This window comes from Mus musculus, chromosome 4, assembly GCF_000001635.26.
Source record: "Mus musculus strain C57BL/6J chromosome 4, GRCm38.p6 C57BL/6J".
NCBI lineage: Eukaryota > Metazoa > Chordata > Mammalia > Rodentia > Muridae > Mus > Mus musculus.
In genome coordinates this window covers 47,013,515-47,084,131 of record NC_000070.6, presented here as the reverse complement: position 1 = coordinate 47,084,131, position 70,617 = coordinate 47,013,515, and the positions used below count along the sequence as shown (strand labels likewise).

The 70,617-nt window shown below is 49.6% G+C and overlaps 1 protein-coding gene across 10 annotated transcripts; it reads left to right on the top strand.

Moving 5' to 3' along the window:
- Positions 1-26,804: 26,804 nt before the first annotated feature.
- Anks6 (ankyrin repeat and sterile alpha motif domain containing 6) lies at positions 26,805-68,767 on the top strand. 10 transcript variants are annotated; one of them, NR_151464.1, is made up of 17 exons: positions 26,826-27,183; positions 34,561-35,063; positions 38,078-38,122; positions 39,108-39,312; positions 40,490-40,596; positions 42,969-43,117; positions 44,264-44,462; positions 45,169-45,218; positions 48,213-48,416; positions 50,863-51,016; positions 53,281-53,468; positions 56,848-57,031; positions 58,379-58,446; positions 59,453-59,626; positions 60,272-60,388; positions 66,513-66,639; positions 67,316-68,463. NR_151464.1 is itself a non-coding variant. In XM_006538333.3 (16 exons), exons 1-15 carry the CDS (start codon positions 26,852-26,854, stop codon positions 66,615-66,617), a joined length of 2,610 nt encoding a protein of 869 aa, XP_006538396.1. In that variant the 5' UTR covers positions 26,805-26,851; the 3' UTR covers positions 66,618-66,639; positions 67,316-68,767. The 10 variants fall into 10 exon arrangements, 8 of the variants coding, with proteins under 8 accessions (XP_006538396.1, XP_006538398.1, XP_006538397.1 ...); XR_003955034.1 differs by lacking the exon at positions 48,213-48,416 and having other exon boundaries at positions 26,805-27,183; positions 66,513-66,609; positions 67,316-68,767; XM_006538333.3 differs by lacking the exon at positions 59,453-59,626 and having other exon boundaries at positions 26,805-27,183; positions 67,316-68,767.
- Positions 68,768-70,617: the final 1,850 nt, after the last annotated feature.

Sequence of the window (70,617 nt, the reverse complement as noted above, 5' to 3'; positions counted from 1 at the left end):
AGCCCTTGCACAGAAGTTCAGAGAAACTATTTCATGAAGCTGCGAAGGCGGAGCCTGGATTGTATTGGACAGTCCAAGATGTTGGGGATGTCAGAGCCATGGGCTGTTTGCCAGGGCGAGGTGCATACAGGTAGTAGAACCAGCCCAAGAGAAAGAAGTGTGCTTCGGTCAACAAAGCTGGACGGAGTGAAAGATCTAAAGAACCATCTAAGCCCTTCGATAGAGACAGAATTCCAGGACTTGGAGTTTGCCCTACCAGGTTTGGTCTTTCTTTGGTCCAGTATTTCCTCACTATGCTCCTAATCCTCCCTTTTGAAATGACCATGTATATTTTGTGCCACTATATCTTGAAAGTATGTAGTTTGCTTGTTCATTTTGATTTAACAGAAGGTTACAGTTAAGAGATTGCCTACGGTCTCAGAAGAGACTTTGAACTGTAAACAGTCTTGAGGTGTAAAAGACTATAGGGGCTTTTGAAATTGGATTAAATTAATTTTGCACTATGATATGTCTACAAACCTATGGGGGCCAGGGAGTAGAATGTGGTGGTTAGAATGAGAATGCCCCTGTCTTAGTCAGGGTTTCTATTCCTGCACAAATGTCATGACCAAGAAGCAAGTTGGGGAGGAAAGGGTTTATTCAGCTTACACTTCCATACTGCTGTTCATCACCAAGGAAGTCAGGACTGGAACTCAAACAGGTCAGGAAGCAGGAGCTGATGCAGAGGCCATGGAGGGATGTTCTTTACTGGCTTGTCTCCCCTGGCTTGCTCAGCCTGCTCTCTTATAGAACCCAAGACTACCAGCCCAGGGATGGTCCCACCCACAAGGGGGCCTCCCCTCTTGATCACTAGTTGAGAAAATGCCTTACAGCTGGGTCTCATGGAGGCATTTCCCCAACTGAAGCTCCTTTCTCTGTGATAACTCCAGCCTGTGTCAAGTTGACACAAAACTAGCCATTACAGCCCCATAGGTTCATATGTTTGAGTTACTGGTCCCTAGTTGGCAGAACTGTTTTGGGAAGGATTAAGAGGTGTGTCTTGTTGACGAAGGCGTATTACTGCGGATGGGTGGGCAGTAAGGTTTCCAAAGCCCATCCTAGACCCAGTCTTTGTTTCTGCCTCCAACTTCAGATAAAACATAAGCATTCAGCTACTGCTCCAGTGCCATGCCAGCCTGCCAGCCATGCTCTTACCATGCTGGTCATGGACTCACCCCTGAGACTGTAAGCAAGCCCACAATTAAATGCTTGCTTGTGTTCTCTCTCTCTCTCTCTCTCTCTCTCTCTCTCTCTCTCTCTCTCTCTCTCCCTCCCTCCCTCCCTCCCTCTCTCTTCCTTCTTTTCTTCCTTTCATTTCTGTTCTTTTTCTTTTCTTTTCTTTTCTTTTCTTTTCTTTTCTTTTCTTTCTTTCTTTCTTTCTTTCTTTCTTTCTTTCTTTCTCTCTTTCTCCCTTTCTTCCTTTTCAATTTCTGATTTTGTTTCTTTCTTTTGAGGCAGGGTTTTCTGCGTAGCCCGCCCTGGCTGTCTTAGAACTAACTCACTCGGTAGACCAGGCTGGCCTTGAACTCAGAGATTGGCCTGCTTTTGCTTCCCAAGTGCTGGTATTAAAGGTGTTCATCACCACCACGTGCCTAAATACTTTCTTGTATAGGTTTCATTGGTCATGGTGTCTTGTCATAGCAATAGAAAAGTAACGAAAACAAAACTCTAGAATCCAGTTGACTACCCTCTCCAGCAAAGAAGCCTGAATCCCAGCACAATTACAGCTGCTCATGGCTTTTCTTCCTCCCCAGCTGTGAACCTGCAGGTTTCTAGGACTTTCACCAAAAACCTCATGATAGAGAAAGGACATGTCTTAAACCCTTCGGGCAACCCTATGAGTTTTACCTTGTGAGTGTTAGATTTGAACTGAGGGCTAACATCACATTTGCCTGCAATCTTATAGACACTAGCAGGCTGCCAGTGGAGGAAGTCTGTGACAGGCTCCCAGCCACCACACCACTTATGGAAAAAATGCTAAAATACAGAGGTGAAGCATCTGTCAGGCAGTCCACACAGTTCCCTCTGGGCTCCCTGATGCTGCATGGAAAAGGAGACAGCCTGTCTGAATGTGTAGGGCAAACTCCCAACAAGGTACCAGGACTGGAGGAGAAGGCAGGCACATTTAGGAATCATAAACATCACATGTCAAAGGGCAGAGACACATCTCACCCACCAGTTTCACCCACCCCATGAAGGCACCTAGAATGTCATTCTTCCACTTCTCCCTCACTTTCTCTAGACTCCTTCCTCTCTTCCCCACTCCCCAACCCTCTCCTAACCTCTAAAAGTATGTTTTCCAATCAGAAAGTTCCCTCTCTGTTCATACCCTGTCATGTTCTGTTACTAAAACTAACCTGGAGGAGGGGTGGGGAGGAGCCAACCTTGTCTGTGTCCTCCAACAGATTTTGATTCTGCTCAAGTGACTCTGGAGCCATCCTCTTGTCTCACCAATAGAAAAAAGAAGGAGAGTGGGGGAGGCACATCAAAATGGCATGTATGGCTAATGCTAAGACATTTAATTGTGCCTCTCCTTTGGTCAGCCCACACCCACTATTGAAAATACGTCTGATTCTTACCCTGGAAGCTATCTTGCTCATAAGTCTCCTGCTTCAGATATGTACCAAAAATACCCTTTGATAAATTATAAACCCATACTCGTGCTGCCAAGAATACTTTTACTTCTTTGAATGTCTTTCTTTCCATTTTCAATAAAATCCTAGCTTTGGCCTGCATAGTGGGACATGCCTTCAGTTCCCAGAATTTGGGAGACAGAGGCAGGTGGATTTCTGTGAGTTTCAGGACAGCCTGGTCTACACAGCAGATTCCAGGCTAGCTAAGGCTACATAGTGAGACCCTGTCTCAATAAAAGAAAATGAAAAACTCTGCTTCGTTTGGATTTATCATCCTGAAACGTTTCCAGCATTGAAGACAGGATTTGGGTTTGACACAAACCCAGGTCCCTAAGAGATTAAGGGACCTTCCGGCTGCTGAGGGTGACAAGCGTGTTTCTGTCTTCTCATCTCTCACAATCCTACCTACAGTTCTTGTGACCTGTGACCCCTGTACAGGGCACCTATCGTCTTTAACAAATGGGAAGCCAGGCAACCCATACCATCCTGACTAATATATTTATATAGCATATGATTACAAATAATGAAATAAATATCATTGTTTACAGGCAAGGTTTAGTCAGTGCTGATTCTATATTAAGTGTCAAACACAACCCCACACACTTTGAGGAACTTCTTGGTGAGACAGGCAAGTCATACTTACACTTCCCCAAGACTGTTAATAGAGATAGCCCGCAAAGTTCTTAAAGAAAGCCTTCGGCTTCTTTCTTCCTGCTGGAAAAGGCTGAAGAACTGGAGCTCAAGCAACTGCAGTGGATCATGGGTAAGCCATCCATGAGAACGGTGAACCCGTTCCCACTGCCTGCTCCAGGCCTCCGGTAAGTGGTGGAGAAGTGAGCACCCAGTTCCTTTGGGTCTCTGTGAATCTCTGTTGTCTGCCCGTGCACATACATCAGGTTGTTGCTGAAACAGCTGTAACGGAGCCCTCACTCTTCCCCCAAATCTGGCTCTGACAGTGCGGTGGCTTAGAAAGCAAGCTTCGGATTCTTGACCACTTCCTCCTTTGAGCCAGCAGGCTCCTCACTGCTCCAGTCAATAGAACCGGGTGGACGCTACGCTCTGCGTGTTCCAAATCTGATCATAAAAGGAAAGGACACCAGGCAAGCCATCCAACTGCACAGCTACTGCCACGCTGGGGAGGCTGAGCCAGGCCTCCGTGCCCCCGAAGGAGACCCCAGGCATTCAGACACCAGGCAAGTGTGTGAAGCAGCTGTGGTAGACATGGTTCCTCCCATCTCTTAGCTCAGAAGTCGCTTCAGCTCCCAAGTCGTCTCAGCGCCAGCTAAGTCATCTTAGCCAGGAGTCACCAGAGTCCTGGGCCAGAGGTCCATCTCAAGGAGTCCCAACCAACCAGGTCCTGACTCGCAGGTCCCACGTAAGGGAGGAGTGGCAGAGAAACAAGAAAGGAACCAATTTCAGTGAAGCCAATGCCAAAGTGCTCTCTCTCTCTCTCTCTCTCTCTCTCTCTCTCTCTCTCTCTCTCTCTCTGTGTGTGTGTGTGTGTGTGTGTGTAAAACATTGTTTTTCATTCTCAGTTGCTCTCCACCTTAGTTTTTGAGACAGGATCTCTCAGTGAATCTGAAGATTACCAATTAGCTAGGTTGATTGATTATGTAGGCCCATAAGCCCCACAACCCCAGGGCTGGGGTTATAGACTTGCTCTACTATTTTTAAATTACTTTTGTTATAGAGACCCCACCAGGGATAGCCACCCAGACATATTCCCCACTGGTTTATGGGCATGAATCAAAACATTGGCTCGTCCTATTCTCGTGCATAACTGGTCCTAAGGACAAGTTCTTTAGTTGGCTATGTAGTTGAGGATACAGATTCTCACTGTGAGCCAATCAGATTAAGAACCACTGGTGATCAGCCATGGAGACCAGGTAAACTGAGACTGATACAGAGATTGATACCAGTCACCTGAGCAGTCTCCTTTCTTCCCTTTCTTTTAGTTTTTCTATGACCATGGCAATGTTTTCCCTAATTAGCACTGATTGGTTGGCATAGAAACAGCAAGTTTCCCTGAAGGCCACGCAAAGTTTCTCAAAGAGGGGGTCCAGCGTCCTTCAGTTCTGTAGGACTACCTCTGCAAGGGAGTCAACTTGGATCTCTAGCCTGGAAATGGAATTTTCCATATGGCCTAGGCCTATGTCTATCTGAGAGCTGAGTTCTTCAAAGTTTCGGTTCCCAGTGATCAAGGCTGAGGTGCAATGACAGTTGTACCAGCTACTAGGATTGGGACCAGAATAGGGCCCTGTTTGACCTTCACTGAGTCAAGGTCAACTCTCTTCTCCATTATAGGCATATACCTGGGAGATAATATATATCAGTACACATAGAGTGGGGGTATGAGCTTCCAGTGAGTTGGAGGGTACATATTAATTCAAGCAAGCAAGTAATTTGAAGATACGAGGACAGGATAACCCACCACTGGCAGGGAGTGCATAAAATTGTGATCCCTATAGGCCTTTTTCCAGCCAGTCTTCTCCACAACCCGATTTACTGATCCTCATCTCTCCCCTAGACCCACATTGTCCTATCCTTGGAAGGGACACAGAGCAGAGAGCAGGGGTCTATCAAAAGATAGTTTCTCAATCCCTGGTTTTACTAAATTCCCATGACCAGGTTTGGGCTGATGAGGATCATGTATCTCAGGTTAATAAACTCTGGAGAGTCTTATCTCAAAGGGGTCTGAGGCCCAAGTGACAGTCCATCTGTCCTCAGCTGCCATTTTCCCCAAGGGATGACACAAGGCACTTTGACAGCAGTTGTGGAGGTGAGGAGAACTGGGTAGAGTCCCTTCCAGACAGGTTCCAGAATCCAGACAGGGATTCTCTTTATCCAAACCAAGTCTCCTGGCTGGAACTGGTGGGCAGGTCCAGGGATGGGAGAAGGCAGGATTCACTTCTCAGGCTGGTCAATGGTCTGGTGAGTTTCCATCAAAGCCAGCAAGGACATGAGAAGACAGTGATTAGACCAGTGGTTCTCAACCTGTGAATCATGACCTCTTTGGATGTTGACCAACTCTTTCACAGGAGTTCCCTAAGACTATCAGAAAACACAGATATTTACATTACAGTTCAAAACACTAGCAAAATTACAGTTATGAAGTAGCGACAAAATAATTTTATGGTTGGGGGTCGCCACAACATGAGGAACTGTATTAAAGGGTCAGAGCATTGGGAAGGTTGAGAACCACTGGATTAGACAGTTATGCCTGGAGAATATCTTAGATTTGGGAAGAACGAGAGGTGGTCTCCCAAACATAACTTTAAAATGAGTAATTAATCTCCTTGCAGTAGGGAGTACATTGGTCCCTGAGCAGGGTTGTGGGGAGGGGCAAGCTGCCTAATTTTTTTTTTTTTTTTACTAGTTCCCGGACACCTATTTGGTCACCGTCTCCTTAAGAGTTCTATTTATCCTTTCTACCTGACCCAAGCTCTGTGGTCTGTATGTACAATGGGAATTCCAATGAACATTTAATACCTTTGTCAGATTTTTGAGACACTCAGTCCATGAAGGCCAGGCCATTGTTGGACTCCAAATCTAGGTGTGGTCCATACCTTGGAATTATTTCCTGAAGAAGTTTCTTAGTAACTTTTGGAGCAGTCTCTGTTTGGGTGGGTTAGGCCTCCACCTAGCCTGAGAAGTCTACAACTTCTTTGCTGGTCTACAAACACCAGCAAATACTTAGGGGGAAAAAACCAGTAGGCTTGATCTCAGTAAAGCCCAGTCACAGTGTTCCACAGGCCTACTTCATGGAACCCCGATGCCTTGTGGGATCTTGCTTCCCTGCTGGCGTTTACCTGAGCCTAGGTGGCTCACCTGAATGTGGTCTCTTTAATCAGACTTTCCAGACTTAGAACGTAACACCTGGGTCTAAGGAGCTCAGCAGTGCCTGTGGCCCCTAGGTAAGTGGCTTGCTGGGGGTCTGAATCTCATCGTCTCTCCAGACTCACAGGAAGGCTGGGGCTGCCGTTTGGCATTTACCATCCTTGTTTATTCTTGTTCCTGTGTCACACGGTCAATCTCCAGAGTTTGCTCCAGGTGGTCTTGTAAGCTGGGCTTTGGCTGGGTCACCAAGATTTGAAAAGACCCCATTGGTTCCAGGCTACTTCCTGGGCAGTCAAGTCAGCCATTCTGTTGCTCCTGGCTTCTGGGTCATCTCCTTTGTGGTGTCCTTTGCGATGGACAACGGCCACTCTCTTAGGTAACCCGATAGCCTCAAAAAGGGCTAAGATTTCTTCTCTATATTTTTATTTCTTTTCCTGATGAGGTTCACAATCCTCCTCCCCTGTCCAGAGCCCCATGGACATGGTAGAAACATATCAGCTATCAGTGTGTATGGCAATTGTCTTCTTTCCCTGAGCAGAACACTGAGTCAAAGCTGAAAGCTCAGCTCATTGAGTTGAGGTTCCCCTGCGCAAAGACTTCCCAGATCTTATCTGGGGTCACTGCCACTGCCCCACATGCCCCATCCCATCGTGGATAAAACTCTTCCTGTCTGTGAACAACATCTCAGACAATGGAATGTCAGTCAGATCAGGCCTGACAGACTGGGTCGGGTCAGTCGCCTCAAGACAGACACATGGGGGACACACGTAGTTGTCCCCTGGCAGGGTTGACATCTTGTGGAACTTAATATGGGGTTGATACAGAAACAGTGTATTGGGTCATCTGAACGTAGATACCCTCCTCTTGGGTATCCCCCTCAAGAGGGCCTCAACAGAGTGTCTGGCTGTCAGAAACAGCTCCTGATCTAAAGCTAACTTGGCCCTTATACATGCTGGCCATCTGGCTGCTACCAGATCAAGTCTCTGAGACAGATAAGCCATTTGTCTTTTCCAGGGTCCTGGAGCTTGCATGAGGACCCCCAGGCAATGCCTCTGGCATCATCCACTTACAAGTGAAATGGTTTAATAATGTATGGGAAGCTCAAGACTGGGGCAGATAACAGGGCCTTTTTCAAGGCTTTGAAGGCCCTTGCTGAGTCTCAGTCCATTCTAAAGGCTGCATACCCCCAGTGCTGGCATAGAGGGGCTTGGCTAACTCAGCAAATCCCATTAACCATAGCCAGCAATTTTCAACCACTCCCAGAAATTCCCACACTTGTCCCCCGCGCCCCCCCCCCCAATGTGGAAACAGGGATTATTTGTAGGACAGCTGAAACATGGTGGTGAGAAAGCATCTGCTTTCCTTCCTCCAAGTGTCACCTAGGCATGTGATCTGAGGGACACTCCATGGATGATACTCTGTACGCCAGGGCTTGGGGGGCTTCCAAAAGGCCTTCTGTGACCTGTTCTCACTCCTCCTCAGGGCAGGGGGTTTTGTGCTTAATTTCGTCTAAACTCCAACAGATCTACTTCTTGGGACCCCATCAGATGATGCTGGCGAGTCCCTGAACCCCTTCTCCTGGTCTATCCCCCCCCCATTTCCTCTTGTGTCTGTTTCACCAAGGGCACCAATGACAGAACAAGTGAATTTCTTTCCCTGTCTGTCTGCTGCTGAATCTCGGCTGTTGTAAACTTTATGAGCAATTTCCAGAAGTTGAGACCTACTCATGCCTTCAGATCCGTCTGATTTCTGGAGCTTTCTTGTCATGTCTGGGGCTGACTGCTTGACAAAGGCAATATTAGTGGCTCACTGTCTTAGGGTGTGGACATCTGGGTTTACGGGAGTAAATATCTGATAATGTCGCATAAAGCCTTTCCAGAAAGCTGGTGGGCAATCCCTTAGGTCCTTGAGTAAGCTGACCTACCTCGGGTGAGCTGATAGGTTTTCTGACTGTCTCTTTTCATCCTCCCAATATTTGATGGAAAAGTGCCCAGTACCCTCATACCTTAAAGTAGTTTCCAACAGGCTGGTAAGGGGCTGTGGCTTCACTAAAGAAAAAAAAGGATTTTGAATCTTCCATTTTTACAAGTTACTGGTAGAGAAGGGGACATGAACTAATAAACCTTGAACAAGGAAGGAATTAATTATTTTTTTGCACACACACACACACACACACACACACAGAGCAGCTCTGTGACATCAAGGGAACTACTTCCCCCTCCCAGGCCCAACCAACCTCAAGTAGGCAGGGGAGGAGAAGAGAGTACAGGTAATTTCCTCCTTCCTGCCACAGGGCTGGAAGAACAGGTAGAGGTTTCAGGTTTCTCTGGGCGTCCTCAGGTCAAAAGGATTTGGGTCCCCCCAAAAAGAGGCCACAGGTCTTAAGCCTGGGTGGCAGTGGTGTAGATCCATTGTGTCAATAGTCTGACAGCCAAAGGGAGGGGCTGGAACTAGCTAATTGTACTCAGTGCAGCCACTTTCCCGAGTGAGTCATCTCCCAGCCCCAGAAAGCCTTCACAGAGGTAGGGAGTGCAGCCCCACACTCTGATGGCAAGAGGAACTGGGCTGGGCAGGCAGTTTGGTCAGAGTGGGGGTATGAGGTGAGGAGTTGGGGGGGGGGTGAGTGGCGCTCTGTTGACCATTAAGTTCTAAAGCTCTAGCTGGTGCCTGAGAATCTTTTCCATTTGAAGGTAGTTTTGCATCTCATCCTGAAGAGACAGTCCCCCGCAGGAATCCCTGCCTCAGGAACCTGAGAGAAGCTGGAGAGATGAAATAGAAACAGCAGAGAAAGACGCTTCTTTCATATTCCCAGACCCAGAATCTAAATGTCTGAAGAGATGGTGGGTGTGAGGTTTGGAAATGGTTTGTTATACAATAGCGAATCGGAACAAATGAGATGTTTTAAGCTACGTTTTCACCGCCAGGAAAAACTTCCTATCTGCTCTGCTCCTGGCACCATGCTAGGGTCTAAGCACATGCTAAGAAGCAAATGTCAGAGTCTCAGAGTGACACAACCTTAGGAAGCACTGGTGTCACCACAGTGTGCCATGGCAGCAGAAGGAGGAGGCTGGTGAACTGAACCTAACTGCAGTTTGTACAGGTGAGGCCTCTTGCTTACAGGGAGATGGAGTGCCTCTCTGTCTGTCTTTTTTCTTTTCTTTTTTTAAAGATTTATTTATTTATTATGTGTAAGTACACTGTAGCTGTCTTCAGACCTACCAGAAGAGGGCATCAGATCTCATTACAGATGGCTATGAGCCACCATGTGGTTGTGGGATTTGAACTCAGGACCTCTGGAAAAGCAGTCAGTGCTCTTAACCGCTGAGCCATCTCTCCAGCCCTCTGTCTTTTTATCTCCCTGCCTTCCTCTCCATCCCTCTTCCCCCCCACTCCTCTCTCTCTCTCTCTCTCTCTCTGTGTGTGTGTGTGTGTGTGAGTGTGTGTGTGTCTGTGTGTGTGTGTGTCTGTGTGTGTGTCTGTGTGTGTGTGAGCAATCCTCCAGCCTCAGCTTCCTGAGTGAGCCACCACATTCATCTTGATGATGATGCTTTGAATACACGACTTTAAGTGGGAGGCAAATACACATCTCAAAGGGACAGGGGAAGGATTCGGGCCTGTGAAGCCTTTTTGCAGTGAACACTGAGACAAGTCTTGCTGAGGACCTGGGTCATTGTGGCTTCAGAACCACACACTAGGCAGATACAGGTCAAGGTGCTTGCTCCTCGGTTTATCCCAGGGGTTACCTGTTGGACACTCTGCCAATGCTGGCTTGAGTTATTTAACTTTGGAGGAGACAGGGAGACAAAGCGCTGAGTATTCCCAGAACGCAGTGATGCAAAGCCAGGAAGAAGGCACTGGGGGGGGGGGGGGCACGACCAATGGTACCTACTTGTAGTCCCAGCACTTGGGAGGCTGAGTGAAGAGGAATGTTAGTTGGATGCGAACTTGAGCGGTGTCAATCCAACCTACCCCCTCTATCCTGGGGAGGGAACTTTAAAAAGAACACTCAGGAAAGCTGGTGAAGAACCAGTCTGAAATTGTATTGGGGGTGGGGGCGTGTTCTGCGCCCTCTTTGCTCCTAAATGCAATTGGGACATGTCTATGCCCACAATAGCCTGTTTTAGCTCCCTAATAAATAACAGAGACTATATTTTTAATAAGAGTGTGCACTAAGCTAAGCAGGTTTTGAGCTAGTCTAATCCTTTAACACTGCCTATTTCCCAGCCTTGTGTACCTGTACCTGCATCTGAATCTTGCCCTGGCTGGTTCTGACCCATGTATGTCCTCATTGCTGCTTCTCCAGGTCCCTCCACACGGTGTCTCTACACCTTCTTCTCTTCCTCCTCTCTCACCTGGGACCCTTTCACTGTGATTGGATGTCTCATCTTCCCTTTTTCCTCTGCCCATTTATGGCGGAATCTGCTCTTTATTAACCAATCAGAGGTGATGGAAAACCATTTTTATGTAATATTGAGACCGGAGGTGTTGGACCATGTCAACATGCATCCAGAATGCAACCACATGCCTTTGAAATCAGCATCTAATACACGGTGCACAAAACCATCCCTTAACACCAGTCTGCCTCCATCTTAGGCTTGAAAACCATATTATAGGAGAGACAAACTAGGCTCATTCCTCTTTATGATTCGACCCCTGCTTCTCAAGGATTGGGTATGTCCCACCTGTAACCTAACTACAGACGGTTCTGTACTGCATGTTCTAGAAAATGACAACCATGTCTTTGTTTCAAAAAGATATTATAACCACCTTGCCACCCTACCTTTGACCACCCATGACTACCCTGTCATACCCACCTTGCCACTGTGTCTTTGCTTCCGGAGGGACTAATTTGCTATGCTTATGTGCTGTTTCTGTAACCCAGACTACATTACCCACCAAATCCCCCATCTGGAAACTCCCTACCCCTGAACTATAAGAATCTTATCTTTCCTCCTGTCCAATTCAGACCTTTGGAACCCCAGCTTACTAGGAGGCAGCCTGTGTACACAAATAAAAGAGCTTGCTTTAATTACTTGCTTGATTTAACTAATTTGGCCATGATGGTTTGGTTCTCTGGTTTTCCCCTCCCATCTATCTAAAGTTATGTCAGAGGGAGAAGCTGACACAGCCTAGGGTCTTGATGGGCTCCCATTCTCTCAAGTTAAAGAATTAAAGGCAGAACAAATCTGAATTACAAAAGGTGGTAGAATAGACATCTCCAACACTGAAGACAGCAGCAGGCAGGATCAGGTAAAGAAAGGCTTTTATTGTGGAGCGAGGAAGCACACACAGGAGCGGCAGGTACCAAGATAGATGCCTAAGATAATATGGACCTGCTTTAGCCTTATGATCTACACAGCTGATAGAAGAGTTTCAGACTATAGAGAGTTGGAATGCTGCAGGTCCAGAGCTAAATTATTGTGAGCTATCCTAGCCTCCTAAATGTCCATTTATTGCTGATTTCTGCGTGTGACTGTACTGGCTGGTTTTTTGTGTCAACTTGACACAGCTGGAGTTATCACAGAGAGCTTCAGCTGGGGAAATGCCTCCATGAGGTCCAGCTGTAAAGCATTTTCTCAATTAGTGACCAAGGCGGGAGGGTCCCGGGCTTTCTGGCCGCGCTTTATAGGCCTCTCTTGTGTTTCCTGTTTCCTCTTTTACCGAGACCCACAAACATGGGACATGTTCACACCAAGATCGTGAAGAAAGCGGCACGGGTGATCATCGAGAAGTACTACATGCGCCTGGGTAATGACTTCCACACCAACAAGCGCGTGTGAGAGGAGATCGCCATTATCCCCAGCAAGAAGCTTTGGAACAAGATAGCCGGCTACTTCACGCATCTGATGATCGGATTCAGAGAGGTCCTGTGAGAGGTAGCTCTTTCAAGTTGCAGGAAGAAGAGAGAGAGAGGAGAGCTGATTACGTTCCTGAGGTCTCAGCCCTAGATCAGGAGATCACTGAGGTGGATCCCGACACCAGGAGATGCTGACGCTTCTGGACTTGGGCAGTCTCTCTAACCTGCACGTCACTCCCTCTTACACGCGTTCACGACCGGCCAGGAAGAACACAGCAAACCAGAATCTTCTGCGGCAAAACTTTATTGCTTACATCTTCAGGAGCAAGAGTGCAAGAGAGAGAATGGCGAAACCCCGTCCCTTTTTAAGGAGAATTATTCTCCGCCTAGGACGTATTACTCCCTGATTGGCTGCAGCCCATCGGCCGAGTTGTCGTCACGGGGAAGGCAGAGCACATGTAGTGGAAAACTACCCTTGGCACATGCGCAGATTATTTGTTTACCACTTAGAACACAGGATGTCAGCGCCATCTTGCAACGGCGAATGTGAGGGCGGCTCCCCACAGATCCCCCTTTTCTTTTAATAAGAGCAATAGGCCACCCATATTAATGAGAGTGGAGATAGAGGTCAAATCCCCAGTGTGCAGGTAAAGGAGCCGTACACATAACCTCCTCCCAGGCTCATCACCCAGAGGGGTCCTGGTCTGGTCCTGTGTCGTTTTACCTGGGGAGAAGGACACTTGGACACTCAACCTTCTTGAAAGATGACATGTCTCCCTAGAATAGGCTCATATGTGCTGCAGAGCCCTTCTACTGCAGTGCTTAGCCGTGCAACTCTCTCGGGCTGCTGAAGCACACTCACTCTATCCCGTGCAATGAGACTAGCCTCGTGGGGTGCAAGAGCTGAATGGCCAGCGACCTATTGCTTAAGCATAGATAACCATATATCAGGGGAAGCACCATGTTCTAGAGCTGCAAGTGCCTGGGCAATAACCACCTTGTCTCTCCTAGTTTGGGCCTTAAGCTTACAGACCAACCAGAGAAGCAACACTAATCCACAGCAAAGTGTATCTCCAAATAATCCCACCCATACCCATTCTTTAAAGAAGGAAAATGCTGAGGAGATCCAATTGGGTAATCCTTTGATCAGGGACAGGTCCAAGCGCGTGGAGTTGACCTGAAGTCTCAATTCCCGAAGGGTCTGTTCAAATTCAGCCGTCCAATTCTGTAACATATACTGAGAAAGACTTTTTGACAAATTAGCTGCCCTAGTAAATTTCTCATACTGAATGGAAGTAACGGACAATCCCGGAAACTTTTGTTCACATCCCAGCTGAGCTATTTGCCATAATGCATCTAGTTGTTTCTGGACAAGATCTATGAGTTGATTAACCAGCATGAGACCTTCCTGTATCTTGACATTAGCTGAGGCCTGTTTATCTATGACTGTGGTCACCGAGGCTGACAATGTGTTAATGGTGTCAGTCGTCTGGACCTGTCCAGACAGAGCCAAGACTGTCTGAATCAAGGCCAAACCCAGTTCCTTGTTACTGGTAAAAAAGCAGGGGAATACTTGAGCATTATATATCACCGGCATTGGGAGTGGAAATGTCGACATTATCTCCCAACGCTGCTCTCTCTTTGTTATTGTCGCCCTGGACATCACCAAGACGAGGGACATTAGTATTCCCTTGGTCAGTCTGGATTTTTCGGGTGAGTCTTTCTGGTATCCAAAATGGGTTGTCTTCATTCTGTGGAAAAACACAAACAGCTCCCCTGGATCTTATCAAAATAGGATCCGGGCCATACCATTTATTATCAAGGACATTTTTCCATTTAACCATCTCATTGGGCCTATCTGGCTCTGAACAATGACGTTCAGCCGCAGTATGGCCATGAGCATCAAGATTTAAAAAATTGAGTGTAAAGAGTGCCATAGACACAGACACTCTTGGTACTCGGGGTAGAGCCTCCTCGATTCCCCTCTTCTGTTTTAATAGATAGGATTTGAGGGTGCGATGCACACGCTCAACAATACCCTGTCCTTGAGGGTTGTATGGAAGTCCAGTCAGGTGGGTCACGTCCATCTGACGGCAGAACTGCTGGAATTTTTGAGATGTATAAGCTGGTCCATTATCAGTCTTAAGGAGTTTGGGTTTCCCCCAAGCACTCCATGCCTCAAGGCAATGTTGAATCACATGTGAGGCTTTTTCTCCGGTTAACGGAGAAGCAAACATGATGCCAGAGCAGGTGTCAATAGAGACATGTAAATATTGATTTCTCCCAAAGGAGGAAATATGCGTGACATCCATTTGCCAGACCTGTAATGGCCTGATGCCACAGGGGTTTACCCCTACATGAGGAGTAGATAAAATTTGACAACAATCTAAAGGCATTATTAAGTAATCAGAATCACTTCCAGTAGCACCAATCCCTCTGGCGGCTCGAGGAATACCAGAGGAAGGAAAACAGCCATGTAGGCTTGGCAAAATTATTAGTTGAGCTATTCTGTCCCCTTGTGATATAGAAAAGACAACTTGAGGACAAGAACAGAGAACCTGAAGTTCCCCTTTATAATCCTCATCTACAACTCCAGGGTGGACAATAAGACCTTGTAGGCTGCAAGAGCCTGCCTCCGTCATTCTGGCCACAAAATCTGAGAAGGACTCCTGAGGTCCCTGGACGATCTTTGTTAGTTGTCCAGTGGCCTCACCTGCTCGGGAGAGCGCCTTCCAGGCCCTAATAGCCTTTTCATCTGATTCAGAACTACTAAGAACTGGCTCCTTGAGCTCATCTAGTGATGAGTATAGGCTCCTTCTCCTAGAGACCTCCGCTAATTGATCTTTTTTCTTTTCTTTTTTCTTTTCCTTCCTTCTAATCTCTCCCCAGGTATTCTTACCTGACCTAAACTTTTCCTCGGGTTCAAGACCCGTGGAAAGGCCTGTATACTTATTTTGTGTACCATATCTCCTCTTTGCTCCTACTCTCTCTCCCCGCTTTACTTCTGATAGATTGCCCTGAATTTCATCCAGAATTTTCAGCCCTGCCTTAACCGCTTGATAACATGTGAAAAGGAACAAAAAGGCTCCTAACACTAGAAAAAGTTCAAGGCCAAACATACCTTGTAAAGCTATTTCCCACTTTACTTCTGATAGACTGTCTTGAATTTCGTTAGAAAGTTCAAGACCAGACTTACCTTGTAAAGCTATTTCCCACTTTACTTCTGATAGACTGTCTTGAATTTCGTTAGAAAGTTCAAGGCCAGACTTACCTTGTAAAGCTATACTTACGGGTACCCTGTTCCCCAGCTGAAGAGTTCTGAATTCACGCAGTTGAATCCTTCTCAACAGTCTGTTTTACGGGAACACTTCATTACCATGACCCGCAGTTCTGGTTCCGGAATGAGGGATCTTCCTTGCGCCGGTGATGGTAACCGTCCCAGGTTTTCTCGTCTCGGGATTTCTCGTCCCAGGTCTTCTCGTCCCGGGTCTCAGCACCAACTCTTACACGCGTTCACGACCGGCCAGGAAGAACACAGCAAACCAGAATCTTCTGCGGCAAAACTTTATTGCTTACATCTTCAGGAGCAAGAGTGCAAGAGAGAGAATGGCGAAACCCCGTCCCTTTTTAAGGAGAATTATTCTCCGCCTAGGACGTATTACTCCCTGATTGGCTGCAGCCCATCGGCCGAGTTGTCGTCACGGGGAAGGCAGAGCACATGTAGTGGAAAACTACCCTTGGCACATGCGCAGATTATTTGTTTACCACTTAGAACACAGGATGTCAGCGCCATCTTGTAACGGCGAATGTGAGGGCGGCTCCCCACAACTCCCAGCCTACGGTTGGCATGAATTTCAAAACACCATGTGGAGCTGTTTAATCTGTTATGCCATATTTTCAATAAACCTGAAAAAAAAAAGAGGGGAGGGTCCCTTGTGGGTGGTACCATCTTTGGGCTGGTAGTCTTGGGTTCTATAAGAAAGCAAGCTAAGCAAGCCAGGGGAAGCAAGCCAGTAAGTAACATCCCTCCATGGCCTCTGCATCAGCTTCTGCTTTCTGACCTGCTTGAGTTCCTGTCCTGACTTCCTTGGTGATGAACAGCAATGTGGAAGAGTAAGCCGAATAAACCCTTTCCTCCCCAAGTGCTTCTTGGTCATGATGTTTGTGCAGGAATAGAATCCCTGACTAAGACAGTGACCTAAAACCTTTGCAGATATTAAACAAATCCTTTTGTAATGTATAAAAAGATTCTGTTTTCACCAACCCAAGAGCTAAGAATGTCGCCACAAAGCACTGGAGGCCCACAGCAGGGGTTTTCCCACTTCACTATAAACTGCCTGTCTCATGTACACACCAATGTATTCGAAAGTGTTTGGGTTTAGGACTTTCTCTGTTCCATTATTTGTCTTAGTCAGGGTTTCTATTCCTGCACAAACATCATGACCAAGAAGCAAATTGGGGAGGAAAGGGTTTATTCAACTTACACTTCCACATTGCTGTTCATCACCAAAGGAAGTCAGGACTGGAACTCAAGCAGGTCAGGAAGCAGGAGCTGATGCAGAGGCCATGGAGGGATGTTACTTACTGGCTTGATTCCCCTGGTTTGCTCAGCCTACTCTCTTATAGAACCAAGACTACCAGCCCAGAGATGGTCCCACCCACAAGGGGACCTCCCCACTTGATCATTAATTGAGAAAATGCCTTACAGTTGGATCTCATGGAGGCACTTCCCCAACTAAAGCTCCTTTCTCTGTGATAACTCCAGCCTATGTCAAGTTGACGCAAAACTAGCCAGTACATTACTATAAAAACTTCATGAAGAGCTATTGAGGAGATGACTCAACAAGTAAAGATGCTGGCCACTAAGCCCGATGACCTGAGTTTGATCCCTGGAATCTACATTCTGTAAGGGGAGAACTGACTCCCTCAAGTTGTTCCCTGGCCTCCATAAAGATGCCAACATACACACACACACACACACACACACACACACACACACACACCTGTAGTATAAGTGCACATGTATGTTGTGCACACACAAATACGTTCACAATAAATAAATGTGGTTAAAAGATTAAAAAAAAACAACTTGACATTTTTTTTACTTCACTGGAGCATAGACTTTGGGGTCACTTAAATCTGTGACCACTCAGATTTGACTCCAGAATACTGTGTAGTGGTTTGGACAAGAATGCCCCTCATAGGCTCATAATGCTTGGTTACCAGGAAGAGGCATCATTTGAAAGGATTAGAAGAGTTAGAAGGTATGGCCTTGGTGGAGGAAGTGTGTAACTGGGGTTGAGCTTTGAGGTTTTTAAAAGACCAATCAGGCCCGGTGTCCCTCTCTCTTCCTGCTGCCTGTGGATCCAGATGTAGAACTCATAGATACTTCTCCACCACTATGTCTGCCTGCAAGCCCCCAGTTCCCTGCCATAATGACAATGAACTGCCATGCCTCCCATCATGATGATAATGGACTGTATCTCTGAACTTGTAAGCCAGCCCCAGTTAAATGCTGTTCCTTATAAGAGTTGCCATGATCATGGTGTCTCTTCACAGCAATAGAACACTAAGACAAACTGCTTCTTATTCCATTTGAGGTGACAGCTATGTTTCTTGCATTGACAGGGCATTATTTCTTGGCTCTAGGTTTTCATTTCTTTGTTTAAAAACTTTTGATTTTATTTTATGTGTTTGTGTGTGTGTCTGAAAATATGCCTGCATACCACAAGCATTTAAGAGTCTGTGGAAGTCAGAAGCAGTGTTAGATTGCCTAAGAATAGAGTTACAGATGGTTATGGGCCACCATGTGGGTGCTGGGAATTAAAACTGGGTCCTTTGGAACAGCAACCAGTGCTCTTAACCGGTGAGCCATCTTTCTAATGCCTGTTTTACATTTCTTGAGGCAGGGTCTCAAGTAGGCCAAGCTACCCTAAAACTTGATAGGTAGCAGAGGGTGACCTCAAACTTTTGATTTTCCTGCCTCTGCATCTACTCCCAGAGAGCTAGCATCCTACTTAATGTTGCTTGCAATGCATATGTTTAAGGCTGACCACTGGGATTGGATAATCTATCTGGAAGCTGACTTCTAAAGAAAACTGACTCTTCCTCTCTCAGAAGCCATTGATTGCCTATAAGCTCTCTATAGGAGTGGGTGGGTTTCTGTTTTGTTTTGTTTTGTTTTGTTTTGTTTTGTTTTTAAGTTTTTCAGGAGTTTAAACCCAAGGCCTTGCGTGTGGTGGCAAGCCTTCTGCCAATTGAGCCTTATCCCCAACCCAAAGCATAATTGTAGAAAGGTAAACCAGTGGATATTGGAAAGCTCTTGGGGTTTTCTGGGTTGGGTGACCTCTGTGAAAAAGCATGACAGGCAGACATGTGGGGAACAGCCACCAGTCATGTCAACCTGGAAACCCGGGCTAACACTGGTGGAAGCACAGGAAAGGCCCCACTCAGCATGCCCCTCAGAAAGACAGTATGGGTGTCTTCCTTCCTCATCGAGGAATTAATCCACTCTTTTTACAGGGATTGCAAGATAGAGTTCAGAAAGTACCAGTCGGGTCCAGTTTCACAGAGACATTCATTTCTGAGACATGGAATGAGAAGATGGCCTCCAACAACTTGCAGGCTCCGGTCGAAAGCCCAGGGAGGAAGTTTCCCCAGGGTTGAGGAGAGCACAAGGCTAGGAATGAACCCTGCAAAGGACAGCCTACAGGTAACCCCACCGGGTGCCCAGGCCAGGTACCCAGGCTCGCAGGAAGTCAGGTGCTATAGGAAAGCCTAGGGCCTCATCTTTGGGCCAGTCTCCAGATAGTTAAGATCTGCGGTCAGATTGGAAAACAGACAAGGGTTACAATTCAGAAGGGCTTGGATTGGCTGCCAAATTGGAATGCTTCCCTGCAGAGGCTTAGGATGGAAAAAAAAAGTCGGAGCCCAGGTAACAGACAGAAAGAGCAGGTGGTTACTGGCTTTCAGCGTGCGCTGTAAACACTGGACTTGAGTTTTCCCACATTGTTACATTACACTTTATCCTAATGGTGACTTTGCAAAGGCAAGGAAAACAGACTCCTGGGGGAAGTGAATGCTTCAGGAAGGGAAGGGAAAAGGAAGCAGGGGAGGGGGAAGCGTTTGGAAAAGAGGAAGACTGAGAGGGAAGGAGAAATTGCTAGTAGAAGAGGAGGCCAGCAAAATGACTCAGTAACTGCATTTGGTGTTAATCCCATGGATCCAAGCTCTATCCCCAAGATCCACGTGGGTGGAAGAGAGAATCCAGTCCCACAAGCTGTCTTCTGACTTCCATAACATGCGGTGGCACCTAAGTACCCACTTACCCTTCCACACCAAATAAGTAGATCAATACACTTTGTAAAGAAAAGAGCAGAAGGCCTGGTGTGGTGGTGTACACCTTTAAATCCAGCACTTGGGAGACAGGGGCAGGCTGGTTTCTGTGAGTTAGAGACCAGCCTGATCTATAGCCAGTTCTGTGCCACCAAGTGCTATACAGTGACACACTGTCTCCAATACATAAGTAAATAAACAAACAAATGAATAAATAAATAAAATGGAGTGGGTCAGGGGGAAGGGAAAGAGGAGAGAAATGTAACAATAAAATTATTGGGTGGAAGAAACCATTACAGAAATTATTTATAAATTTATTAAAATCTGTATATTTATAAGGCTTCCAAGATAATACAAAGTCGGCTGACAAATCAAGAAAAGGTTTCTTGAGGTGCCATTTACCCAGTATGTGAATCAATAGGAAACGACAAAGAGCAAAGAGAAATACAGATGCTCAGAGGCTCTGAATAGCCAGTTCCTCCCCCAAAGGACAGAGAGAAATAGTTCAAGAAAGACAGAAGATTAAACTCCATCTCTTTGTCCAACATGCACACAAAATTAAACTTCCCAGGAACTAATTTTTCACCTATCAGATTGGCAGCGCTTTTAAATGGTTGTTATAGTAACTCTATTGTTGGCAAGGGTGTAAATAAACATGCCCTGTGTGCCTGGTACAAGCAGACTGGTATAAGCTTTGGAGAGCGATTAGGCAACATTTATTTCAACGTTAGCATTACTATCCCTTTGATTCTGTGAGTCCACAACTAGGAATTTAGCCATTAAAAATAAGCTAAAAATCTCTCAAAAGAGGCATACCGGAAAACCAAGGCAGCATTGTCCGTAAAAGCAAACGGGGCCTGGAGAGATGATGGCTCAGTATGTAAGAACTTGCTGCTCTTACAGAGGATCTGAGTTTGGTTCCCAGCACCCATATCAAGTGATTCACAACTGCCAGAAACTCTAGCCTGTTGGGGAGCTGATACTGAGAGCTTCCAGTGGCTGCACCTGCCCAGTCTTGATGGTGTCCTCTAGTTTCCCAACACCACCAGTGCGGTGGGAATGCTAACTGGGTCTCCTGATAGATCTGGCTGAATCTCCCCAGTACTAGGCTCTGGGCTGAAGCATCTTGCCTCTCCTTCTCCTCTCGGCACTACCTGCCGCTCTGTCCTTTCTCCTCCATCCCCCCTCTTACTCTTTGGAGACATTTTCCCCAGAAGTTAAACAAATAAACAAATATTTAAACATTTGATTTTGTTTTTGTTTGTTTTGGTTTTGGTTTTTCGAGACAGGGTTTCTCTGTATAGCTCTGGCTTTCCTGAAACTCACTTTGTAGACCAGGCTGGCCTCGAACTCAGAAATCCTCTGCCTCTGCCTCCCGAGTGCAGGGATTAAAGGCGTGCCACACCTGGTGGGTTTTTCTGTTTTTTGTTTTTTGTTTTTTTGGTTTTTGTTTTTTTTTTTTTGTTTTTGTTTTTTTGGACTCAAATCAAAACAGTGGGAACAGAGGGGGGAAAAGTGCCAAAAGGAACTGGCGGTTATCATGTAGAAGAATGCAAATTGATCCATTCTTATCTCCTTGTACAAAGCTCAAGTCTAAGTGGATCAAAGACCTCCACATAAGACCAGAGACACTGAAATTAATAGAGGAGAAAGTGGGGGAAAGCCTCGAAGATATGGGCACAGGGGAAAAATTCCTAAACAGAACAGCACTGGCTTGTGCTGTAAGATCAAGTATTGACAAATGGGACCTCATAAAATCGCAAAGCTTCTGTAAGGCAAAAGACACTGTCAATAAGACATAAAGGCCACCAACAGATTTTACCATTCCTAAATCTGATAGGGGACTAATATCCAATATATACAAAGAGCTCAAGAAGCTGGACTCCAGAAATTCAAATAACCCCATTAAAATGGGGTTCAGAGCTAAACAAAGAATTCTCAACTGAGAAATACCGAATGACTGAGAAGCACCTGAAAAAATGTTCAACATCCTTAATCCTCAGGGAAATGCAAATCAAAACAACCTTGAGATTCCACCTCACACCAGTCAGAATGGCTAAGATCAAAAATTCAGGTGACAGTAGATGCTGGTGAGGATGTGGAGAAAGAGGAACACTCCTCCACTGTTCGTGGGATTGCAAGCTTGTACAACCACTCTGGAAGTCAGTCTGGAGGTTCCTCAGAAAATTGGACATAATACTACCAGAGGATCCCGCAATACCTCTCCTGGGCATATACCCAGAAGAAGTTCCAACTGATAATAAGAACACATGTTCCACTATGTTCATAGCAGCCTTATTTATAATAGCCAGAAGCTGGAAAGAACCCAGATATCCCTCAACAGAAAAATGGATACAGAAAATGTGGTACATTTACAAAATGGAGTACTACTCAGCTATTAAAAACAATGGATTTTATGAAATTCTTGGACAAATGGATGTATCTGGAAGATATCATCCTTAGTGAGGTAACCCAATCACAAAAGAAGTCATTAGATATGTACTCACTGATAAGTGGATATTAGCCCAGAAACAGAACACCCAAGATACAATTTGCAAAACACAAGAAAATCAAGAAGAGGGAAGACCAATGGGTGGATACTTCATTCCTCCTTAGAAGAGGGAACAAAATACCCCTGAAAGGAGTTACAGAGACAAAGTTTGGAGCTAAGAAAGGATGGAATATCCAGAGACTACCCAACCCGGGAGTACATCCCAGAATCAGCCACCAAACCTAGACACTATTGCATATGACAGCAAGATTTTGCTGAAGGGATCCTGTCATAGCTGTCTCGTATGAGGCTATGCCAGTGCCTGGCAAATACAGAAGTGGATGCTCACAGTCATCTATAAAATGGAACACAGGGCCCCCAATGGAGAAGCTAGAGAAAGCACCCAAGGAGCTGAAGGGGTCTGCAACCCTATAGGTGGAACAACAATATGAACTAACCAGTACCCCCAGAGCTCATATCTCTAGCTGCATATGTAGCAGAAGATGGCCTAGTCGGCCATCCCTGGGAAGAGAAGCCCCTTGGTATTGCAAACTTTATATTCCCCAGTACAGGGGAATGCCAGGGCCAAGAAGTGGGAGTGGGTGGGTAGAGGAGCAGGGCGGAGGGAGGGTATAGGTAACTTTCGGGATAGCATTTGAAATGTATATGAAGAAATTATCTAAAAAAAAAAAAGTACCAAAGGCAGATCATAAAAAATAAATAAAACTGTAGCTACCCTGACTTAAGAGATGCTGGCTTTTGCCCTATGCCTTTTAATATGTGTTTGGATTACCTGGGGAGTCTGGCCTAGTAGAGCTGGCCTGGGCCCAAGAAGTTGTACTGCTTGCAGGCTCCCAGCTGGTGTCCCTGCTCTGCCCAGTGGACCACATGCTGAGTAGCAAGGCTTCCTGCTGTTGGGAGGCTGGGTAGGGAGGTGACAGATGGAACACCTGTGGGTTTCTAGACTCTGGACTCCTGCTGAGTTCTGACCAGGAGTACAGCAGGAGACAAGCAGACAGAGGGGAGTGAGACTAGAGGTGTTTGTTCCGGGTGGGAGGAGTCTCCTGCAGTGGGCAGCTGACTGACCCTCTCCTCAAAGCCACAGCTGTATCAAGTGGCTCACCGCTGCTGCTGCTCTTTTACAGAGTTCTGTGACTGCCCTAACCCTTCTCTATCAGACCTGGGGTGGCAAATACTCTGAGGGTTAAGAACTCTGGCATCCTGTACCATTTTTAAATGTGATCAATGCTTTTAAAAACATTTATTTACGTACTTATTGTGTATGTGTGTACGCACAGGTGCATCCTTTGCAAGAGTGGAAAGTGCTCTGAATTGCTGAGCCATCTCTCTAGCCCCTTGTTCAGTCTTTAGTAAATATTGCTCAGTATGTCAGCCAAGTGTGCTATCTGTCCTCTATAAGGACCCTAATTAACATGGCTTACTGCAAGATTTTGTGATGGTGTTTTTGAAAAAGGGTCTTACTTCATATTCCAAGCTGGCTGGCCCTAGAAATCATGATTCTCCTGCCTCCACATCCTCCTGAATGCTGGGATTACAGGTACCCTCCACCACACCTGGACAATACAACATATGTGTGTGTGTGCATGTGTATGTGTAAATATATGAATGTATAAATGTATAGTATATATGTGTGTCTATGTGCATATATGAATATATATAATGTATTATAATATATGATTATATATCCAATATACAATTGAATTATTATATATAATTATATATTTAATGTATTACATTGTATAGTATATTATAATGTATAATTTATAATTAAGTATATCATGTATTTATATATAATATATCTCTATATAACTGTATGCATAATTATATAGTATTTATAATATAGAAATACGTATTTAATATAAATTAGCAGAATACTAGAAACAAGTCAGTTGTGTCTCATTAAAGAAGTGTCCAGGCATGGTGACCGTTAAAGGATAGAGGCAGGCAGATCTCTGAGTTCGAGGCCAACCTGGTCTACAAAGCAAGTTCCAGGACACTTGGGGGGGGGGGCTACACAGAAAAACCCTGCCTAGAAAAACAAAACAAACAAACAAACAAAATTAAATGATGTTACATTTCCTACCTGGTGGTGTCATACGCACCATTGTGAATGTTGTCCTCAATCTAAATTCATCTGCATGGGAAGGTGTCTAAGACATTTGCCAAATGGAAAGACAAAACAAAAACCAGGCAGAATTCAGAACAGCCTGCGCCGCACGGAGCCACTCATTAGCAAAAATAAATATGGGACTGGTGCAGCTAAGTGAGAGAGAGCTTGCTTAGCAAGCACAAAGCCCTAGAGACGGTGGCCAATACCACAAAAGAAGAAAATGTAAGTACAAACCTCTGCAGTTAGAACAGTAAGTGCTACCCTCCATAGGTTTGGATTGACTATGATGACCGCCTTACTCAAAATAAACATCAGCAGAAAGGCAGGGCAGGGCTTTCTGCCCATGGCTCTGCTGCCCTGTGTGGCAGCCTGCCTTGCAGTCTTGCTTCAGGTACTGGCATGGTAACTCCAGTGTGACAACTGAAAACCTTGTGAGGGGCTTGCCTCTCTTGCTTCAGTAAGCACTTCAGTCTAAGCCACTTAGTGTGGCTGGACCATGTACTAACCCCTCACCCTCCAGGAACTGAATCAGGCAGGAAGACTCCTGGAGGAAAAGCTTAGAAGGCAGTGTGCAGGGATTTGTTAGCCAGTGGGTCGAGGTATCTGAGGCATTCATACACATGTGTGTCACTATTCCCCGGTTTTATCAGGGATGTCCCCTACAGCCTTCTGTTTTGAATATAGGTTTCCCAGTGTATTGAAGGATGCTGCAGACCCTTAGATAAACCTTAGTTGGAAGAAGTAGGTCACTAGGAGGCCTCTTCTTCTATTCGTTTGTTTGCTTGTTTGTTTTATGTGGCCACAAACCTTCTATACAGCTATTGATGACTTTGAATTTACCATTCTTCTTCCTCTGTCACTCCAGGACTGAAATTATACCCATGTGCAACCACATACAGCTATGAGTTGGAGTTTTTCTTTTGCTCATATATGTGTGTGTGTGTGTGTGTGTGTGTGCACGCTGTTTATGTACTATGTGCTATAATTATGGGCATATACCACATGTGGGTATGTGATAGCCAGAGGTCAATGTCGAATATCTTCCTACACAGCTTTCCACTTTATTTGTTTATTTTAAATTATATTTATTATTGTTGTTGTTGTTATTCTGTTTTGTTTTTGAGAAAAGGACTCACTATATAGCCTTGGCTGGCCCAGAGCTCACTATGCAGACCACGCTGGCCTCAAATTCATAGAGACCTGTCTGCCTCTGCTTCCCAATGCTGTAATTAAAGGCATGCACCACCATAGCTGACATATTTATTTATTGTGTGTGTGCCTGTGCATGCCATACAACAAATGTGGAAGTCAGGGGACACTTTCAATAACTGTCCTCAGACCTAACAGTTACGCTGTTATCATGACACACTGTTGGGACATGTAACAGCCTTGCCTTGTATGTCTGGCTTCTTGCTGGGTTTGGGCGGGCACTACTAACCATCTAGGGAAACCAGTTGTCTCTTCCTATGGAAGTGTCCATGCTGTAAGGACACATATGCTGTGAACTGCGTCTTGCTTTCTGCTTAATTAGCTTCTTTTCCCCAAAATGTCCTCATGGCTTACTCTCTTCCTTAAGGTTTTTGCAAGTGTTATATTTTCAGTAATTCTCTTGTTGGCTCAATTATGAAACAATGCTCCACCTTCTACCCGATTTTGCTTGGATTCATGTTCCGTTTACTGTGTCAACAGCACTCAACTACCATTCAGCAGCCAAGTTTATTACCACAGCATATCTTTATAGCCTGTATGGGTGGGTCAGATCCTAGAAGGCAGAGATGCTATCTTGCAAACGTTCGCGGCACGAAGAGCTGTGCCTGGCACTAACAGGCATCCAATACATACTTGTTGAGTCCGGAAAGAGAGATGAACTTGATGTCAGAAGACCTGAGTCCTAGCCACAGCAGCGCCTGCAGATCTGTGCAGACTATAGCAACATACAACCTTCCCGGTCACTCGTCTACTGTAGATTGGAATAATCATCTGAAACTCTAGGGTGGCTACAAGGACTGCCCTGGGGACCAGTCGGTGGTTCCTACTGTTTGTGTGATATACAGGAGGGCTTGGGACCAGAACAGTTGCTGGTCCCACACTGAGTTTCCGACAGTGGGTCTGGGGTGTGGCTAGAAAAATCTCTATCTGTAACATGTAAGTTACTGCGGTAGTGGTGACCCCCCCCCCCCCCTGTCAAAAACAAGAGATAGATGGGCGGGTAGCTTGACACAGATGAAGAACTCAGCACTGCAGGGCTGCTCCGGCAAACGACGGGGCTGACCCATTCGTCCCGATTCAGCCTGCGACTGTTTAGGGAGCGCTAGTGAAATGCGGGCCGGTCTGGGGTCGGTAGAGATGCGAGATGAGTTCTAAGCTAGGCCCAGAGGTCGGATTCAGTAGGAACGAACAGGAAGACTGAAGAGTGACCGCACAGTCACAGGCCCACCCTCCAAGGCGGGAGGCGGGCCCTGCGCGCGCGTACCCATCAGGCGCGACCCCGGAGGCGCGCGCGCACCCAGGGGGCGGGCCTGCGGACGGCGGGCACGCGCGCGGCCCCGGGGTGGGAGCGGGCGGCGGCGCGGAGCGGGCGGTCAGCGATGGGCGAGGGCGCGCTGGCCCCCGGCCTGCAGCTGCTGCTCCGCGCCTGCGAGCAGGGTGACACCGACACGGCGCGGCGCCTGCTGGAGCCAGGCGCGGACCCGGTCGCGGGGCCCGAGGCGGGAGCGGAGCCGGCAGGGCCCGAGGCGGTCCGGGCAGCGGAGGCCGGGGCGCCGGTGCCGGTGGACTGTTCCGATGAGGCGGGCAACTCGGCGCTGCAGCTGGCGGCGGCCGGTGGCCACGAGCCACTCGTAAGGTTCCTGCTGCGCCGCGGAGCCTCGGTCAACAGCCGCAACCACTACGGCTGGAGCGCGCTCATGCAGGCGGCCAGGTGAGCGGGGACCGGGAAGGAGAGAGTCCGGGACTCGTGAGAGTGCGAATGGCAGACTTGGAGCTTTGCCTTTTGGTCATCTGTATGATGGAAATAAAAGGGCGGTTTCAGAAACACAAGATTAGGGATGTTAGAAACTTTGGCTTCTGAACAGTGTGGAGGCTGCGGAGTGCATCTTCTAGACGTTCATTCATTCCGTTTTGCATCAAGGGTCTCCTAAGAATCTGTCTACTCACCCTGGCTTTGGGGGTTGACCGAATAGATAACTGGGATCCAATTAAGTCCCTATTTTGGGGATATGAGTGGGGTGGGTGGGTAAATAAAGTAGCATTCTTGATCTGGAAGGTCTGACAGTAGTAGCTGACCCAGTTGGAGGAATAGAGGCGATTTTTAGTGGAAATGAGGTGTTAAGACTCGAGGATTTGTAAGAGTTATCCAGGACCGGAAAACGAGGAAGCGAGGGAGAACAAGCACACTGCAGACACATAGTGATGAAAGGTGGTCAGACAACTGGGAGGATGCTGCGACCCAGAGGGGGCTGGAGACAAGCCCACCATTGGAGGAAGAAAGTAGGTGCCAGATTGGGGCTGAACAGAAACCCACAATCTAAGGATGATCAGGAGTGTGGAAGGCACAGGGCACTGTGACCGGAACAGACTTTTGTTTCGGGTAAGTTACATTCAGCACCTGTGAGAATAGGCAGAGAGATGGGCCAGAGTCAGGAAGGCTGGCTAGGAAGACAGCAGCCAAGGAAGAGACAATTAGTGGCCTGGATAAACCTGAAGTTGATCCTCGTGGTTGTGTGACCCTGCGAAGGGGTTGGGAGAGGCAGCAAAATCCATCTCTAGATTTCTGACTCGTATAAATATACTGAGCTGTAAAAAAACAAGAAAAGAGACAATGCTTGTTTTGTTTTTAGATTTGTTTTTATTTTATGTGTATGAGCGCCTGTGTATATGTGCACCACATGTGTGCCTGGTGTCTGAGGGAAGCCAGAAGAGGGCGATGGGTATCCTGGAACTGGAGGTACAGACACAGATGGTAGAAACCAAACCTGGCATCTTTTTGAGAGCAGCAGGTACTCTTAACTGCTGAGCCATCTCTCTAGCCCTAGAGGGAGAGTCCTGAGAGTGAGCATAGCTTTCAGTCACATAGCAGGTTGTACCGGTGGAGAATGCCAGGGCAGCAGAGGTGACCGTAAAACCTTTTTCCTAGGTCCCTTTCCCCTTAGGGGCAGTATCTACTCTTCCTCCAGGTGAGCCTTCTCCTGCCTAGGTACCCCCTCAATGGCTTGTGATATCCCCAGAATGCACCCCCCTCCGTCTTCCTCTCCATCCCCTCACCCTTGTCCGCAGATACCTCTGTAGCTGTCTCCCACCATACTCCTCTGCTCCAGGTATACCTTTGCCCCTGCCCCCTTGAAGAGCTTCCAGATCTTTCTGGAACAAGTGCTTGGCTGTGCCTGTCACCAGCAGCTGCCCTAGACTCAGGATGACACTTCTGTCTGTCCACATCTGTCAGTACATCCGCCCTGGTCTCTTAGGCTCAGGCCTGGATTTCATCCGGGCCTTCTCTGCATTACTTTGTACTTTTTAAAAAAGCTGAGCCGGGCGTGGTGGCGCATGCCTTTAATCCCAGCACTCGGGAGGCAGAGGCAGGCGGATTTCTGAGTTCGAGGCCAGCCTGGTCTGCAAAGTGAGTTCCAGGACAGCCAGGGCTATACAGAGAGACCCTGTCTCGAAAAACCAAAATAAATAAATAAATAAATAAATAAAAAGCTGAAACAAGATTATCTTTCCACCTTACTGGTGAGACCCTGAGATTTAGATATCAGAATGTGTGTTGGCAGGGAGTCTCCACAGAACCCTTAGCCTGAGTTCTCCTCTTCTGCTCTCAGCAAAGCCCCTCCTCTCTCAAGCTTAGCTTCTTCCAGGAAGCCTTCCTTGATGTGGCCATGGTCTCTGGTCTCACCATACCAGGCTGGCTCGCTGTGCACCCAACCCTGGCTATACCTAAGACTCCCTGGGATGTCTCTCCACATGGGGTTCCTGGGGTTACCTTTCTGAAGGCCGTGACTCGGAAGCTGAGGAGAGAGGTGGGGAACAGGAAGGGTTGTGAGAAAGACGCTCAGAATGACTTTGTACATTGGAGAGGCCCAGGTGTACACCTTCTCTCTGAGATCCACCCACTATAGAGACCTTGCAAGCCCTGAGCATTTGCTGAAAGCTTTGCTTGTCATGGTTTGCAGCACTGGCTTGTCCCAGTGCCACCAACCCCTGTCACCTATTTTTTTGCTGTTTACCAAGTTCTGCAGAATTGTCCACATCATCTGGTTAATTTCTTTCTTTCTTTCTTTCTTTCTTTCTTTCTTTCTTTCTTTCTTTCTTTCTTCCCTCCTCCTCCTCCTCCTCCTCCTCCTCCTCCTCCTCCCTCCTCCTCCTCCTTCTCTTCCTCCTCCTCCTTCTTCAGAATTGTCCACATTATCTGATTATTATTATTATTCCTCCTCCTCCTCCTCCTTCTTCTTCCTCCTCCCCCTCCTCCTCCTCCTCCTTCACCCCCTCCTCCTTCTTCATCTTCTTCAGAATTGTCCACATTATCTAATTATTTCTTCCTCTTCCTCCTCCTCTTCTTCCCCTTCCCCATCATCATCATCATCATGATGTCTGATTATTATTGCCTTAATGTGGATCAGGCTGGTTCTAAACTTGAGAGCCTCCTCTACTTCCCCAGTGCTGGGACTTGGGTGTGCACCATCACACCCATCACCTCCTGTTTATCTTGATGGGCAGGATACTTAACCTAACCATGATGGTTAATTAACAGTTTAACAGATTCAAAGGACTTTCTTGTATAAAAGTTGGTGAAAGGACCCTGAAGTCAGCCCAGAGGATGGGGGAGGGGGGAACTGCTTCTGAATCCGGCAAAGACAGCAGCAGGTGTCTCTGCAGAAGTGATTTTCTAAAATAAAAAAAAAAAAATTTATTTTATATATGTGAGTACACTGTCACTGTCTTCAGACACACCAGAAGAGGGCATCGGATCTCATTACAGATGGTTGTGAGCCACCATGTGGGTGCTGGGAATGAAAATCAGGACCTCTGGAAGAGCAGCTAGTGTTCTTAACCACTGAGCCACCTCTCCAGCCCCCGTAGGAATGGTTTTTAAGGAGAAAACAGGGAATCTGTGCTAGGGTGAGTTAGTTGGTGAGTCCTGATTGGACAGATTAGCCAGTATAGCCAAATAATGAGTTTTGATTGCTAGACCTGGGCATTTTCATAGTTGAAACTGGGTATGTTGGTCAGGCACAGGGAAGTAGCCAAATGAGCTAACAGACCTTGGTGGCTAGCTTTTGGAATGTGAGTGATGTAACGGCTTAGCAAGAGAGAGAGAGAGAAGGAAGGAGGGCAAACCCCGCCGGCAGTTGTGTGCGGTGCCTGGGCCTGTTAGAGTCCTTCCGTTGGTAGGGTAAAAAGAGTTGGGGTTTGCGGTCCAAGCACTCCAGCTTTGACACTTTGTAGTTGAGATGCTTTGGGCTGTCTTTTTGTGCTTCAGTTTGCCATGAGCGCTGTTTCCTAATTACCGTTTCATCAGTGAGAGTGTTTTACCTGCACCACTGTCTGTGTGCCATGCGTGCCTGGTGCCCTCAGAAGCAAGAGGAGGGAGGGCATGAGAGCCCTTCGAAGTGGAGTTACAGGCAGTTGTCAGCAGCCAGAGAGGTGCTGGGAACTGAACCTGGAGCCTCTGGAAGAGCGGCCGGTGCTCTCACTGCAGAGCCATCTCTCTGGCCCCAAGAGGTGCCGCTTTGAGAGTATTAGTACGATACTCACCTTACTGTTCTGTGAGCCCAAGGTAGGAGGTACCTCCGTGAGGAGAGGATTAGAACTCACACATGCCTGTTCGCCAGGGCCTGGACACTTTTTAAGTCTCCTCACAGGAGACTCCATTGCACTCTGAGATGGGTTGAGATGCGCTGAGCTGTCTGCTCCCTGGTCCAGGTGGAGGCTCAGGGTCAGAGTCCAGTGTAGGGAGACTTCGTTGAGGGTCAGTTTGTGGGTCCCTTGGTCTCTCTGTCCCTCAAGTCAGGGTGACCTGTGCATGGCCACTCTCCTTTCTTGTGCTCCTCTTAGAATCCTTGGACAGTGCTCCAGATACCCACGGTGCCTGCCTAAGTGGACTTGTGTTTATCATCTTGTTGTGCCTTCCAACATCTGTCCATGAGGCAAGCCGAAGAGACCCTGTGTCAGCACTTGGAGACAATGGCTTCCTATGGTTTAAGTAGAACCGTAGTTCCTATTTGCAAAAATAGATTATTCTTTTCTTCCCCCTCCCCAGTAGTGGGGATGAACTCAGGGCCTGTACTTGGCAGGCAAGCATGCTATCACAGAGTTACCACCTCGGCCCTTAAAGCAGAGGCTCACTGAACTGCCCCGGCTGTCCTTGAACTTACTATGTAGCTCGAGCAGGTCTAATTGCCCTACATCAGCCCTGCCCGCATCATTGGGTCCAGCTAACAGTGGCATTTCTTGAGCACCCACTTTGTATCCAGCACCGTGCTTATTGCTTTAAATGGATTCATTCCTTCAGTCCACCCCAAACCTTCGGAAGTATGTATCATTGTTGACCCCCCTTTAGAGACAAGGAATTGAGGTCCAGAGAAGCTATGTAACTTGTCCACAGCCACAAGGTGAGTTGAGTGACAGAGTCAGATTCACAGACTGATGGATGGCCGGAGAGCTGTGAATCCAGCAACTGACAACTCCCCTCGGGCATTGGTAGTGATTCTGAGCAGGGGACAGCATGGCGAGGTTGTCTAGCCACACCTTGGCCCGTTTACCTTTCACCCACTTCTGTCTTTACCTCACTCATGCCAGGTGCTCTGAGTGGCAGGATCGTGTGCCAGCTCTCAAAGCACAGGTGTTAATTGCTGAAATTAGTTGTCAGCCTCAGCACCTGCTCAGAAGCCCCCAGCAGCCCCGTTTTCAGTAATTACCTATTAGAAAATGAACACACGCAAAATTATCTAGGGCGCCGTTGGATCATTTTATATTTTTCAGCCTAATTGAATGCTCTCCAGGGCTACCTGGGAGTTCAGAAAACATTGCAAAATTCAGTATTTCTGCTCAAATTCAGTCCCTTTGCTTCCCCGGTAGGAACCGGGCAGGCTGGAGGGGCTGCGATTTGAAATTCTTGGGGCCGGTTTGGGTCCTGTCACTTTCAAATTGAGATTAATTGCTCTCTGCTCCACTCTGCTGCCTCCTTATCTGTGAAGTGGGAGGCACTGTGTACATCTCCGGATTTCAAATGAGATAAGAATCTGAAAGTACCTTGTAATCTGCAGCTAGAGATTACACTAGAGTTTGTTTTGTGCTCCCAAAACCGGTGGGAGCTTTTAACTCTACTGCAGTGGCGGTCAAAGCAGCCCCTGGTTGCCTTCTCTCTCTCAGACCTCCCTTCCCTGTCGTCAATGAGTACGTTCATTTATCAGTTCATAGACCGAATGAATATATTGAACCCTAACATGGGCCATCTCCTGTGCTAGTGACCAGGGAAGTCCCCTAACCCTGTCCTTAGTTACAATCAGGTAGGCAAGAAACAGTTTTTGAAAGAGGGCTCAGGTTTAGACAGAGAGAAGCTGCAGACTTGGGGGGTCCTCAGATGGGAGCCCAGGAAACTGCTCAGAGTTGGCGAGATGGGAGCGGGCCCTGAGCAGCACAGAGGCACAGCACCCTGCTTGGCAGGACCCTGTGAGTCACGCTCATGACGGAGTGCCTGGAAGGAGGGTAGGAAGGTGCAGAAAGGGGCTGGGAAATATCAGTGATGTAGGCAGCCCTCCTGGCTGTGGGCAGGTGGGAGGGACCTGGAGGGTTGGGTGGGGGTGGGGGCTCTCTGGAGGACAGACAGCAGGGAAAGGGATGGAGGCGGGAGGGGGCTTGAGTTTGCAGTTTCTGCACGGGAGTGTGTTTCCTCACCCACCTCTCTGCTCGGGAGAAGAGGCCCCCATCCTGCCTTGGGCTGGGGGGCCAGATCACCAGGTTCTCATTTGCACACTGCAGGAGGCAGCCTGGTGTGTCAAGGTTCACAGCCCAGAAGGTATTTTATATTCAGCTGCAGCCTCAGACCAGAGTTCAGCCCTGGCCCTGCCTCCTTCAGGGAAGGAAGCCCTGAGCTTTCGCTGAAGCACAAAATCCACTTCCACAAAGGAGGGCCGAGCGACAACTCAGCCTCCAAGCCTGACCACTGCACTGTAGTCTTCTGACACCCCCTTCCCTGGATTTGTCTTTGTGTCTATCCCCTTAGCCAGGAGGAACCTTCTTTAGCTTGGACACTCTCCGTTCAGAGACCTCACACCTTAAAACATAACTCTGCCCACTGAGAAGCGGCATCTGTCCTCCCCCTGGAGTCAGGGAGTTGGCAGGAGCCTGTCTGTCTTCTCTGGGCCCTGAATACAGCCATAGCTGGAGTTTCTTTGAGAAGGATGGGACTACACCAGGCTCATAGTCACCTGCAGTAAACATTCCTGCCAGCAGGTGGCAGTAGGGCTCCGTGGAGGTGCCAGAGTCCTTTTGCCCAGGGCAGCTGCCACACTGGGATGTGCAGGTGATGGTGGGGGCTGAGGAGGGTAGATATGAATCACCACAAAGGGAACATGAGGGGATCAGCACTGGCAGAGACAGCTTAGCAGGCCATAACTCAGAGTACAGAAAACTCAGATGTGGAGGGCAGAGTGGTATAGGCAGATGGATCTGTCCTCAGTGTGTGTAAATGTGTGCCTGTGTGTGTGTGTGTGTGTGTGTGTATATGTTTTTTTAAATTTTAGATTATTTTCTTTTGTTTTATGTGTATGCTGTTTTGCCTGCATGTCTGTGCACGTATTTGTCTGGTACCCCCTGAGTTTGGAAGACAACTTCAAATACCCTGGAGCTAGAATTGCGGATGGTTGTAAGCCACCAAGTAGGTACTGGGAATCACATCCAGGTCCTCTGCAAGAGCAACAAGTCCTGACTGCTGAGCTGTCTCTGCAGACCCCCACCTTGTTTTCTTGACAGTCTCTCATGGGCCTGGAGCATGGAGAGCAGGCGGGCAGGTTACACCGACCCACTTGTTTTCACGCCTCCACTGCTGGGATTATGTACGCGCACTACTGTGTCCATTTATTTTCTGTGTGTGTACACACATATGCATGTTTGCATGTCTATGGGTACATGTGTGAAGCCTGTGTAAGAAGTTTTCCTTGATGGCGTTCCACACCAGGCTGAGGTCATCCCTTGTGAACAGCCCCTGTGCCTGCAGTAGTTGACATTAGTGAGGGTCATCAGAACTGCTCGATTGTCAGCATTTTCTGTTCAGTGTCAACAACCCCCATCTTCCCGGCAGGTGTGGGCATGTGAGCGTGGCACACCTCCTTTTGGATCATGGAGCCGATGTCAATGCTCAGAATCGGCTGGGTGCCAGTGTGCTCACCGTGGCTTCTCGGGGTGGCCACCTGGGTGTGGTGAAGCTGCTGCTAGAGGCGGGAGCCATTGTGGACCACCACACCCCTTCTGGAGAGTCGCCAGCAACGGGAGGCAGCGGGGATGAACTGCTGGGCATTACAGCCCTGATGGCCGCTGTTCAGCATGGGCACGAGGCCGTGGTACGTCTGCTGATGGAGTGGGGTGCGGACCCTAACCACACAGCCCGGACTGTGGGCTGGAGCCCTCTGATGCTGGCAGCCCTCCTTGGGAAGCTGAATGTGGCGCAGCAGCTGGTGGAGAAGGGAGCCAACCCTGACCACCTCAGTGTACTGGAGAAGACTGCCTTCGAGGTTGCTCTCGACCGCAAGTACAGGGATCTTGCTGAATACCTGGACCCACTGACCACTGTCAGGCCAAAAACAGGTCAGGCCAACCCCCTTCCCCACCACTGGCCCAGTCACTCCCCACTCCCTCCCCCTACCCTCCCACCTCCCACCACTTCCCCCAAAAGTCACCCCCCACCAACACCCTGGTCCCTGCTGTGGCTTTACAGAGATGATTGTTTAGGTTGCACAAGCCAAGGTTTGCCAAACTAAAAATGTGTGCAGAAGGAGTGCACGCAGGCCATGAGCTTTGAGCTACACAGTACCTATGAATGCCGGTTACACACAGGCCTTACACATTTCCCAACATGACCAGGTACTGCTGGGAGTAGGTAGAGCCTGTGAACTTGTACAGTGAGGCCTTTTCTCTCTACCTGACCTTCCTCCCTCAGCTGGCTCTGATGTAAGTGGTCCAAGGATCCCTCTAGAACAGAAGCCGGCAAAGTTTTCTCTGTAAAAGTCCAGGTGATGAAGATTTAGACTTCCTGGGCTATGTAGGTGCTGACCAGTGATTATTGGCCCTTGTTAGAGTGAGAGCAGCTGCATTTAGAATGTAAGTGAGTGAGTGTGGCCTTGTGCTGGGTGCCGAGACAAACTTGGGACAGGTTGGTCCCAAGCCTAGGTTTGTAGCCCCTGTTCTGGAAGGTGCTGGCCACCAGTCCCTGGGGACCAGGTCACTCGTAGTGAGTGTGCAGTGGTTCCCTTCCAAGTCTGGGTTTTCCTGGCAGTCTCGTGTTTGTTTGCTGTTGTTTTTAGGGTTGTTCTTAGAGGAGTAGTCACACAGCATGTTGCATTTTGGAACCTCTGCTCAATAGTGTCACACACAGCCTGGGCACTGAGCAAAGTGGGTGACAAGTGCTGACTCTGCCAGACCTGGCTTGAGCTTCTCTTTGCCCACTCAGGGTGGGCCGTGTGATCACTGTCACGGTGTCGGTGTCGGTGTCAGCTTCCTGGGGATCCTAGTATCAGGTTTCATGAAGTATAGATGCATTTCTCTTGCCAGGCTCTTGTGACAGTTGTACTTTGAAATGTCTGTCCCCGGTGCATAGCTCCCAACAGTGGAAGTTCAGTTTCTCTGCTAGTGTGGGATGCCTGCTATGTTCCAGGCGCCCTTCAAAGCACCTGGCATGTGCCAGCGAACAGTTGAGAGCCAGATCCCTCCCCTTGGTAGGGGAAGGCAGGTTATAAGTAGGAAATAAATGACCATGTGGGAGAGGTTAGTGCCGTGAGTGAGAACAGCAGATGAGAAGAGAGCCAGACTGGCTGTGCCAGGCATTGTGAGATGGCAGGGATGGCCACCCAGGGAAGATAACCACAAGTGGACCTCAGAAGTCCTGCAAGTGCTCTTAACCCCAGGGGACCACCACAGCCGTGAAGGCTGCACGATTGATTGTCATACCGTAGGTCCTTAAGTCATCAGCAGTACAGACACACACTCACTCACACACCGTTCTTCCCTGGAAATGCAGGAAATCCACCCACACAAGATCTTGGCCTCCCTGTGTTCTTTCTTGTCCCAACCAAAGCTGCCCGGTGACTGTGACATTCTTCTGTCTCATGCTGTGCAGAGGCTGGGTCAGGTGTCCTCTCCTTGGGACGTGGTGGAGTCCCTGGACAACACCACTGAAGCCCAGAATAAAGAAAGGCCCAGCCCAGCAGTGCGGGTTATCAGTGCAAATAGCTGTCCTAGCATCAAGAGCCAGGATGGACTGTTAGTGACTCATGGTACCAGGTGGCTGCCTAGCATCCAGCAATAAGATTGGTGACATTCCTGCCCCTCAGAAACCCCGGGCCTCAGCAAACGGAGCTCGTAAGCAATTCGAAGGCACTTACAATTCTACAGATTTTATTTTATGTATATGGGTGTGTTGCCTGGATGAATGTCTGTGTACTGCATGTGGGCCTGGTGCCCCAGGAGGCCAGAAGAGGGCACCAGAGCCCCTGCAATGAGTCACCATGTGAGTACTGGTCATCAAACCTGGGTCCTCTGGGAGAGTGGCCAGTGCTTTTAACTGCTGGACATCTCTCCAGCCCCCAGAGGTGCTTTTTCAGTGACTACGATATGGCTCCATGTGTTGATATTTCACAGGCAAAATTAGCCCTGTTCTTCCGTGTCCCTGGCTGTAGTTGATACTGAGAGTCACGGTATTACTCCATTTTACAGCTTGGCTGGGATGGCTGCTGGAGGCCAGTTAGCACAGTGGTACCTTGATAGGCTTCACATTTCTGAAGCACCTCCTTTCTATGTCACTTGCTGCTCCTTGAGACAACTCCGTGGCACAGATGCTGATGTCAGTGGGGCAGCCAGTGCAGAAACAAACGTGCGTTCTGGCTCACGTGGGGCTCAGGCTCACTGCTCCTCCCAGCCAGCCCAGAGCCATGGGTGTCCCTCATGGAGTTCAGTAAGGCTCAGGAGCCCTGCCTGTGCTGCTCAGCATGCTCACTGGCTTTAGGGAATGCCTGTTTCCTGTTCGTGGATGACTGCTGGGCCTGGTGCGGCGTGGACGTCAGGCCAGAGGCTTGCATTGGTGGACAGGGAGTCGCTGCACCAGGCCAAGGGTCAGAGCCCAGTGTGAACATGTCTGATGGGCAGTTGGCCTGACAATTGTCCACAGACTGGCGGGGCACCGCACTCAAGTGCCTGGGAAGAAAGAAAAGGTGCTTTTCTGGGGTGGGGTGGGGGGCACAGCCATTACTTCCAGAGCTCAGTGATCCAGTGTCACAGGGCTCTCTGACCTTGAACTTAGTTAGTTGTAGTTAGATTTTAGAAGTTTAACAGTTTCTTTTTCAAATTCTTACAGAATGAACATTTTCCAAGACCATACTTTTTTTTTTTATTAACCTAGGTAAATACACCCCACAGTTTGCAGTGTTTTCAAAAGCCTGGGATAACAGCTGCCCAGAAAGGCTGTCACCTAGTCAGTCCCCTGCTCTGAGCTTCTGCCCCATGACTTATAAGGAATTGCCCTTTAGAGCCTGTGCTCTGACCCGATGTGGTTTTAGAGTTCTGTTAAACTTCTCCTCCGTTAATTCTGGAAATCTCTGTTTACCCAGATGAGGAGAAGAGGCGACCAGATATTTTCTATGCCCTGAAGATGGGTAAGTGCTTCAAGGGGTTTTTCTGGATGTTGAAGAGCCCAAGCCCCTCCCTCTAGCCCGATTCCCACACTAATTCACGGGCACAAGGAATCTGATAAAGAAATGCAGTTTTCTTGTTTGCTTTCATTTAGAAGTAATTTCTTAACTTTTGTGATGTTCTAATTCATTCTCACCAGGGAAGGGTGGGCCCTGGAGGCCTCTTATTAGAGTGTTCTACCCACAGACTCTGGAACACTCTAGAACACTTCTAGAACACTCTCCCAGGCCCCTACTGAATCACCAGCTAGATGTGCCTGGCTCTTTCTGCGAGCCTCAGTTTTTCGATGACAGAAGGGCTCTTTAGCCCAGAGTTTCTGTGTGTGTGTGTGTGTGTGTGTGTGTGTGTGTGTGTGTATGAGAGAGCGAGGCGCTGGTGTGGCATGCCATCCTGCAGAGGTTGGCCTCACCATTGCTCACCTTCCTTTCTTACCTAACCTCCTGAGAAGGTTTTCCATAGTGTTCTGCTTCATACACCAGGCCACTGCAAGCTGCTGGCATTCTCCTGTTTCTAGGAGCACTGAGATTACAAACACTTACTGCTACATGCCGTGTCTATCTTTTATGTGGCGTCCTGGAGATTCAAACTCAAGTCCTCAGGCTTGCATGGGTAGCACGTTTACCTACTGATCCATCTCCCAAGCTCCAGGGTTCCCTCTTGCTACAGACACCACCTTCAGGCAGCCCTCCCGGATTCCTGCTTACCATCTAAACCTGTATTTTTCCCTCTTCAGGCCTGTGGCCCTTCCTCACTCTCCCTTTGCTCTGAGACACAGATAGCACTTGTGTTTGTTCATATGCTGGTCTCCGTCTGTCACAGATAGAGGGATCTGAGTAGCGGCCCCCATGACCACAGCAGAGGCAGAGTGAGAGACAACTGAATAAATGACCTTGTGGGGCCAGGGGCTGTGTGTCACCTGTGTGTCACCTGGACTCCTGCTGTTTGTAGGGAACTTCCAGCTGGTGAAGGAGATTGCGGACGAAGACCCCAACCATGTGAACCTGGTCAACGGGGACGGGGCGACCCCACTGATGCTGGCTGCTGTCACGGGGCACTTGCCCCTGGTACAGCTGCTGGTGGAGAAGCACGCAGACATGGACAAGCAGGACAGCGTGCATGGCTGGACGGCCCTCATGCAGGCCACCTACCACGGGTCCGTGTCTCCCACACGAGGCCAGCTGGCGATGGGTTTCTGACTCAAGATTCAACTTGTAGCCAGCCCAGGGCTGTGAGGACATCAAGACATGCAAAAAGATAGAATGGATGTGGGTTTTATTCAGCCAGCCTCTGTCTCTATCTGGGGTACTTGCTACCCTGCCCTTGAGTTTCCCCATGGCTGTGTAAACGCACACAGCAGGTGCATCTTAGGCAGAAAGATCATTTCTCATTTATTTCCAGCTGATCTGTTATTGGTTCATTTGGCGTTTCACATGGCAGTTCAGAGACCTCCATTAAGCATCCCCTCCAGGATATGAGCAGTGGCCACAAATATCACCTTAGACTCTGACAGTCATCTTGACCTTCCCCTTTAAAGTAATGTGATCATCCCAGCCAGGTGGGCTGTCACCCTTCTGCAGGCCCCTCTGGGGTCATCTTATAGCCGCTAAATGTTCCCCTTAGGGGTTTTCCTCTTGTCTGGTTCAGCTGGCCATATCACACTCCTGCATTAGTTACCTTATCTGATGAACCTCAAATCCTTGACCCTGCTAGAAAGTTCTGGAAGGAAGGTCCTGTCCACCGAGAGGTAGGTGTGGTGGCTGAGCACTTTCGGGGCAGAGGCCCTGGTTTTTATTGTCATTAGGGAGGAACAGTAGGACTGATAGAAAGCACATTTGCCCCTGACCTGCTGAGTGGCGGGGCGTGATTGGCTATGTCCCGCTTAAACACTGGAAGACCGTGTTCCCTGGTTAATGTTGGCAGGCTCGTTGTCCGGGAACATAGCCACACTTTCCCTGTCACTTGCTGGATTAGCCAGTTTTGTGTCACTCCTAACAAAATGCCCAAGACAGTTAATTTATAAAGAAAAGGTTTATTCTGGTTCATGGGTCTCCAGGTTGTTGTTCAAGATGGAGCGGTCCCAAGACTTCCAACCTCTGGTGAAAGGATCCAAGGCATAGGCAGAGAGCAAGTGTCCAAGAAAGTGCTTAATCCAGGAGGCAAAGCCAGAGGCCCAACCTCCCCTTTCGAGGGTCACATCCACAATGACCAGTAGGCCCTACCCCTAGTGGGCCACAGCACCTTCCTGTGAACAAGCCTGTGCTTGTGAGCTGTAGGGTGATCAACACCCAATGAGACTAGGAAGCCTAACTGCCTGCCTCTTTGTTCCCCAGAAATAAAGAAATTGTCAAGTATCTGCTAAATCAAGGGGCTGATGTTGCTCTTCGAGCCAAAAATGGGTACACGGCCTTTGACCTGGTGATGCTGCTGAACGATCCTGGTGAGTGAGCTGCAGACCGCTAGGCTGCCACACCCTTGGTCACCTGGGTACCGGTGGGAGCACGGCCTCCATTCATTATATGAAGCCTGTGCTGATTTGTAGAAAAGTCAGTCTCAGGGATCAAGGGCATACCCCATGCCCTCGGGACTCTCTATGCCAGCCTTCTTCTGGCACTAGTGATCCCAGCATTGTTGGAGAGAGAGAGGGCAGGCAAGGGCATATGACTTTGCAGGCTGTTAGGACCTAGAGCCATTCTGTGGTCACAGTCAGAGATACTAAGTGACTTTGCAGGCAACATTAGGAGGCCCGCTCTATGCCACGGCCAGACTGCAGGCCAGCGGTCCTTTAATAGCATGTCTGCCCTGATTCTCTGGGTGGTTGTTGGCCCTGCCGTTCTCTCTAAAGCACTAAGAATGGGTGTGGCAATACCCATAATCCTGCTCTGACTGGCCCTAAAAGGGGCTGGGTCTCTCTGACATGTCACTCTCTTGATTATCCTAAAGGTTCAGTCTAGAGATGGAGAAGCTCAGAGGCCTCCTGAGCCTTACTTAGGCTTTGAGCCTGAGCTGGAATCCCAGCCCCATGTTGTAGGAATGGAGGCTTTGTAAAAACTACACTTGCGTTGTATGTGTCATGGTGCACATGAGGTCAGAGGATGACTTGTTAGTTTTCTACTTCCACTGTGTGGGTTTGGGGCTTGTACTCAGCCTGTCAGCCTTGGGAGTATCTCTACACCTAGCCTCCTCCTCTCCCTTCCTCCTCCCCCTCTCCCCTCCCCCTTCCTCTCCCCCCCCTCTGTCTCCCCTCCTCCTCCTCCCTCTTTTTTCCCCAAGGCAGGGTCTCACTGTGTTCTTCTGGCTGACTTTAAACTCAGCCTCCTGACGTCTGGGATTATGGGTATTGCCACACCCATTCTTAGTGCTTTAGAGATTGTTTTATGATTAGAAAAAAAAATGTTTGTAGAGTGGTTTGAACCCTGCATGGACAGCTGTGCACCACATACATGCAATACCCATGAAGGCCAGATAGGACATTGGATCCCCTGAAACTAGAGCTACAGCCTGCTATGAACCCAGCAGTTAACACTCTTAAATTTAGCACAAACCTGCCTGCTATTGAATGCTTAGAGTTCGGGCTTTCTCTGCCTTTCTTTTTACTGCTTTACCCTAAGGGCATTGGAAAGATGGACAGGTAGAGGGGTGTCAGGTGAGTCCAGGTGCTCCCCAGCACAGGGCCCCCTCTGGGGGTCTGACCCATGTGTCCCTCACTGTGCATGGGTGCCTTTCCAAGCCCAGCAGCTGAGTGCTCTCGTCCCAGTTTTGTCCAACATGCTTTCTAAAACAACCTAGTTGAGTTCACAGTAATAATAGCGCATTTAAAACAATTTTATTTGCATTTAGTTTATGGTGAGTTTTCTCCAATGCCAAAAGTGCAGTTCTGCTGGGATGTGGTTTGCTGTAGTGCAGCTTCCTCTCTAGGGACAACGGCTTTTCAGTGAGGCCATCTCAGAGAGGCGCGGGAGTTTACCCATGGTCAGGTTCAACCTGACCCTGAGAACTTCAACTGCGCATTGCGGAAGCTTGGTTACCTGGAGATGTTCACTGAATGGAGACTCTACACCTAAATCTTTTAAGTTCAGCGTCACCCTCTGAGGTAGCACGTGTAGGAAAAGTGAGCACTGTTTGGGGGCCATCGAAACAGTCCTCAGCCTCACCCTTTGGCCTGAGCATTCCTACACAGCTCCCCCATTACAACCACTGAAATGACACAAACTGATTATTTAAAGACATCCTTGAGGTACCTGCTGGCTGTTCAGATATGCATATCTCTGATGGCCCTGGCAGTTTCACAGATGCCATTAAAGTGAGCATGAAGACCTGACCCTCTTGATTTGCATGATTTCATAGGGTTTTCTGGGTCAAGAGAATATTGAACCATTTTCACAGGTTGCCCAAGGCGCTTGCAGGAAGAGCTAATATGATTTGGAGCACTCTTAAGCACACCCTGAATGCCAGCACCTTGAGCTCCCGAGGAATCCTCAAGACACATTTATGTGCTGGGGTTAATGTCACCTCCTTGTGAACCATACAGAGGGACTGTAATTTACCTGCCACTACCCGGGGTGGGACAGACACAGAATAGGAACTGCTGTGGTCTGGCTGAGGTCCCATGCCTTTCAATACCCTGCCTTCTGGGAGGGAGGGGGCCTCTAAGAACATCAGATGGAGAGAAGTGGGGAGGCTGAACTCCTCAGGGGAGCCTGCTTTGCTGTTGCAGGGCCGAGTTCTAAGGCTGATAAGAGTTGACTTGGTCCTCTCCCCAGGGACAGGAAGCCGTATTCACAGGGCGGGCGCTGCTTTTTGTGCCCACAGACACTGAACTTGTTCGACTGCTGGCGTCTGTGTGCATGCAGGTGAATAAAGACCGAGGTCGGCCCAGCCACCGGCCACCCCTGCCCCACTCGAAGGCCAGGCAACCCTGGAGCATCCCTGTGCTGCCCGACGACAAGGGAGGCCTGAAGGTTTGAAAGGGCTGGGGGCGGGGGGCTGTTGTTCCCTGTTGCCAGGGCTAGATTGATTTTGAGGAGGCGATGTCAGCATGACTAGCCATAAAGCTGGGGAGCTCATAGGAAATGAGGGGATCTGAGGAGACTGGGGTGATCCCATTAGCTGCTTTGCAAGAATCTGGGGCCTAGAATTGCTCCCCTCAACTTTAGAACAAGCCAGGAATCAAGATAGTGGTGTAGAACCCAAGTTTATAAATGGAGAGGTTTTTTTTGTTGTTGTTTTTTGTTTTTTTTTTCAGTCCTGCAGCATATAGACCTGAGCTAGACAGACCGCACATGCACGGCAGCGCTGGGCCTGTGGCTCTGTTTTCCCTGTGGGATGCTGTTCTCTGACCCCACACAGCAGCTGCTTCTGGAGAAGCTGAGAAAACAGAGATGATGTTTGATGCCTTCCATCTGACTGCCACTCAGGGTCCCTGCAGCCCTCTGCTGCTTCCTGCAAGTGCCAGAGTCTCTCTTGGTGTCTCTCACTTTTCTTGCCCCACCCTGCTTGTTTAGAGCCAAACTTTATTCCCGAGAGACAGACACCTGCACTGCCTCATGTATCAACTCCCCCCTGGAGTCATTCTGCTCTGGCCTGCCTTTCTCTGTGGCTTGTCCAAGATGGTCTTACGATGCTGTCTCCTGTGGCCATCACCCCATCTCACCACTTTGTGTGTTGATGGGAGCTGCTGAGGATGTTGACTGTAGGCCTGGTTCTACATTCAGCCCTGGAAGGAGACTGGCTGTAGCCACAGATGGCTTAGGTTCTAGTTCTGTCAACATCTCTAGTGCAGGTGGAGGGGGCTTTGCAGGGAGTGGTGTCAGGCTTTTGGAGCTACTTGCTGCGGCCTCTGCCCATCTCTGGCTCATGGTTAAGACCCCAAGCAGCCAGCTCCTTGCCCTGTTCCTTGTTTCTCTGTGTTACGGCATCGAAGAGATGAGGGGTGGCCTGGAAAGGCTGGGGGAGGATCTGGTGAATAGCGTGCTCTTTTGGGAGAGGTGCAGTGGCTGCTTGGCACCCAGGAGGGGGGACGCTGGATGGAGCTTGTTCCAGGGCCTGTCCCTGGATCTGTCCTATTGTCAGCTACAGTTGACTCCTGTCTCTTCCCTCCCACACAGTCCTGGTGGAGCCGGATGTCCAACAGGTTCCGAAAGCTCAAACTTATGCAGACACTGCCACGCGGGCTGGCTGCCAACCAACCTTTGCCTTTCTCTGACGAGCCTGAGCTGGCGCTGGACTCCACCATGCGGGCACCCCCCCAGGACAGGACTAGCCACCTTGGGCCACCTGAAGCAGCCCATGCAACCAAAGACAGTGGTGAGAAGAGCTGCACCCGGGGTGGGTGCCAACGGGGACACCAAGGCCCAGGCTCCACCTGCTGAACTCTAGCAGGCCATGAGATGAGACACAGGACCAGCGGCTGATCTGGGAGACACTAGAATAGGCACATGCCATGCTGATTGTAGTAGAGTGGTCAGCAGTAACCTGCAGAGGAGCTCTGAGGTCTGGTTCTTCACTTCCTACTAAGAACTACAGGCCAGGCACGGCCTTTGATGGTTGGTGTCTTCACCATCCAGCGTGATTGACTTGTGGTACTGAAAGGGTTTTGAAACACAGGGAGTTCACACAGTAAGGTGGTGAGCCTCACACCACTGGGGGCATTTAGCTGACCGAAGGACCTTGCCAGGTTGCTGAAGGATTTCCAGATTGGAAGGAAAACAGATTTGATAAGATCCCTCCAGCAGTCAGATTCCCATCCTGGATCGACCCCTTTGGTACTACTGTTAGAGACAGACTATTGAGTGGGCATGCTACTACTATCTGACCCAGCAAGGCAGAGGCTGGAAACGTACTCTGAGAGGACTTTAAATGTCTTCCATCTGTCAGTATATTGAACACCAATTGTTATTAAATATTTACGTCCCCAGGAGAGCTGAATTTCCAGGATGTGGGGGCCCCGGCACCACTCTGCAGGCGGTGGTCACAGGGAGGCCATTTCAGGAAGCTTTTGTTTGTTCTGCAGGTCCTGGGAACCCAAGAAGAGAGAAGGGAGATGTGTTACTGACAACCATGGTGAGTGGGTGCCTAAAAGCATGAGAGGCAAGAGAGGCTGTGCCCGGCCCGTGGACCCTCAGCAGAACAGAGGTTTCTGTACTGGTTACTAATGCCCAGTCTGTCACACTCAACATGACTGCCGGTCCGTGGCAGCTTGATTCTGAGGAGGAAGGGTGTGAGTGTTTGCCTCCATGGTAGCCACAGGTAGAGGGATGGTCAGATGGGTACCATCCAGTGGAGCACTGGCTTCCATGGATCAGAGCAGATGCCAGCCTTGAACTGCGAATGAAGCCTTGTGAAGACTTGGGGTCTCACACAACCCAAGGTGGCCCCACAGTTGCTGTGTAGCCAAGGGTAACTTAACATCTAGTCCTCCTGCTTCTGTCAACCAAGTGCTGGGATGAAGGGGATCCATCATGCCAAGTCATACAGTATCTGGGCCTCATGTGTGCACCATGCTAGGGAAACACCATTCCAGTGTTTCCCAGGTCCCCAGACCTTAGCGGCTACATCCAAGTCCTGGCCATGTGGTAGGGACCAGATGGGAGAAATTGACAGGCAACCAGCATTAGCAGGAAGACTCACCATTCTGGTTAAGTGGGGGAGCTGAGGAAGGGGTGTTTCTAGTCTAGAAGGGCCTCAGTTTCCTGACCTGTAAGCTTAGAATTAGGGTAAGCTAAGAGTATTAGAAGCCCCTGAGGTCATAGTGACACAAATGAGACAGCAGCTTACTCCACAGCGTTGGGGACCTCAGTTCGTCTATTCTCAGGTTTCTATTGATCAAGATTACCTCATAGTCCAAGAGGGCTTCCATAGCTCTGGCCGTTACGTCCTGTGTTAGACTTTCCAATGCTTAGTCAGAGCATTTTGAGTAAAACTTAAAAGGAAGGTTTTTGTTTTTTGTTTTTTTTTTTCATTTTGGTTTTTGTGTTTTTTTCATTTTGGTTGTTTTTAGCATATGTTCTAGAAGTTCCCGTCTATGATCTCTTGGTTCTGTGGCTGAGGCTCTGGGGTGACACTGAATGTCACGTGAAGGAAAACCATTCAGTTTGTGTAGTGAGGAAGAGGGAGGGGATCCCCATGTCACTTCTGCTCAGGGCAGAAGGCTTCCAGTCGAGTCACGTGGCCACAGCACACTGTGCAGACTGGCCCCTGAAATCTGTCCAGGTGACCAGGTTCCTATTAAACAACAGGAATGTCATTGCTAAAGAGATGTGGAAGGTAGATCCTGGTAGAAAAGCTGCCTCTAACTAAGGGGTGGTTATCATCCCAGCGGTAGTTTTGAAAGGAGATTGTCTCCCGGGAGGCCTTCAGCCTAGTGCTGTCTGATCTTGACTGTTACCTCACCTCTCTGGGCTTGATGTTCTCTGGTACCAAGACTCTCCTGGTTAGAGCACCTTGGCACTGAGATGCTAATTCTGGCCAGCAGAGGGCAGTATTGTCAAGGACAGGCAAGCCGGAGCAACTTGCCTACCAAGCCTAGGCAGGGTAGTTAGGTACCGAGCTGCCAAGCAAGTGGTCTCTGCCTTTGTCCACACTTTGCCTGTCCGTTGGGTGTAGTTAGGGTCTCCCAAGATGATTAAGATCACACATCCAGAGTGAGTCACGGTGGCATTTTTAGTTTTCATCCTTTGTGGTTTTTTTTCTAAGCATTTTTAGTATCTAGGATTGTGGAATCAGGTTATACTAAGACCAGCAAACACCTCAGCACTTCCTAAGTGTTCAGCTCTGTGCACATTCTCACCCAACCTCCCCAGAGCTGCGCACGACCAGTGGTATTACCATTTCCCCTCAGTGTCTTGGAACTGATTTATTAACAATTTCCCATAATCTTTTCCATGTCATTAAAACCTTGTTTAGCCACATCATGTTTAATAGCCGTGTGACAGGACATTCCATCAGAGTGACTTCACCCAAGACAGACCCCTGGGAGTTAGGGAGGGGCTTCTGTAGCTCTTTGCAATTTTAACAGCTCTGTGAACATCCTTATACTGCAGTCTCCTCGGCTTCCTGACACCCCTCAGGCAAAGAATGTGAAAGTCGTTGCTTCCAGAAGTGCCGTAGAAGTGCCCGTCTGTGGTGGGCTGGCTGCCCTGAGTATCTAGCCCAGCTTTTGTCAGATAGGGGAAGCCTGTCCATTCCAGAGAGGATGATGCCCATTTACAGACTGGCGGAGAAACAGCTTAGCCTGTGAAAAGAAGCCTGGGAGGCTTGCTGCCAGCCTTGGCACTCTTCTGTCCTACTGCTTGTGTGCAGCAGAGGACACCAGTGGGCTCACTCGGTGGCTCATGGTGGATGGATAGCTGCGGGCCCATGGTGCTGTTGGCCCCAGGGTGGATGTTTGCAGCTACTGGTGCAAAGCTGCCCTCCTGCTCGCCTGCCCACCCCCGGGGCAGGGTTAACCGTGGGATGTCTGTCCCTGTGGAGGACCATCTGGCACCATGTTCAGCCTTCCCTTAATTAAAATAAACGTGGACATTGGAATGCTGCTGCAGACATCCAACAGTCAGTGCGGTGTGGATTGTATACTGACCCCAGTGTAGGTTCACAGAGTAAAATTATGTCACAGTTGAAGAAATGTCCACAGTGGAGCCATGGCCAGGGCATGGTGGGCGTGAAGGGAGTGTGGTTGGGCTTGCAGCCCCCAGCTTCTGCCCCTTATGCTTATCCCAGCATGGCACATGCTGGCTTTGTGTCTCTGCACCTCCTGCTGTATCCCTGGCTCTAGGCATGCCTATATTCTGCCCATCCTATGTCTGGAATGTTCTTTGCCCCATCCCCTTTGTATGCTACTTTAGCATCTCTTAGTCTCTGGTTTGCTGTCTCCTGTCCATACCCTCCTCTTGCCACAGTGCCCTGGGTTACTGGAAGGAGAGCCTGCAATGCTGTCTGGGCTCCCGTTGCCAGTGGAGAAGTGTGCAGAGGCTCTGTCATCTATGGTGCAGGGAGCCCGGCTCCTTCCCCAGAGAGGGAGCTTCCAGGGCCCATCTAATCCTGGCTCATCTTTTTCAGCTGCGAAACGGAGCGCCCTTCCCCCGGCTCCCCAGTGACAAGCTAAAGGCCGTCATCCCACCCTTCCTGCCCCCGTCCAGCTTTGAGCTGTGGAGCTCTGACAGGTCCCACACATGTCACAACGGGAAGGCAGACCCCACGAAGACTGCACTACCCCCAAGAGCCAGCAGGGCCCACCCCGTGGGCTGTGTGGGCACAGACGGTGTAAGTCGCCCGGTTGCTGGACCGTGATACTGCTCACAGAGATCTGGGTGTGTGGCTAGCAGAGGGACCTCAGACACTAGGACCCAGGGTCACAGCATGTGGAAGGTTTAAAGTGTTGCAGGGATGGGTGTGGGGGCAGGGACCTCTGGCTTCTCCCTGGGGAGCACGGTGTGAGCATGTACTCAAGCTCTGTCACCTCTCCTTCAGCTGGTGAGGGAAGTGGAACCCAGCGGAAGAAGTGACCTGCGGAATGACGTACTGACAATCATTGGCCTGGTGGGGGAGGGTGAGAAATGGGGTTCTTGGACTCTAATCAACTATATAATGTTGCTCAGGGCTGTGACCAAGAACACACACTAGGGGGCCGCTGTGTGCACTCCTGGTGCTTTTGTGGGAGGACACACCTGTCCCTTTGACCTCAGTAAAATCTCTCATCTGGAGCCATCTGCCGGTTTCTGAGCTGCCCAGCTTAGTCCCTGTCAGCAGGCCAGGTGTCTTTGGGTGTGTAGACGGTCTACAGTGTGCTTGCAGTAAGTGAGTAAGTTGTAGACGAGGTCTCAGAACAGGTCTTGCTGCTTTGGTGGCTGAGTGGCAGCAGACACCTGGATTTCTGCTGTGTTCATGAGGCAAGGCTGTCCCAGGGCTGGGCACTCTCAGGTCCTAGTGAGACAGGGATCCTGGTGCGTTGAGTGAGGTGAGGTAGGACTGTCCGATAGGCAGAGCGTCCCTTGATTTCTTCCCCTGGCTGCCTTTTTTGAAAATGTGACTAACCCCAAGTTCCCGGATGTCAGTGCTCGGGATTCGTTCCCTCAGCAAGCATTCCTGACCCCTTCCTCCATGGAGCCTAGAGCAGCAGGCACGGCGCCTACAAGAGGTATCTGAGCACCCAGAAGACAAATGTGTGTTCCAGGAGCCAGGAGGCCACCAAGAAGGCTTCTGGGGTCACCCATTGGAGGGAGAGCATAGGGGTGAGGCCTCGCGCTCTGCTCACCTCAGACTGGATCCTTCCTTACAGTACTGTGTGTGCTGAGGCAAGTGTGGCTAGGGCTGTGCCCCCGCTGAGGCTCATGGGAGAGACAGGAGATTCTCTCCCAAGGACACAACACTCCTGTGGACTCTTCTTGACATACACTGGCTTGTGGCTGCATCCCTTCAGCCCCTGCCTCTGTGGTCACTCAGCCTCTCTCGTCAGAATTGCCCGTGTCCCAAGGCAGCCTGAGACTATACTCAGGGAGCACATAGGTGACCCAGGCAAGTTTCTTGTTCTGTTCTGCTCTTCCTTCCTTCTTCCTTTCTTCCTTCCTTCTTCCTTCCTTTTCTCCTTCATTCCTTTTTTTTTTTTTTTAAAGATTTTAGTTTTAGTATATTTTTTTTTTTGAGTATTTTACTGCATGTGTGTACAGTGTTTGCAGAGGCCAGAAGAGAACATCAGATCCTTTGGAACTGGAATTGCAGATCATTGTGAGCCACCATGTGGGTGTTAGGAATCAAACCTGGGTCCCCTGAAGGAGCAGCTGATGCTTCTAACCTCTGAGCTGTCTTTCCAGTGCCATGTTTCTGTCCCCTTAAGTTCTTAGCACAGGCGCACCATTGATAAGTATCTCTGAGATGGTGGCACTTGACAGCATTTACGGGTTCTAGAGATGAGGACACTAACCTGTCTTCTGAGGGCCACCATCCCGTCCATTGCAGCCTTTGTTCCTTATGAGTGCTTCCAATATGCTCAGGCTAGGATGAAGGACAGTGCTTAGAGAGGAGAGCAGGTCTCTCAGTAGCCTTCAGGTCACCAAGGATCAACAGAGTCAGTGGTTAGAGTGAGCTTGCATGCACAGTCTGTGGTCAGGCTACATGGATGTCCAGGTTTCTGGGATAGGGGCAGTGGCATGACAGGGAGCCAAGCCTAGGATACCTTGGCAGAGACACATGCTTTGTGACCAGAGGACAGGGCATCACTATAAGGAGTGAGAAGGATGTTGGTGACGGTCCTAAAGGCACAGAGTGACTGCCCAAGAGCCAAGAGAGTCTTGGTACAGTGTGGGGCAGGTCCTCCTGGAGGGAAAATGGCCAGAGCACTGCCACCTGGAGGAACTGAGCTAGACAGGACTCACAGGACATGATTCAGGCTGAGCAGCAAAGATAGCTTGACAGAGGAAGGCTGGACCCCGGGTAGACCTTGTCTTGGATACACTGAAGCTTCCCCTGGTTTTCAGTGAGGGGCTTCCTTAGCACTTCCCGGAGGGCACTCTGACTTATGAGACTGGTGTCAAGCAGCCAGTTGTTGGGACGGTGCTCCACTGCCCAGCCGAGGTAATGGGTTGTTAGCAGATAGGGTTAAGCTCTTTGCCATGGGACCCTGGGGGTCAGTGAGGTGGGCATGGTGCCACTGCACTGGGTGGTCAGGAAGCAAGGCCCTGTCCTAACTACCTGGTTCACCTTGTCCTTACAGGCTACCAGCAGGCCAGTCAAATTCCCCAGCATCTCCAGAAGCCCCGCGTCCCCTGCCAGCTCTGGGAGCTTTAACCACTCGCCTCACTCCTCAGGGGGTGCCAGTGGCATTGGTGGCATGAGCAGGCTGGGTGGTGAGCTGCATAGCCGCTCAGGTAAGCAGCCACAGGCCACTGGGAAATGGGTCAGTCCTTGGCCCACCACCTCCGTCCCCTGCTCCATCCGTACACAGCACCAGGAACGACTGTATGCCGCCCACTTCTTGGTGCCACTGGGGATATTTAGTGAGCTGTCCACTCAGAGTTTATCTTTACTCATTTTCCCGAGGTGAAGCTGGACGGAGGAGGAAGAGGTCAGGTCCATAGTGCTTTTCTTGTTTCTTATAAAATGTTATAAGAAATGGAGAAAGATGCAAAGGGGTTTCATGACACACGCACTTACCGAGGACTGAGCCTCAGGAAATTCCTATTCTGTCACCCATTTGAACAGACTAGGATTCCGAAACTCCAGCTGGGCAAGAGATGTGCCCAGGCTTACCCAGCAGGCTGGAGGCAAGGAAATGTCAAAGCAGGGACTCCCACAATTCTAGGCCACAGCGTACTTATAGGTGCTCTCAAAGATCTCAAGAACGAGCCAAAGACAGCCCTCTGAGAGGGACACACCCACCGCATGCCACTGTGTAAGGCTTACATGCATCAGGGAAAAAAAAGAAAAAAAAATAAATAAAAACCTTGCAGACCAGATGAGCTGCAAGGCAAAAGGGGACATAAGCTCACTCATGAGGGCTTACTCGTCACTAACATTTTGCTGTAACTTTGCAGTGGTTTATTTTGTGCATATTATGAATATTTATACTCTCCGAAAGATTTGTTGAGCGCTGTGCCAGGCACGACGCCGAGCCATTTAAATGGTCCCTGAACAATCCCTTTATGGTATTGTTGCATGCTCCAGGTGAGGGAGCTGGGCTCCAGCGACTCCTGAGCTCACCCAGCTCGAACTTGAACCCAGCCCTGCTGCAGAGCCCTGATGAGCAGGGGTGGGCAGGGGAGGGGTAGGGATGAGTGAGGGCAGGAGGGCCTGCTCTGTAACTGGCATTTCAGGTCCATATGCATTTCTGCCGCTGCTCTACGCACTCTCAGATCTCCCTTGGAGTGGCCACTTCTTAGTGAACTCTGAGGCTCTCCTATATTCTTGTCCATGCAAATAATGTCTCCTGAAATTAAAATCAACAACTGTTTTGAAATTTATTTTGGGTATGAGCTTTTGTATGTGTGTAGGCACACGTGTAGGCACACGTGTAGCATGCCATGAGTGTGGAGGTCAGAGGACAGTCTGTAGGAGTCAGTTCTCTCCTTACTGCTGTGGGTCCCAGGGATTCCCCTCAGGTCACTTGGTTTGCCAGTCTCGCGCCTCCCAGGTGATATTTTCAGGCTTGCTCAGTGAGCTCTGTAGCCTGAGCTCCATGGCTGAGTCAGTTGTTTGCCTTTTCAAAAACATAAATGTAGCAGGTGGTAGTGGCGGTGGTGGTAGTGGTGGTGGTGCACGCCTTTAATCCCAACACTTGGGAGGCAGAGGCAGAGGCAGAGGTGGAGGGAGAAGCAGGCTGATCTCTGAGTTCTAGGCCAGTCTGATCTACAGAGCAAGTTCTAGGGCAGCCAGGGCTACACAGAGAAACACTGTCCTAAAAACAAACAAACAAAAAACCAAAACCAAACCAACAACAACAATGTAAATAAACCAACCCCCAACAACAGTTAGTGAGTGTAGTTTGTCACTAACAAGCTCACTACTGTTGAGTCATATCCCTTATTCACTGTTCACTTTTTATTGTGAGATTGATTATTGCTAACTTGCTCAGGCAGGCCTTGAACTTGCAGATCTCCTGCCTCAGTCCTCCCCAGTACTTAGCGTGCACCACCACATCCAGCTAGTCAGTACACTCCATCTTCCAGTTCCATAGGAAGTGCTGGCAGGTACCCCTGCAGGCAATAACCAACTGGATTGCTCCATGAATACCCATTGCCAGTGGCTTCCTGGGAACTGCCCCAGGAAGTAAGAGTGTGCATGCTTGTGTGTGTGTATGTGTGTGTCTGTCCATGTGTATATGTGTCCATGTGTCCGTCCCAACCCCTCTCCAGGTTGCAGTATACTTAGAGGAAAATGGCAGTCAGGGTGCAGTTAGAAGCTTAGCGCTCAGTGCTCATAGAGTTCTGTGGCATTAGGGATTTACACGTGCTAGCCCTGAAGGAGTGAAGACAAGCCAGCTCTTGCCTGCCCTGCTTCTCACTATGCCACTTGGCTCTCCCTCGGCCCCGTTGGGCCCTTGTGTAGAACTCTTACAAGCCTGAACCTTGAAACAGCTCACAATTCACCATGAGGCGGGAAGGACTGACCACAATGCTCACTGCTGTCTCCCCAGGTGGCAGCGTAGACAGTGTCCTGTCCCAGATCGCTGCTCAGAGGAAGAAAGCAGCCGGCTTGTGTGAGCAGAAGCCCCGCCAGCAGTCCAGTCCCGTGGGGCCAGCCACCAGCTCCAGCCCGCCTGAGCTCCCAGCCTCCCTCCCGAGCAGTGGTAGTGGCTCTTCCAGTGGCCCTTCCAGCAGCAAGGTGCTTGTTCTCTGGATGCCTGTGACACCTGTACAGTGCTTTCCTGTGACCCACGTGCAGAGTTGGGATGTCAGGGGTTGGCACTGCAGTCATGGCCACTCCTGAACTTCCTGCAGAGGTCTGACTGCTTCTGCAGGCCCCTTGTTCACTCACCTTTTCTCCGTGGCAGGGGTGGGAGGTGGGGGATGGGGAGCTGGAAGGGGCTCAGGTGCACACTTGCTTGTGGTCCCTGCTGTTCTCTGTTGACAGTGGAGGGTTAACCCCAGGGCCAGGAGCAGCCTGCTGCATTAACCCACAGCTCACTGAGCTACCTCTCACGGTCCTCAGCTCTAGGTCTGCGCCTTAGCAGATGTGTGAGAAATAGTCCGGTTCTGCCCGGATACTGCTGTCTCCACAGCTTTCTTATCCCAACTCCCTTGCACAGCAAAACCTCATCCTTTAAGTTCCTTTTATAATTTAGTTCCAGCAGCTTCTCCCCGACACATTGGGTTTATTTCTGTTACGTTCAGAATTATTTATACGAAGGACCTGTATAATTAAGTTTATTTTAGAGTTCAGCTATAGACTCCTCCAATATCTTGATTCATTTTCTTTATAAGATATAAAAAGTTATATAATTAGTATATTTCTCTTTTCACGTTTTCCACTTGGCCACTCACAGCTACCCATTAAAATAAGTCTACTAGCTGAGGGCTTCTGAAATAGTTTTCTTCTTTGTTGTCTAAAATGTTCTATTCTGAGGGTTTCATTAACCGTACTAAGTATCATTTAGTGTTCTGCCACTGATGTTGGAAACAGGCATGTAAGCTGTTAACTGTTACCACACTACTGTGTGTGTCAACTGTAACAACATGCAGGTATATCCTGATGAGAAGAGGTTAGCTGCCAAAAGATGTGTCCCAGAGACAGTCGGTGGAGAATGACCCCGTCCCGGGGTCTCCAGACGCTTGGTATAGAGGTGACTCTCCAGGCCTTCCTGCTGCCCTGACCCTCAGGGTAGGGTCTGGGGAATCAGTTCCTGCCCCCAGAGAGTCCAGCTTAGCCACCACTCTTAGAAACCACTGCCCCAATCAGAGGACAGTGAAATGGCCTCTCTGTTGTGGGCTCTAGGAGTAAGAAGACACAAAGTGCTTTTCAATGGCTCCCCTAGGAAGAATAGAAATTAGTCTTCAAAACTAGAGCCTCCTGGATCTGCATTTTGTCCTTCGTTTTAAAGCAGGAAGCTCACTGCTGTGGTGAGGTAATGCATGGGGCTGGCTTCTGACTTGTTCACCAATCATGGAAGCCTGAACCATTGGGAAAGCAGCAAGGGTGACTGAGAGCCAGGCACTCCCTCTGCATCTCTGTAGGAGAGCTCAGCTCCCTCTGTACCCAGAGCTAGGGCTCCGTGTGCTCACTCCAAACCTTCGGTCAGCAGCTGGATCAGAGTTCCTTTCCCGACCCATGGTTAGTTCTTTTTGTTTGAATTTTTTCAGTCATTTGAGGTTTTTCCAGGAAATTTCCTGTTACCGAGGCGTAGCTCAGCTCTGCTGTAGTCGTTCTGTTTCCTCCTATCTGTAAGTGTGTCAAGGTCTCTTTTATGCCCTTGAGTATGAGCAACCCATCCCCACTTAAGAAAAGCATGTGTTCTCTTGCGGCCTCTGGGAAGGGGGCTCTGTGAATGTCACTCTGGTGTGGTTGGCGGGTGGTGTGGTCCATGTGTTCTTGATTTGCTGACTCCACCAGCCACTTAGAAGTGTGGTAACATCTGTAACTTGACAGAGGGTCAGGTCATTTCTCTTTCCAAAGCTGTCACTTTCTTCCTTACTTAAAGTTCCACACATATTTGGGACTGTTACAGGGCTTTGTTTGTTTGTTTATTTGTTTTGTTTTGAGACAGGAGCTCACTATGTAAACCAGACTGGCCTCAAACTCACAGAGATACTTTTGCCTCTGCCTCTCTGGTGCTAAAATTAAAGATGTGCAGAACCGTGCCTGGTGATTATTGTATCTTAATGACCCTGTATTTTGCTATATGTTTTCTCTATCCCCTAAAATTGGGAGCAAGGTGGATTTTTATGATCCTGCAAGAAAGAATGTAGCCCCGGTAGTCCTCATAAACTCTAGAATCTTCCACACAGTTAAGTACAGTGATGGATGAAAAGGAAACCCCTTCTAACTGATGGGCTCATTATGCCAGTTAGATTCAGCATTATAAAATCAGTGACTGTGGCACACCGTGTAACAAACGAAGGAAGAAATGCAGACAAAACACATAGCATTCAGAATCTAGGGGCTGGAGAGATGGCTCAGTGAGTGGTTAAATACACTGGCTGATCTCCCAGAGGACCCAGGTTTGATTCTCAGCACCCACGTGGTGACTCACAGCATCTGTAACTCCAGTCTCAGGGGAGCTGACACCCTCTTCCCGCTTTCTAGGACACTAGCATGTTTGTGGTGCACAGAAGCTAAAACACAAAGCAGCTATGGAAGGGATTCCTGAGTTAGGTGTAAAATTGGTATAGCAGGATCATAGTTGCTGGTAAAGACTAAGCGCCCTCCTGCTGGGGATGCAGGATGCTGTTATACAGAGGGTGCCTACAGCTACAGCCTGTGCTAGAGACTATGGTCAGTGGCACAGAGGGCAGGAACCTAGCTCTGCCCTTAGACAGCATGCCTGTCCATATAGAAGACAATAAGGAGTCCTCAAATGCTCATGGGTAATAAACAAGTTTAGCAAGGTCAGAGAATACAAGGTCAGTATATGAGGTCAGTTGCATTTCTATATACCAATAGTAAACAATTAGAGGGTTTTTTAAGTAACAGATACACATCTGTGTATCTGTACTACGTGCACTTACAGGTGCCCAGAAGTCAGAGGAGATATTGGGACACCAGGGTTACTGATTGTTCTGCGCTGCCGCGCAGGTGCTGGGAACCGAACCTGGGTCCTCTGCAAGAGCAGCAGGTGCTCCTAACCACCGAGCCATCTCTCCAGCCCCAACAATTAGAATTTTTAATTTGACATTTTATAAATACCATTTACGTAAGATTACATGAAAATGGAATGTGTTTAAATTTAGTAAAACGTGTAGACTCTGTAGGTTGAGAACTAGAACACTGGTAAATCCAAGACGCGCAACACTGTGGAGAGACGGGGAGATGGGAGGCTCGGTATTGTTTAAGTGTGAGCCCTACCCCTCGTGGCAGCAGTGGAGTGGCACTCAGGCTTCCTGGCCGGCTGTCCATGATGCTCTGCGTCTGAGTCTCTGTACAGCATCACAGTCCCGGCTAGTGGTGCTGTTGACTAGACACGGCCATGTCCCAAGATACGGCACCCATCCTCATCCCCTCCCCCCACCAGCTGATGGCTTCAATTTTTGTTTTATGCCCTGTGCAGAAACTGGACCCCAGCAAACGGCCTCCCTCCGGAACTTCTGCTACCTCTAAAAGCACCTCTCCCACCCTCACGCCCTCTCCCTCGCCCAAAGGCCACACTGCAGAGTCTTCGGTGTCTTCCTCCTCGTCTCACCGGCAGTCTAAGAGCAGTGGGGGCTCCAGCAGTGGCACCATCACCGATGAGGGTGAGTCTCCATGGGACCCAAATCCACGCCCGTGCCTCCACCACAGTGACCTGGAAGCTTAGAGCCTCGTGGTACCAGCCGAGGGCACACATCTTTTTCCTGCCCTGGATGTAAGCACCCTTAAATGGGACTTGAGTGTAGGCTGTTCTGCTGATAGGCAGACACCCGTGGAAGGCTTTTCCAAACCCAGTTGCTCCCTCTCCCTGTGCCCTGCATCCTCACAGTTCTGGTGAAGGGGGCTGTATTCATACCAGCTTAAGAAAAGACATGAATTGTCTCATAAGATGGATGTTCGGAGCAAGCTTCAGGGGTGTGTGGATCCAGGGCCTTCAGAAATGTTTTCTGCAGATCTTGGTAGGGCTTTGGTACCAGCCAGCAGCTTGGGGCTTCTTTCATCTTTGTGTTGACTTTTCCGGCCGGCAGAAAGAGCACCAACCATGCTCCTTCTCAGTGGGTCTAAGGTCACAGGGTCCTGTCTACTCATGGGTTCTCAGCATGCAGTAGCCACACTGGTACTCACTGCTGAGGGAGTGAAAGAAGAAACCCAGTCTCCACTTAGAACTTACGCGCCACCCCAGGACCTTTGCACCCGCTGCCCACACTCTCCGCATGCTGCCTTATGTCCAGACCTCAGACATCTGTGTAGGTTGTTCCTTCATTTATTGGCCGCCCTCTGTTGATCAGCACCTCATTTCATGACCTGCTCTATCCATCCTGAGCTCTCTTCCTCCCTTTCTCTCTGCCTGTCAGCCTGTGTGTCCTCTGGTGTCTAGTCTGGTACGCCCCTGTTGAGCATGTCCTTGCATTTCTTCTAGTCCCAGACACGGCTTCCTGTCCTCTCCTTGTCCTACCTGTTCAGATGTCCATCCTCCGTACCTCTGCTGCCCCTGCACTGGGGAGGCCGTGGGCTCCATTCAGTTGAGCCCCGTCTGCAGTGCCTCCCTGCCCTGGTGCCATTCTCAGACCAACTGAGGACTTCTGGTCTTAGCCAGGGCACTGGATGTACGCTCCTGAACAGGCAGGTTTTATTCCCAGTAGCTGGAACTTCAGAATCTACTGCCTGCAGCCCCAGGACCATCAGCCCAGCCCAGCCCCCCCCCACACACACACACACTTCAGACTGCTCTGGGCTTTCTGGAGAGCTGAGGGCCTGCCCCTAGCCTCAGCCACCAGGGGTGGGGTGGGGGTGGTCAGCTGACATATGTATGTTTCTGGCCTGGGGTTACTTGGGAAAATCTCACTAGATAACCAAATCTTAGGGAAGTGTAGGACCCACCCACCCACTCTTTTGTGTTTTACCAAGGCCAAAATGCATTTTTTAAAAAATCCCATCTCTTTCTCATGAAGATGAACTGACTGGAATCCTTAAGAAGTTATCACTTGAGAAATACCAGCCCATCTTCGAGGAACAAGAGGTAAGGATGTTGCTCCAGGGTGCCAGCTAAGACTTACCATTAAAGCAAGGGCTTTCGCATGAAATGTCTCTCTGCATCTGAGTCCCTCCCGGTGACACAGGGCCCGAGAGTTTTCCCTTGTTAGGAAGTTTGTAGCTGCGAGCACGTTCCTGTATGGCAGACAGTTTTGTTGCATGGGCTGAATCTGAGTTTCAGAAGTGTCTAGGAACGGTGTCAGCGGTCATCTGAGTATCTGAGTTACTGTTCTATACTAAAAAAACAAAAACAAAAAAACATGTCAACTGGGCACGGTGGCTCATGCCTGTCACCTTAGCACTCAGGCCGCTGAGGCAGGAGGATTGCTATAGGCCCCAGGTCATCCTGGACTACAGAAGTGAGACTATTTGGGGCCTGGGTGAAGAAGAGATGCTGGGGCTGAATTCAAGCAGCCGCCATTGGGCTCAGCTTTCCTTGTAGGGGATAAAAATGTCCTCAAACTGGGCTGGAACTGGGGGTGGAGGGTAGTTCTGGTGATAGACAGTTACTTAGCATGTCCCAAGTCCTAGGTTCAAATCCCAGCACTGCTCAAAACAGCTGTGGCTGTGCACACAACCCCGCACTCAGGAGGTGGAGACCGGAAGGAAGTTCAAAGACAGCTTGAGACCCTGCTCCCAGAAGGAAGTCCTGACACCAAGTGTACTAATCTAATTGCATGCTTTAAACACAGCTGTATATGGTGACTTGCAGAGCAGGTGGGTTATATATCAGTAACATTTAAAAACTCACTGTATTAACCAAATAAAATGTCCTGCAGGCCACCAGCCCTGGGCTGTGATCACCGGTTTAGAGTTCTCTAGTGACAGCTTGACACATAAAAGCTGCTGTCATTCATCGCCCCCTGCAAGCTGGGGATTCGGGGAAAGCTACAGAGACAGATGTGTGCACACAGATGTGTGCACAGCCTTCTTCCTCAATTTCCTTCCTGTCCTGTCCTCTCTTGTCTCCTTGGCCTTTGAAACTTCCACAGAGCTTTCTTTGTTTCCAAGAGCCGTTTCCTGATTCCTCGCTACTGCCTGCTCTTCGTTGAGGTGTCCACAGAACATGTCTCAGACTGTACCTCGCTTCTATTCCGTGAGCTGTGTGGCCCTTGTCCTCAAAGTCTAGTGTGGCTCTGAAGCTCCAGCCATCACACCTACACTGTGTATGCAGGACTGGGTGGATAGGGCTGGATTTGTTGGGTGTGGGAGCCTGTTCCTGCCCCTCTGGGTTTCAGGCTGCTGCAGAGTGGTGGGGTGTCTTCACCTGGGCCACTCTGACAATCTCCCAGCCCCAGGGATGGGAAGCCTGTTAGCCTCTCTCCATAGCACGGCCATTTCTTCTTGACACGTAGATAGGCCAATAGGGCTGGCAGCATGTCACCTGCAAGGACAAAGGGTACAGTTGCACACGTCGCTGCTGGTGTCTCTGCCTTGGCTCTCTATGACCCTTCTCTCCTCTCTTGCATCTGCTCATCTCTCAGGCTGTCTTCTCACAGTGTACACCCCTCATCCTGTAGGGGGACACTTCCATGCACTCCATATTGCTGCCTGCAGTCACATGGGGATCCCTTTCCTAGTGGCAGATCCCTGTCGCCAACACTTTCCTCTGTTCGTTTTGAATCTTCCCACAGTGCCTCTGTTGGGAAGCAGAGGGCTAGGCTGTGAACCATTAGTCTTGAAGTGTCAGGCCAGACTTGGAAGTAGTGAGTCATAGTGGGCTCACGCAGCAGCCTCAGCGGCCCCTCTGCAGGACTCCTGTGCGGTAGGGACAGTGTCCCACAGACAGCGGCACGTCCCTCTCTCCCCAGGTGGACATGGAAGCCTTCCTCACACTCACCGACGGCGACCTGCAGGAGCTGGGGATTAAGACGGATGGCTCCCGGCAGCAGATCCTGGCGGCCATCTCTGAGCTGAATGCGGGCAAGGTACTGTGTTTCAGCTTCCCCCAGCCTTGTCCGTATGCTGAACGTCATCAGGGTCCTCATGACATTCCCTCTAAGTCTCCTCCAGCAGGCATTAGAGTTGGCCTGTTTGCACACTCCTGGTGACTGAGAGCCCTCTGGCCTTCCCCATGCTGCCTGTTCCCTTGTGGGTCTCTCTCCACAAGGTTGCAGCTCCTCCAATCTATGTACATACATCCTCTCTCCTCAGGTGGTTTCAGCCTCAGGGTTGGGTATTGCCTCTGGCAATGCTGTGGGATGAGAGCCCTGGGGACACACTGAGTATGGGAGGAGTCTCAGGACAGGTCATTCCCTCTCTGGGCCTCCCTGCCCTGTCCACAGTTGACTGAGCTGCAGTGGCTGGCAGAGCCCGGACACGAAAGGCTGTCAGACACCATTATCTGTCCTATGTCCCACATCAATGCCTGGTGTTATATTTCATCACCTTTAAAAGTGAATGTCAGCGGTGCCCCATCTCCAAGGCGCATGCACACCAGGCAAACACTGTCCAGCTGCTGGCAGGCTGCTCAGACCTGCACCTCCTGCCCCTTTCCCATGGGGCACCACGCTCAGCAGCCTGAATGTTTGCTTACCTATGGCTTTTCTCCATTCTTGCCTCGAAGCCTCCCACTTGTGGGACAGTAGCATGGTGTCGGGGTAGCATGGACACTCTGCCTTTTTCTTGTTCCTTTTTCTTCATGGTTTGGCTATTCCCTGGTTGTGTTGCACTATGTGAGGTGACGCAAGGCTTCTGGTTTCTTCTCTGCTCTGGAGATTGTGTTCTGCAACGGTGAACAGATGAACAGTGCCCAAGCAAAAAAAAAGTATCCATGCCGCCTTTTATCATCTGCAAGTCACTCAGCAAACATGTCTTACTCAGCCCTGATAAGGCCAGAGTCTGCACAGCTGCCTGGCAAGGGAGTAGACACTCCAAGACTTAACCCTGCCTGGCTGCCATGCTAGGCATCTAAGGGAGAAGTTGAACCCAGGGCTTCTGTCCTCTCGCCCTCCTCCTCTCTGTTGCATAGCCAGATCTGGGCCAGTGGCTACTGTTGCTTCTGTTAGGTGATCCTTCGTGAGTGAGGGTGCACCATGCAGGCACTGCATGGCTGGCATTGTCCTGGCCTACCCTTGTGTCTCTGAAAAGGGCTTACCTGGTTAGGCAAGGGAGCCCAGCCCAGAGGCAGGGAGCCCAGCCCAGGTAGTCCTTGTCTTCCAGCCCAGCAAGGCTCCTGCTCTGCTCTCAAGTGTGGAGACTGGGGAGGCACAGACAGGCTGGAGACCAGTCTCCACGGTTAGGAAGGATAGCAGCTACAGAACAGAGCAGAAGCCCTTGGCTAGTCCACCAGACCCTCACAGAAGGCTCCAAAGCACTGGCCTATTATTCAAGTAAAGAACCTGTGTTGTCTTGGGTACCACGTGGGTGCTGAGAGCTGAGCATCTCTGTGACCAGCACTGTGCCGTAGACACCACACAGCCCCCACGCACAGAGTGCTGGAGGAATTTGTGCAAGGTCACACAGCTAGTAAGAGGCAGGGGCTGGATTGGAACTCAGACTTGGTGTGACCATAGGTCTGAGCATCACTAAACTACATGCACATGTGGGAGAGGGGAGGCATAGCATGCTCTGTCCTCTATGTAGAGTGGGGTCTCCATTGGCAGTGTGTGTGTGTGTGTGTGTGTGTGTGTGTGTGTGTGTGTGTGTAGACCTGATGGGAGGCTCTGGGTAAGGGAGCAGAAGACAGGAACAGAGCAGGCCATAGGAAGCAATGTGGGGGAAGCCAGAGGGCACAGGTGAAGGCTAGGACAGTGGGATGACCCAGGGGAGGGAGGGAGGGCAGGATCTTAAAAAGTGTCAGAATGTTAGGGGTGTGGAATTGGGGTTTCTACTTTTCTACTAGCCCTGAGGGTGGACATGTGGTTAAAGAAAGGATGACAGGAAAGCCAGCTTAGACCAGTTCAGGAGGAGAACCAGAGCACATTCTGATGTGGATGGTAAGGACAGGCAGGGGCTGGCACCACAGGTGGTGACATGGGAGATGACAGCGGGCAAGGCCACTGTAGCCTCCTCTACCCTGTGAAGCTGTGGGCTCCTTGGCCCAGGGAGACAAAGAGAAAGGTGTCCTCAGTTGAGTGACTGTCCTCAACAGAACAGAGGACAGGAGAGCCACAGGAACCCCAAGGCATCTCCCAGGTCTGCAGACAGCACCTTCTGTTCTCTACCAGGTTGACTGCCTCCTGCCCCCTGGTTAGCACAGGCCCTGGTTTCTGTTCTGAGCATGGCACCATTACAAGCAGAAGGGTGGTGGGTCAGCTAGGCGATCCTCCTTGGAGCATCCGTAGGAGAAGGCCCTGAGTACCTGAGATGCTGAGCCAAGGGCACCTTGTGTCCTTCCCCCTGGAAGCCCGCACATGCCAGGCCAGGCAATCTACCCGAGTCATCCCCAGGAGAAGGCCCTGTTTGCCCAGTCCACTGGAAAGGGGCAGTGCCACCATGTCTTAGAGGAAGCTGGGGAGACATGCAATATTATGAAAGCCTTCAGCTGCACTCCCTGCTCTGCTTATTAACATGACAGTGGCTGGAGCACAGCTCCCAGGTCAGATGCAGCTCAGACCCCAGCCTGCAACCCCGGACCTGGATACTCAGGGCAGGCTCCGCCTGGCCCTGCTGGGAGACTCCAGCTCCTCACGGACGACTTCTTTTGATTATCATGCCATTCTTTTTGACACTTTGCTCGGTAAAGAGGACACGTGCCTCAGGCTGCATCTCTGAGATGCCAGAGAGAGACCTATGCTTTTTGCTGCCTGGGTCCACAGCATGATGGAAAAAGGAGAGAATCGACTGAGTAGGTCTAGAAGGGTACTTTATTATTTTTTAAATTAGTTTTTATTCATGTGGGTGTTTGGCCGTATGCATGTATACCACGTGCATGTAGTACCCAAGGCGGCCAGAAGAGGGCATCAGATTCCCGAGGCTGGAGTTAAAGTTTTAAGGGGCATACATACTGGTGCTGGGAAATCAACCAGTGACCAGCAGCCCCTACTCTGATGCTGAGCCATCTCTCCAGCCCCTGAAGAGGCACTTCTTAAAACTGCAGTGGAATGGGACCATGAGTGGGCTTTGTAGGGAGGAATGGGGATTTCTTTGTTGTGTGTCCTCTTAAAGAAAGGCTTCAGCTAGTAATCTAGGTCTTTGTGTTTTCAAGCGAGGGCTAAGGACGCGGTTCTGTTGACAGAATGCTCACCTAGCATTCATGATGTCCTGTGTGTGATTCCCAGCACTGCATAAGACAGTACTTATGGTGGTGCATGCCCGTGCTCCCAACACCCAGGACAGGGAGGCAGGAGGGTCAAGAGGTCAAGGCTATCCTCACAGAGTTAGCAAGTCCAAGGCCCACCTGAGATACCGGAGAGCATCCTTGTGCAGGAAACGTGAAATTGGGAGCTGACGGTCACCCTTACCTACATAACTAGTTCAAGCCAGCCTTGAGCAAGGACTGCATGTTAAATGTGTGTTATCAGCCTAATAACACCACTCAGCAAAGCACTACCGATCCTCTGTCTGCCGGCCAGGTCTCCACCGTGAGCGCGAGCCTGAGAGCTGCTGAGTCCATGGATCCCCAGTGGGTGTGTGTTACAGGAGGCTCAGCAGAAGCCGCTCACAGCCCTGCCTGTCCCTCGCAGCCCTCCCTGCCTGGGCTCCAAGCCTTTGCTTCTTTGTGTTCTCCCTTCTTGTGATTTTTTTTTCTTTAAATTAAGTTTGTATAGTATAAAAAATGATTAAGGATTTTTGTAAGAAATCATGTTCCCCACACTTGGGACCAACACTGTTCACTTTGGGGCAAATGACTCTGCAGTGTCTTGTGCCCAGTGGCTCTTAAAAACAACAAACAAACAAAACATGGCTGAGATAAATTTGGATCTATAATTTTATATTTGATTTTCTTTGTTTAGCGTGAAATCTGTGCGGTCACCCATAGCGCTGAGAATGAACCTGGGGTTTTCTTAGATGGAGGCTTGCTGTGTTCAGGATCCCCCTGCCTCAGCCTGCCGAGTGCTTGGAGGACAGGCATGGTTACGGTGCCCTGCAGAGTTCTTGCTGATGTAAATTTACACAGGTGTGCTAAAACTGTTTTCTAAAATCCCTGCTTGTTGGTACACAGCTTCCCACTTGTGGACGCAGCAGACAGCTCCATATGAAGGCTCCCCAGTATCATCAGGATAGATGTCACTAACTCAGAGAGCCAGGCCACAGTACATCTGTGTCATCCTGAATTTCTCTCCAGAAAGTGCCACGGATGTCCCGCTAGCTGTAGGTGTGAGTTCACAGTCCCTGGAAGCCTTGCCAACATTGAGCACTAGTGATTTGCTTTATCAAAAAATCACATCTACACGTGCATGTATATGTGTGTGTGTGTGATTATTCATGTTACAGAGCACATGTGGAAGCCAGAGGACAACTTGCAGGGCTCAATCTCAGCTTGCACTAAGTGGGCGCTAGAGACTGAACTTGGATCCTGGGACATAGGGGAAGGCGTGTTAACCCACTGAACCATCTCGATGGCCCCTGTGGTTTGGTTTCTAGTCATTACGTGTTTGTAGGTCCAAACATACCCTTGGTTTTAATTTACTTTTCTTGAGCTACTAGGCGGACCCGAGCTATTTCCTGCATGTAACAGTCATTTGCTTTTCTTTCTGGGGTTGTTCAGTCAGACCAGAGGGCAGTTGTCACCGCCGTCCTGGTGATGGTGGGTTGGATCTATGGCACCCTCCTGAGGTGAGGAGCAGAGAACTCTGGGACCTGTCTCTGACCTCCTTCTCAGGGGATTGAGGCTAAAGTGGTACTTAAAGTCAGATGACATGTTCCCTGTTCTCTGCTACTCTGGCATGTTGCATTAGTCCATTTTACAGATACTGCTTAGGGGAAGGAAGCCAGACCTGGCTGCCACCACCTGTCATGGGTGGAATAAGACTGCTGGTTCCCCTGCCCACATTTGTGCTTGGTCTCTACTCCACAGCTTTCAGCCATGCGGCTGCCATGTGACTGCCATGCGTCCATGCACTCCTGCTGATACTAGCAATTGTTTAAGGTCATCTTCAAGGTTGGCAGAAAAGGGAGTTCTCATTATCCTGTCAGCACAGGAGGGCTCTGCACCGGGGTCCAGAGAGAGACTCCTCTAGCTGGTACAAGTTTATGAAGTGAATGAAAAGAAAAGAACCTTTGGACTCTGCCCTTTCTCCATGGGCACTTTCTTTTTACAAAAAACAATCTTCCAAAGATGATTGATTACCCACCCCCTTTTTTAGACGGGCTTACTAATTAGCTTTGGCTATCCTAGAACTTGGTATGTAGATCAGACTGCCCTTGAACTCACAGAGATCTGCCTGCCTCTGCCTCCTGAGTGCTGGGATGAAATGGGTATACCAACAGGCATTATCCCATTTTACAGATACTAATAATGCACTTCTAACTTGCTGTAAGTTTTGACCACATCTATTTGTAATATAGAACATACAGTCTGACTGTGCTCTCCCCTGGTCAGGACCTGCCTGCTGCCCACACAGTGTCTCATGATGGGTCCTACCTGCTGAGCCACTACATACCTTATCCCTCCTACAGATGAGAAAACCAAGGCCCAGAAAGGTGGAAAGGCAAAAGGGACAGGTGGGATTTGAACCCAGGCTGTTGGGTTTTAATCCATGTTTAACTGGGGTGTATCTGTTGCTGCCTCTCCCTGTTCCGTGGGGCTGTTCTAGGGCTGAATAAACAGCCACGTCTACCTTTTCTCACATCAAAATGGATGGGAGGGACTTGGGGCTTTGTTGTGGGGATCCCATTGCGTTCCTAAAATTGGGCAAGTGAGGAGTTTTCCAACCAGCGGGGGGGGGGGGGGAGGGGGCAATCGTACCTCATCCAGGGACAAGACCGAGGTCTCCCTTCACCAGCAGCTGGCATTGTGGGTACCCGGAGCTTCTGAGTCCTGAACTTGACTCTGGCAATGAAATAGTTGTTTCCCTCAGAACATTTATTGTATTTTTAAGAGTTGCAGTCAGTTGAATGAATAGCCTCAGATCTAACAGGACTTTCTACGTGTGTTTCTGTCCACAGGGGCGTGAGAGGCAGATTCTACAGGAAACCATTCACAACTTCCACTCTTCCTTTGAAAGCAGTGCCAGCAACACCAGAGCCCCTGGCAATGGTCCCTGTACGTGAGCCTCTATGCCGTGACCTTGATGTGAGCACTCTGAGCCTCAGTACCCCCTTCACAAAGTGCCAGCCTCAACCTGCTGCCCCAACCTGCCACATTATATACTGGAACACTCACTGTCCCCTCCAGCAGAACGGCCCTGGTGATACTTGTCCTGTAGAGGACTCTGGTGTAGACTGAGTCTCACCATTTGGCTTTGAGACTTCCACAGCCCCTTGACAAGCCAGTGGGTGCCAAGTTGGGATGTGTGTTAAAGTGTGCGGTGAACCAAGGACCCAGTTATCAGTGACCCTCAGGTTCCTCTTTGGGGCAGGTGTGGGCATGGCACAACGGGGAGGGGAGTGGAGCCGATGCTACCCCACCTGGGTTAAGTCCATGGGGAAGAAGTGTCAGTCATTGTCTGACCTCCCTCTGCCATGGATTGGAAGCACTAGAAATACTGTCTGTGGAGTGAAACTGGCTCTGGCTTAGCCACTGCTCGCTAAGTTATGCACGCCCGCCATGTTGCTTCATCTCCTGAGCCTTGGTTTTCCTCTCGGAGTTTCCCAGCAACAGCTCTCCCAAGGTGCCAGAGTCAGTGGGAGGCCAGAAAGCTACTTGTGCCCTGGTGCTATGTCAGGATCTCAGAGGTGGTTGCATCTTTTAAATTCTGTCTCTTCCCCGTCTCCCTTTCTCTTGCTTCTGTCCATCAACAACGACACAGCCATGGCCGGATGGACAAGGCCGGAAGAAACCGTGTCTAGCAGGAGGTAGCCACAGCTTTGGTGGTTCCGCTGGCCTCGGAGCCCTGAGGCATTGAGGGTTGAGCAGTGCTTCCCTGCCCTTCCATCATTTCTGCTCCTGGGTTGTTTCTTCCCTGGGACTCACAGCAGGTGGACAGAAAGGAGGCCGGGCGACGCATCATCAGAGCTGATGCAGTGGGCAGGGCCTGGGAAGTTCTCCTCTCTGTCTCTGCCTTGCGGAGGCCTGAGAACATGCAAGGCATGCTGGAGGCCGCATGGCTGCAGATGTAAACCCTAACCAGTTTGTGCAAGTACGTGCTGCCCTCGAGGCGTGAGACTCTTCCAGAGAAGATGCTACACAGAGATGAACCCCTGCAGAAGGTGTGGTGAAGCACCCCACTGTGGCTGCCGTGGTTCATTTTAAGCAATCACCAATAGACCCTGTTCAACAAGTGAGGAAGCTCGATGTTCTCCCTAATGAAGTTGGTGCCCGGTTCTGCAGACTGCCGAGGAGAGGGTGCCGAGACCCTCGGGAGTTTCCCGCTCACTCACATGTGGCCTCCAGAGAAACAGCCAGGCTCCCCACTGCTCCTGGGGTGCTACAGACCTGGACACAGCCATGCTTGTAGTCTAGCTGCACATAACCGACAGTGACATGAGGGTGCAGGAGGGAGGTCTGAGGAAGAGCCACACGGGAAGAGAGCTCCAAGCCCACCCGCTTCCCTCGTCTTCAGCTCTTCCAGGCCCATAGGCTTCCTTCTTAAGGCCAAAACCATACTAGCTGCTGGCCAGAGCCCTGCCGCTGAGTAGAGCCGACTCACCTCAGGGCAGGGTCCTGTTTCCTGTGTGAACCTTCCCTCTAAGTCCGGCAGACACGGCCCCAGTCATGTCCATCAGGATACCCAGTGGCAGGACTAGAATGTGACCTTGTCCCAGCTCACACTGGGGTGGCTCCCCCCATGGTCAGAGACCACGGCGCCATCTTGCTTCAGCCCTGCAGTTGGTTTTCATTTTTCTCACATCAGTCGCAGCGTTATTTCTACACGAGGGCGTGATTCTTGGAAAGATTTTTCCTTGCCAGACTATATCTATTAAAAATGGGGACTGTGTCCCCTGAGTTTGTGCTCTTTAGGGCATAGCATGTGGCCCAGGGTTCCTCTTGTATAGCTGACATGCTGCGGGGTGCTTCTGTGTACCCCCTCATCCATCTACACAGTAAGCCTTTGAGGCAGCTGGAACCTTTGATTCCAGTCAGTTTGGTGACTGTGACACAGGCTAGTAACCAGCTTCATGAAGGTCAGACCCAGCTAAGGAGGGACACTGGTTTGAATGCAGGTCTCACCTCAAAGTCGTCTTCCTGATGTCTGGCTGCCTGTCAGCAATGAGTAACCCAGCCAGTAACCGAACACAAACAAGTGACACTTTGTCATTTCCTCTTTGGAGTTTGTTTATAGTGGGGAGGGGCTGCAGAGTGCTATAAATAGCTTGGAGGTTCTTGTCTCTGCAGAGAATGCTACCTCAGCCCTGGTCCTGGTGCCTCAGCCACCTGGAGCTCAAGCAAGCAGAAGTCATGGTGTCTAGGTGTGGGGGCGGGAAACTGGGAGCCTGTGGACAGAATGACTGCCCATAAGGAAGAACACCCGGGGATCAGAGCTGCCAGGCAGGAAGCATCTCCCACATAGACAAGGAGGCCATACAAGTCTGTGTGCGGGGAAGGGGGGGGTGCTGGAGAGGAATCCAGATTAGCAGGGGATGGATTGCCAGGCAATTCCCAGCCTCGGTAGCAAGTAGAGGTGACCCTGGCACAATGTCTACAGTTGACCCATTGGCCTTGACCCGACAAGTCTTTCTGTTTTGGGAAGAGGATGTGGTGATAGCTTCAGTATCTTCTGAAATCCAAGTCTTAAAAAAGAGAGAGAGAGAGAGAAAGAAATCACTGCCCTAGGGCTCCTTCGGGGTCTCATTCGCTCCATAATCATGAAAAAGAAGCAAGCAGAAGAGAGTCTTCGATAAATAAAGCATAGAATGTCCAGCCAGGCTGGTTAGGGTGAAGCTCAACAGTAGGCAGAGCACTTGCCTCCAGGTTTGCAAGGACCTGGTATGGAGCCCAGATCCAGCAGTGTAAACACAATGTATGTCTATCTCAGCAGTTCCATTCCTCAGCGTCCTTCTAAAAGGATTGGAAGCTCTGTTCCACCCAGAACTTGCTGGGAGGTGGAGGTGCCCAGGTGTCGCGGTTTCTTCTGTTGCTGTTAACAAAAGCATATCGAGGAAGAAATGGTTCACTTGGCGCTCAGTTCCACATTACAGTCCATCAGGGCAGCAGAGGCAGGAGCTTGAGGGACTTGGCCACACCCACAGTCAGGTAGAGAGCCGGGGATGTGTGCTCAGATCTCCTTTGCATTGTCTAAACCCTGTGAAATGGTGCCATTCATGCTTAGAGTGGGTCTTACCACAGCAGTTGTCCCGATTAAGAAAATGCCTTGCGAGCATATCCACAGGCCAACCCAACCTGGGCAGCCCTCACTGAGACGGTGCCAGGGCGATTGTAGACTCTCAGAGTTGACAGTGACCATCGCAGGGCTCCATCATGTATGAAAGTGGCCTGTCTATAGAGAGGATGCTACTGGGCTACAGGAAGGAATGAAGCCCTGACCATGATGAGCCTGAGACCCTCACTAAGGGGAAGACCACACTGTGTCCTCACAGTGGCAGGTCCATGGAGGAGAAAGCGTTCTGGTGGTGCTGAGGCTGGAATGGGAGGGGGTGTGATGGCTGCTGGGAAGGGTTTCCCTGGAGGCTGTGACAGTGCCATGCATGATGAGACTCTTTAAACCCCGGTCGATGGTTACAGTGGTAAGTTTTGCTTTAGGGTTCGGTTACCAGATACAGGTGATGGGCCTATGTCATGGCCCAGTGGCCTTCCACCCTTCTCCAGCCAGGCTTGCTGGCCTCCACTCTGTCCTCTGGAAGAGATCTGTACCTGCTCTGGGATGCCTTCTCTCATAGACATGGGCTTAAGTATACTGAAGGTCTCAAGCCAGTGTCCTCAAAGCCCCCCCCCCCAGCAAATGCTCCAGAGTGGGCTAGTGAGCCCCCTCCCTGAAGTGAGAATGTCCCCTGAGGTAGCGTCACTAGAGCAATTGCCTCTGCTCATCAGCAGATGAATGCAGGGCTTAGAACTTGTCGCAGGCATGATCACCCATTCCAAGGTCTGTTCAGCCATGGAGGCCCAGCCCCTCTCATGCCTTTCAGTCCCCTCTGTACCTCTCTCGTCACCTAG

Bases quoted from the DNA above. Each gene is read 5' to 3' on its own strand.
- Anks6 (NM_001356426.1), top strand. From the start codon at position 26,852: ATGGGCGAGGGCGCGCTGGCCCCCGGCCTGCAGCTGCTGCTCCGCGCC. The intron at 40,597-42,968 runs GTGAGTGAGCTG...TTGTGCCCACAG, and splicing joins GATGCTGCTGAACGATCCTG to ACACTGAACTTGTTCGACTG. The intron at 48,417-50,862 runs GTAAGTCGCCCG...TTGTCCTTACAG, and splicing joins GCTGTGTGGGCACAGACGGT to GCTACCAGCAGGCCAGTCAA.